Here is a 55,328-nt window from a genome sequence, read left to right as displayed (position 1 = left end):
CGTACAAGCCAAGCAACTGGACCACAGCCTGTTTTGGAGAATATACTTCAAATCTATTATTATTAGTCCACCAAAAACCTTAGCTTACTGAAGAGGACAAAAACTCACATGTAGACAACTTTCAATCACAACCATTGCTGCTCAATACAAGAATGTCATATATATTCTTTTTGAGATTTTGTTACTGTGCTTGTCCTTTAATTTCCCTAACAATTTTTTTTTAAGATTGTATAAATTAAGTTTAGTTTTAAAGAACTCATATACCATATGAAGAATTTTATAATATTATTCAATTAAATTTATGTATTAGATATTTTTTAAGTAGTGAATTTTATGGTTATTTTTAATAATGTGTTAATATTATTTTATATTGTTAATACAAGAAAATTAAATTCTATGAATATGATGTTTGAATATACATTTTTAGGATGTGTTATTCATATTTATTCTACTATTTCAATTACTAAATTAACTATATTTTATTATTAAAAAAAGAGCAATGCTAGGGGACCAGCAACATTTGTGATTGGTAGCCATCAACTAGTCATCAATGATGATTTGATGGTGTGAGATTGGTGTGAAATTTCATCCAATGGCTCACCTTTCTCTGCTGGTTACATGCTGGCCAAAATGCAATAAAATTGCTGGCTCCTAGACTTTTCCTTAAAAAAATATGAAATCACATGGATCAAGACGTTACATATCTCATAAAAAAATAATAGAGTGAATACCATCTCGGTCTTTGATAATTTTTTTTCAAAGATTATGAGATTTTAACAAAAAAAAAAAATATTCATTTTAGCTTTTATTCTTTAATGTTTTGAGACTAATTAGTTTCTATATTAATAATTTTTTTTTAAAATATACTTATGTGGTAGATTAATTACTAATATATCCTCTATTTAATTTTTATAAATAAAAGTAATTTAAAAATTACTAATATTTCTCAGTTTTATACTGTAAATTTAATCAATATATTTTAAAAAATAACAAAAAAATATTAGAAAAAACCTAAATGACTCTAACAATTATACAAAATAAAATGAGATTCCCAACAAAAAAAACTACCAATCCTAATTAATTTTTAATAGATAAATTAATAATTTAATATGCAACATAAATTTATTCTATTAATATAAAAAAAATATTGACAAATTGTCTAATCTGTCACATCAAATACTGAAAAGAGTATTTTTTTTAATTAAGAGTATCGTTATCTTTAAAAATCAAAAACCAAAAAGATATTTTTTTTATTAAGAATTTTATTATATTTTGAAATAATTGTCAAAACCGTTTAAGAATTTTTCTCAAAATAATAATATGTAAATGCATTGATATTAGGAGTGGCAAAGCGGGCCGGTCCGTCTCAACCCGTCCCGTCCCGCCTAGGCCCGCCCTATAAACGGGGCGGATCGGCCCGCTACGCCAACTAAAATGAGTTCAAAATGCTAGCAAATCCTGTTTTATGGCGGATTGACAGGTCGGCGGGTTAGCCCGCTTGACTCTCTTTTTTTTTTTTGAAAAATAAAATTCATTAAAATTAACTAAAAAATAATAATTAAAAAATCAACTACAAATAAAAATAATTAAATTATAATATATATTTTTTTTACTATTTTTTTTAATTTCTAATTTCAATAAAATTGTTCAAAATAATATTTGTCAATAGAACTATCTTTATTTTAAAAAATAAGTCACATAATTCGAACAAATATATAAAATTGTAAAATAAAATAAATAAAGTTAATAACTAAAAGAAGAATAAAAACAAAAACAAAAAAAAGTGTTTGAAAATTCTATAATTATTAATTTTATAATAGTAATCACTCTTTTATTTAATAAAAAAAAAGTAAAAATCTTCGGCCCGGCGGACCGGCCCGTCCCGCCAAAACCCGTCAATTTGGCGGTGCGGATTTGGCGGATTATTTTAATTTGGCGGGTTTCAAATCTTAGCCTAATCCGCTTTTTTTTAGCGGGTCGACCCGACAGATTTAACCCATTTTATCACCCCTAGTTGATATATACAACATTATATAAAAGGAATACACATTTTTTTTTCTTTTCTAACTTATTATCCAAGAAAAGATAGCTTTTGGGCAAAATTATATGATATATTTTTGAAGATAAAGCTCACAAATAATTTTCGTGGGTGTGGCAGACAATGAAATTTATAAGTACAATTATCTTTCTTTTTTTTTAGTCTAAAATATCATTATTCATGGGATTATATATGGAGCAAGAACGTGTCTGTAGTAAAGTTAAATGTAGATATTTTTTGCCATGAAAGCAAACGGAGGCTAGCAAGAGTATATTCATGAGAATCATTACACGTCTTTCGCACTTGGCAGTCATGCAAATTTATCAATCTTTTTTAATTATATTTTCAGAATGGAGAATGAAAAGGACAAACCCACTTGGGCCCATTCAGCACAAATTAAACCTCTTTTTCATTCCCTTTGGTCCATTCTTATCCTTCTAAATTAAGATCTATTAAAGATATAACTATTAATATTATTTTTTTATATTTTTAGAATTAGTAATTTGATCACAAGTCCAAAATTCCCTTAGTTTTGGCTATATATGTTCTTCAATCATGTATTAATTGTTTCATTATGGTTTGGGGAAATGTTGAAATCTTTAATCAAGCAGTATATGATTAAACGGTATCAGGAAACAAAATTCCATTTTTTGTTATATTTTGTACTTAAACAAATCTAATATAAATAGAGATTAAGGATCCAAATTCCAAGAGATCTTGTCCATTATGGGGAACAAAAAGAATTTATTGGGATATTTTTACATGGTAAATTAAGACAAGCAGGGTCCAATAGTCTTAAATTGTGCTTAATTTGGGAAGCACATTGGAAAATAAAGGGCAACCCTCAATTAACATGAGGCTAATTCAAACAATTCCTTGCACCATCGTCGCCCACATTAATCAATTCTATACAATATAGAAATATACAAATACAGCTCCTTTGACCATCTTTATATTTGTGTTGGCAAAGTGTGTAGCACAAACTGACCAAGAAATGAAAAGAAGAAAACAAGTATGTAGCACATTATAATCGTTTTTTTAATTCCGTCGTAATAAACATGAAAACATATGCTATCTTAGGTGTCGGGAAGGTTCTCATTTATTATTGTTATCTTAGTTTTTGTCTTTCCTCAAAAATCATAATCTAGTTTTCGCCTGAAATAATGGTTTAAATAAGATAAACAGAAAAGCGACATTTGGGCAATCCACATATGCATGAATGCAGCTAAGTTGGACTTCAATGAATCAATCAATTGCCTATAAAATCCAAATTTGATTCTAATGGCATGACATTCCTTTGTCTGACATGTAAATAGTCAAAGATATAATTTTGATTACATTGTCATATCACAAAGAATTTGATTATGACAATTAGCAAATTAATTTCTCAAAACAAGGTTCAGTTGATGATCTTTTTTTTTTTTTTTTGGCAGCCTATATTTCCAAAAACCCCAAATATTCAGATTGAAAGACTAGTACATGTGAATAAGCAGATTAAATTTACATTATATGCATATCTCGTAAATGTTACATGGAATTTGACATAACATTTGAAGGGAGGGAAATTGTAATGCTGAAGGAAAGACAGTTTCTCCTTCTCCCGTTTGGAAAATGTCAGATGAAAAAAAAAAATTATTAGCCTGACTGCTGGAGAAGACAATAATGGAGAACAACAACATTCAGTCTCCATAAAACTCGCGATCCTTCGGTGAAGTTATCTTCCCTCCTAATCCTGCCTTACGCCAAATCTCTGCAATATAAACTTTCCAGAAAATATTATATGCTGAAGTAAAGAGGATGTTCATACTAGAATGCTGTTTAGAAAACAAAGAATGAAGGATGCATATACTTCCTAAGTAACTGGTTCACTCTACGCCAATGAGTTATAGCTCAAATGACATAGTCTCTCCATACTCAATTAAGAGGTTGCGGGTTTGAGTCTCCTATTTTTGGTAAAAAAAAAAAAAAACTGGTTCACTCTACACAAGTCCAGAAGATTCATTTTCTATCTACTAGAAATGTAAAGTTAAAGTGAAAATTTTGTAGTTTGACCTAAAGAGAATAAATTGCTCAAGAGAGGTTGCATGAGTAACTCCCAATCATGCAACATCTAGGACTAGGAATCATCAAATTCTCAATGAGATTTTCCTTAGGGACACGTCCAATTTTCATCTATGGAAATCATTTCTAGACTATCGCACAAGTTCATTAAACATTTCAGAAGTCAATGCCTGCCCTAATATTTGCTTAGTGATCAGGATAGTTTTTCAAATTCCATCTTCTACCCTATATCTTGCTTGCATTAATATTTGCATCCCCCAAGGCTACAATGAATATACGAAACAATAAAAACATACAAAATAAACAAGTTATCATAACTGCATCAAATAAGCATGTTGCATTTTTTAATGTTGAAAAAAATAAAGAAATAAAGAAACAAAGAAAGAAAACTTACCTCGCTTAAAGTCCATCTCTTTAAAAAGATCTTCTTTCCATTTTCTTTTAACAAGTTCTTCTTTCCATTTTCTTTGTCTCTCAGAGAAGCTCGCCCTACAGGCAAAAACATTTTGAGTATACATGTTTGGGGGGAGGTAGATTAAATAAGGTGCCACTATCAATCCTGATACATACTTGACACTGAATGAACCTGGCTGAGCTTCATGAAGAGTCTCCTTTGATTCGTTAAGATCAGAAGGCTGGATTTCCTGCAAAGGTTGATTCGGTGCACCACCAAGTTGTGGTTGATATTTGTTATGACTCTTACTGCTTGAAACACTGGCACTACCAGCCATTGACAATCGTCTCCTAGCATGACTAGGAGATCTACCCTGTGATGTTGCATTTGGGATTTTCGAAACATCATTACTTGGTGCAATTGCAATAGGTGCAATGGCTGCATTTGAAACACTAAGGAATTCTTCAAAAAGAGGTGTTTGGAGTTTCTTCAGTTCAAAGGCCTGATGCAATTTATTCAAGAGGAAAACAATATTTTAAATTCTAACCAGGTTAGTTTTATAGAGAAAAGGCAGATAAAAATTAAAAGAAATAACTACTTAGTACAACTACAATGAAAGTAAACAAATACATTATAATTGTAGCAAAATAGAACCTTCTCATCCAGGAAGGCTTTAATTTTGGACTCGGTAACTTCATCATCATCTTCATCTCCTAAATGCTCACATGAAAATGAGAATTTATCCTTCACGTCAGGATATGGTTCAGCACCTGTCCTAGTTTCATTAGCAGCTTGAGCTGAAGACAAGTTCATTCTGCTTTCCTTTAAATTTAGATCTTCATCAAACTTGCAAGGCCAGTCATCCACAGGTTCACACATTGGATTGAAACTCTATTCCAGCCAACATATCAGCAAACTATTTAAGAACTAATCATGAAACATCAAATAAAGCAGACAAATGAAGAACTAACTCAGCACCTTTATATCTTCAGAAGTAGATAGAGATTTTGGTTTTACTGATGTGTCAACTAAAAAATCATCTTCATCATGTATCTGACATATGTCATCATCATTGCTGTCAGCTCTCTGGTAGTAATCTGCATTTAGAAAATTTTCAGAACACATAGTTGAGAGTCTTATGCTATCCAGTTGACAGACATCCTTCACGCCTGTGCAGGTTGATCCCCGAACAGAATCCAAACTGCAGAACCAGTATGGTATCCTAGTTAACGCTTTATATCTGAGAGAATTTTGCCAAACAACAGATGATATACTTACAAGTCTCTAGGTTTCTTCTCATGTGTTGCATTGCAAGAGTCCTGAAGTTGGAGATGTTAACAGTGAATTAAAAAAAAAAATTATGGTGTAAACATTGTATACATTATATAAGTTCACAGCAGGTAAACTAACCCTGATTGAACTGCATAACATCGAATGAGACTCGCGGTAATTGCAGGAGATGAAAGGATGCTGCAGATAATGGACTTCGACAGAATTACTATATTGGTTATGAAGGACAAGTTATGTTAAATGCAAACAAATTTGAGTGAATGCAATCATAATTGAAGATAAGTTAGCTGAAGGAGAGAAAAATGTGCAAATTACCAGTAGCAAGTCTGATGCAGAAGGCCTCAGATCTGGTTCCCTGCAACCAAAATTTGATCAGTAGTGATTAAAACATCATCTGATACTATATATTAACACTGTCCAGCTAAATAGCTAAATGTCAAATTGTATCACTGGACTTTTGTAAAACAAATGCAGTCAGCATAAAACACAGGGTATGATAAAACTTGATATGTAAAAGCATTATATGTATGTACTTGTGGAAGCATTTCAGCAAAAAGTCCTGTGCCTCGGCAGACAGATATTCAGGTATGGGTGGATGAGATTTAGTTGAACCAATGTAGTAAAGAGCAGAAGCCTGAAAGCAAGAGAAATCTGAGCTATGTAATAACAATGAATAAAGTCAAGAGGACCAACTTGTGGAATGGAAATAGGACGGATGGTCCATTAAGGGTCTAAGGTCCGGTTCGCTTTTATCTATTTAATTTACAAAGACTATATTAGTATGCTTGGTGGTGAGAGTTCAATTACATACCTCCTGAGGATACTGTTGACTCCATGGAGGTTTCCCTGTGGCCATCTCTATCACAGTGCATGCAACACTCCATATGTCAGTAGAGCTAAAAATCCACAAGTTAGAAGTATCCCAAACAATATATTGTTTCTTGTTAAAATGTTACGTCATAAGTGTATCCTATTTATCATATTCCTATAATTTTAGGTAAGTATATGATCATTCTGATAGCATTATTACTGATAAATGAACCTTACATTGTATGTCCTGTCTGTAAAATGACTTCAGGAGACATCCAATGCGGCGTACCCTTTATTGACTTCGTACCATTTATAGTTGCCTATATTAATTCACAAACTTCAGAAGTCATTGTCACGAAGTACACGAGAAGCTTGTAAGAACAATATTAATAATGTGAAGAATGTTATATTACCAGTTCAACAACTTTTTTGGATGCACCGAAGTCCGCTAGTTTGATGCACCCTTTGTTATCAACTAGAATGTTTGCACCCTATATTGAACAAACAACACTTTGAGTAGAAGCAGATAAAGAGAAAGCCTTTTAATAGTAAAAGCAAAGTACCTTAATATCTCTGTGAATAATCCCGTTATCATGAAGGTATTCAAGGCCCAGTAGAAGCTGTTTTGTATACATTTTGATAACCTGCATTTATATAAATAAATAAACAAATATATACAATAACCACTTACTGATTCAGGGAAGGATCCAAATTAAAAGTTTCAATCCATTTAAGATTTTATGAATTTCATAAGAAACAATCACTTACTGGCTCAGGGAATGATCCAAATTTCCCAAGGAGCGAAGAGATAGACCCACCGGGAACAAACTCCAGTAGAATATTTAAGGAATCCTCCTCTCTAGCGGTTCCCAAGTATCTCTACAATAAACAACAAAGACAACTTTTCCTTTCATTAATACCAAATTAGGCACCACAATTGGCATTCAGCATCACTATAATAATAAGATTACACTCACAACAATGTTTGGATGCTTAAGATTCTTGAGAAGCTTCACTTCTTCTTCAAGCTCCCGAATATTATTAGCCTGATATAAAAGGGGAAATAGCGTTGCCAGCTTAGCTTAGCTTAACAGAATGTCAGCGTTGTTCATAACAGCAAGTAATTATATTATCACAAATTCAAAAGCAAAAATTGGTACACTCTCACACAGTAATACGAAATCCTCTAAATCCTTACCTGAGTATTCTTCTTTGAAGCGCAACCAGGCGCAATCAAAACCTGAATTACCAAACAAGTTCCAAAAATGGTGTCAACAATTATGCAACAAAACGCAATCTTACATCTAACAGAAACAGATTGAAAACCAGGAGGGAAAGAAATTGTGACCTGTTTGACAGCAATAAGCTCGCCAGAGTCGAGATTCATGCCCATGTACACTCGACCGAAGGCGCCGCTGCCGATCAATTCGCCCTTCCGCCACCGGAAAGGAGGGGCGTCGTCGGAGCACTTGGGAGGTGTCGGCGGCGAAGGAAGACGGGGATGCTTGAGGCGGGGCTGAGAGAAGAGTCCGACGCGGGACTTGCGGATGGTGGAGCTGATCCGGTCGACGATTCCGGCGAATAGTCCATCTTCGTCGGTGGTGGCGGTGGCTGGCGGTGGAGTTCTGAAGACAAAGGATTGGCGAACGGAACCCAAGAAATCCTTCATCTGAGAGAGAGAATATTAGTACAAGTATTTGAATAGAATTATGTTCATTTGATTGAAGTGAGAGTGAGTGAGAAATGTGCCTGCAACACAAAATATGAACTATGAAATGAAAGAGGGAAAAACAAAAAACGGAAAATTCAAGGTCAGTTTTTTCAAAATCGATATTTGATGCTGCTGGATACTAACGGTAATCTCCCTGTTTTTTTTTTCGGTCAATGAGAGTGATTTAAAAGCGTGACAATTCCCGGAAATAGTGCATCTTGTCTTTGTCCGTATGGCCCAATAAAATAAAAAAAATCTAGCCCAATAAAAAGAAAGAAAAAATCTTTGAAATATTGCTACTTTTCCAATAGAATTTGAATTCTTTAAATTTTAGATTTTTACAGTAAAATAAAATCTTTTACCATTAGATATTTTATCTCTTATATTTTTTTTTATTCTACCTACAAAATAAATGATGATAGATTATATTTTATTCTCTAAAATAAAATTTAAAATTTAAAAGATCCAAATTCTTGACTGTAATAAAAGTATTTGCTTCATACTAACTCGCACCAAGTTTGAATCTTAGCCATAGTAGTTAGGTAGTGTGTGTGAGTATGTTGTACTTGTATGATAAATAGATGTTTATTTTAAGTGAAATGAAATATAGATGTAATAAGATATAGATTTACATGAATAAATATAAATACACAAAGCTAAGAATTTAAATCCCATTTTTATTAATAGTGTACTCACTAAATAAAAGTTGGATATACAATAATTAAAAGATTAAAATAAAAATTGTGATTCAAAATGGCTCCAAAATATATTATACTGTCACTCTGCCACACATTATTGTTTATTACTACTAATCCTTTGTGAAAAAAATAAACTAAAATAAATAAAATCTTCCAAGCTCCAAAACTTTTGGAACCAAAATATCTTGTTAGATTTCAGTAAAAAAAATGTCGTGTAAACGACCAATTTCCTTTTTTTTTTTTTAATTTTCTTTCCAATATATTGTCCGACTTAGCGTCATTAGTGACGGAAGAAAAAAACCCATACGTTTTCAATTCCCCAAAAGATAGATAGTCAACTCAAGTCAAATCCGAAGCTTGAATGATTGGATCTCAATTCTATGTAACCGTTTGCCCCTTTCCTTAAACACTTCTCTTTGGTTTTAACCTCATGGGTGTCTTTGAATCCCTCAAAGACAACTGCTTTTCCTTCACTTCGTTGAAATCTATATACCCTTTTGTCGAATTTGTTTAAAGTTTGTGTCTTGTTCTTGTTGGGTCTACTAATCTACTTGAGTGAGTTAGTTTGGGGTGGTTCTTTTTGAAGAAGATGCAACTTGATTTGGAATCCTTGTCAGAAGCTACTTCTGGTGCCATTGGATCCCTCGTTAGCACCACTGTGTTGTATCCACTTGATACATGCAAGACCAAGTATCAAGCTGAAGTTCAAGCTAAGCAGAACCGAAAATATAGGTTCCATTTGTTTAATCATCTTAACTATTTAGGTTTGTGTTGTGCATATTTGATGATTTTGCTGTGTCCAATGTAGGAGAATTTCTGATGTTTTGTGGGAAGCAATTTCTACACGCCAGGTTCTTTCATTGTACCAAGGCCTTGGTACGAAAAATGTGCAGTCCTTCGTTTCCTCGTTTATTTATTTCTATGGATACAGCTACTTTAAGAAGCTATATTTGAAGAAAACTGGAAATAAGAACATTGGAACAGTAGCAAACTTGCTTGTTGCTACTGCTGCTGGCGTCTCTACAATAGTCATAACACAGGCAAGTCATAATTGTAATTTATTTTCAGATATCAAATTTTGTGAGTTACACATGTTATGTGCTTGTTTATAATTCGTTTACTACTCTGGATTCTGGCGGAAACAAGATTGATAAGTTACAGCAATGACTAATACTTTGATAATTGGAGAACTGATATTTTGATTGGTGAAATCATTGCTTACTCTATTATGCACTCAATAAGCACAGCCTCTGCCATATGATATGTAACATTTGTTTGTACTTTACAGCCTCTAGATACAGCATCCTCGAGGATGCAAACAAGTGAGTTTGGAAAATCTAAGGGATTTTGGAAGACTCTTTCTGAGGGTACATGGGGTGAGGCATATGATGGTCTTGCCATATCTATTCTTTTAACAACAAATCCATCTATTCAGGTATCACTCTTTTTATACAAACGAAACCTAGAGAGGATTTGTTGTTCCAGATTAATCTTTACTAGAATACAATCCCCAAACTCAACAAGGATTTTTCTCCTCCAAAACAGTATACTGCATTTGATCAGCTGAAACAGAGAATACTAAAGGGCAAGATGAGCAAGAAAACAGGTACAACAAAGTCATCCCCGGAAGCACTGTCTGCATTTTCCGCTTTCGTGCTGGGAGCAGTTTCAAAATGTGCTGCTACATGCTTGACATACCCAGCTATTAGGTGAATGCTCGATTTTTGAATAATTTGACACTAGGCTAGAATTATTGCATGCTTTTATATAGTGCAAAAGGAGGAAAGAAAAAGCTAATTCAATTTAATGGATATATATGGCTTTTTCTAGGTGTAAGGTCATGATTCAAGCTGCAGATTCGGATGATGATAAGAGGACACCAGCCGAGAGGAAGGCACAGAAAACAATCTCGGGAGCACTATATACGATTTGGAGAAGAGAAGGCCTTTTGGGTTTCTTCAATGGATTGCAGGCACAGATACTAAAAACTGTTCTCAGCTCTGCATTGCTTCTGATGGTAAAGGAGAAGATCACAAAGTCCACATGGATTCTGATGCTCATGTTAAGAAGATTTCTGTCTGTCAATTCCCCCAAATTGAAGGTAGCTTGAATTTGTGATGAGTATATTTTTAACAATTCCTCATCCAAGAATATAATTAATATGCAAGAAATATTAGTGTTGCTTGTGGTTAAGATTGTTTCTGAAGAAGAAATATGAAAAATGAAATTTCATATTGAGTGTTGCTGTTATTATCTGTTAGTACTATGGTATGCACCTCCAATTGTACTTGTGATTTGAATGGCATAAACTAAACATCCAAGCTCAAAAATAATATTTTTTATGGTAACAATGCATTCTCTTCTATTCATCTCACTCAATTTTACAAAAACAAGTACAATACCGTAGCAACAGTTATGCAAGCCAAGGATCTCAAATTTTCACTAGAAAACCTGTCTTGTCTTATTATTTTTCATTTACCTTGACACAAAAAACACATTCTTCATGGAGGTAGATGGCCTTTTGACAGGTAACAAAATTGTAACAAAAATGCAACATTGTCAACAAGATTAGAACATTGGTTTCATCATAGGAAAATGCTAGCAACTAATAAGAGAAATGAGAAGTGATTCAATCCAATCTTAGAAATCAAATTAGTAGCAGCAGAACTATAGGGAGCAAAGTCTCCTGTAGGAGTGTTTGTGGTCAAGACAACAACAATCCAGTTATCCTCTGAACCAATGCCAATTCCTGTGAACTTTGAATCATTGAGATTATCTGAGTAAAGAGATTTTGTGAAATTTGTAAGAACCTTGGTTGGAACAAGGCCAGGAACACAAGCAGGCATAACTATTCCATCCCTTGTGTTGGAAATGGCCAAGTGGCATTTGGACAAAAGGTCAGGATAGTTTGAGAACTGAGGCTCTGTGCCTGGCACTGTGTTGGCACCTGTGGTGTTTGTGCAAGGCTGCTTCTTGAATTGATCAGCTATTTTATCAGCAAGGCAATCAGCATTTTCACTCTTTGTTAGAGCTTTTAAGTTCAGTGATGCTCTATACTTGTTGATTCCATCATAAAGAGTATCTTCTTCATCTGCAGCAGAATGAAACCCACTTAAGTTCCAAAAGAATTAGCCGATTCAAGAAACAACCATGCTACTTGTACACAAAAGATCAGCCACTTGTATAGAATACACATTGAAATACAAAATATACATTAAAAATGAATTTAAACAACACATGTAGTTATAGCTGATATCGTAACTAATTTTTTATATGCACATAGTATTTTGTTCAAGAAAAACTAGTTGAAAATAATATAAGAAAGAGGAGCAAAGTACTAACTAGCTCATTACTCACCATCATCACATTTAACTGGATTAATCGTTAAGAAAATGGAAGAAAGGAGAAGCGATAACAATAAAGGGAACTTTATTGGTGCCATTGTTTGCAGCTAAGGAAAGGTAGAAGAAGAACATACACTCCTCTCTATCATATCAAAAAGAGAGTGTCACATTATCCTTATAGATTCTCTATATTAATATACATGTGGTAATTAAGGTGAGCTTGATTGCAGTGGGTGCTTTACTGTTTCTTGAAGCAGAAGATAGAGTAGACGTACGCTATAGACAGCGTACTGACACTGATCAAGACATCACAACGTTAAGTAGTTAGTTACTAACTTTACGTATTAGTAACACTGGCAAGTGAGAAGTGACAACCTTTGTTTCAGTTTCAGATCATATGTCTATATATATGTATGTATGTGTACGTGTATGTGAGGACAGAGTTGTTGCGGAGTCTCTTTCCTCTGCATGCATGTATCATGTATGTGTATTGCTACATGTCATATTTGTTAATGTTGCAAGTACGAGGAAGGTATGAAATTGGTCCCACGTTAAAGAAAATAAAAAAGAATGAGAAGTTTATAAGATGAGAGACCCATTAAATTGGCATTTTAAGGTTTTGAGTTGGATGTGGTATCTTCACATCTTGGTGATCGAAAAAATCGAATAACCGTCATCTAGAAAATGCTAATTAAATGACTTCAAGATTCCTATCTTCTTTAGAGACATCCCATTCTGCTCTGAATATGACCAATTAACAGGCTCTAAGTGAAAAATAAAAAAGAGGAAAAGAAAATGCACCATCATGTTGAACAAGTAGCCCCCTAAAATATAAACATAGATCCTCTCAAATTGGCATTTTACACAAGAAATCAAATATGATATAGTATTTGGCGGCGGCGAGAACATTGGTAAAAAAGACGATTTTAAAACAAACTAAAATTTTTGAGACCATTTTATAACGAAAAAAAGGCCAGAGACGAAATAAATTTTCAGCCTCTACGTTGGGGACCAATATCATACTTATCTCTTTAGAGAACAAATAATCTTTTAAAATTGAATTGACCATTTATCCTATTGATTTAGTTACCCCTTATAGGTTTATGTTTTCTACATGTGGGACATAATATGAGATGATGATCATAGTCACCTATTGAGTAAAGGAGTCTCTCTTTTTTTCCTCCCTTGTTTTTTGGTCTTAGAATAAAGGAGTCTATTTCACAACAAACTACCAGTTTGCTGCATCCATAAAAAGATGGTAATATGTTATTCCATTGAAAAACATCAGGGTATTATATACCTATTGTTAGAGGTTATATTATTCCCCGGACCACTTTATATATAAAAATATATATTTATGTTCTTGAAATTTACTCTATAAAATTATATATATCGAATAACTGTCATCTAGAAAATACAATCTAAAAAAATTGACACTTAATTATTGAAGTACTACAGTAGAAGCATGCTCATCTTTCATATTTAAGCAATAGAGTGAATTACTATTTATACACACTAATTTCCAATTGTACGTTTGTTTTGAGGTACTGAGACAAAGACTGAAAAATTGAGACTCAGTATCGTGTTTGTTAGTTCAAAGACTGGTACTTAAATTTTTGTCTTTGTCTCTAAAATTTCAGTATTTCAGTACCTCCAAAAAATATGGACACAGGAGACTGAAATTTTTAGAGATGGAAACTGAAACTTTAATAACATTTTATACCTAAAATACTTTCATTTCAATTAATTAATTCCAATTTTATCCTTTGTGCAAATTAAATTAGAGTTTCATTTTTGTTTCAATTCCTGTCTCCCATTTTATACCAAACAGAATACGGAGATTTATTTCAATCCCTGTCTCTTAGTCTCTGTCTCTCAGTCTTTCCGTCTCTGTCTCTCCACCAAACGCTACCTTTAGTTGACACACACCTCGTTGATTTTGCCGAGATAAAATGCCACTTTAAAAAAAAAAAGAAAAACAGAAACTTCTAATTATGTGAATAATGTAACACTTTCAATAAGGTTCCTTCACATTCAGAAAATGCTAATTAGATGACTTTAAGATCCCTATCTTCTTTCGTTACATCCCATCCCCCTCTGAATATGACCCAACTAACCGTCTTCAAGTTAAAAAAAAAAAAAAAGGAAATGCACCATCATGCTGAACAAGTATCCCCTAAAATATAAACATAGATTATCTCAAATTAGTATTTTACATAAGAATTTAAATATGATATAGTTATTTGGAAATCAACTTGAGAAGATTTGTTCCTCCCACAAAATGTCCATACATCAGTAATAAAACTACTTTAACATGAAATTAAGCAATTCTTCCAACCTTATATCTGTCAATAGAATAAGTTAGAGCTAAACAAAATTCGTGGTTGCGTTTCAATGTTCACAAACACAAATTAGAAAGGCAATGAGTAAATTCTAAAACTACAACAGAAAGGCAATCGGCAAATTCTATAGCTGTATCAAAACATAATCCATAAAGTTTGATATCTCAACAATTCAAACAAATCACTATCTTGGCTCCATTCTTTCCATCTTCACTCGATTACAATATGCTCAACATCTATCTCGCAATCCATTGACCTCCTCGGATACCTTAAGATCTGCTGGTGCAACTTATCTAACCTCTCTCCTCTATCAATATGTTCACCTTTATACTGAAAGGAATAACTCCGGATAATAAGTTTACTCAATGCTGATGCTGCTTGCAACAAAACTTTTATTGCAAATAACTCTTCTTCTTCCCCATCAAAGTCACAGATCTCAATTAACTTAAGGTCAGTACTAAAGCACATAGGTATGCAATCCAATATGCAGGTTGCATCATCTTTAGGTAGAAACACCCCTCTCTGCATTGTTAAACACATACTAAAATGAAAATTTCAAAAGTTTTGTAAACAGCAATAAATTTTCAAGTCTGAAAGAAGTTATTACCACAAATCTAATAACCTCGAGATTGGGCGAGTTATGGAACATGGCCGATAATCCTGAGTAGGACAAATCTATGGACCCGTCGATTGAGTCCAAATTTAGTTCAACCAAATTAGGAAAAAAAGGTAGATATTTAAGTAGTAATCTTGTTCTGCTGAGAGCCTGGCAAACACAACCAAAATATTCAGAAAGGCCATAAAATTAATTATATAAAATCACACTAATAGATGTTTTGTAATTTGTAAGGAGATCAAACCAAAACAAAGTCGTCAGAGATGGTAAGCCACTCCAGATTTGGGAGTTCTCTGAGAAGTTTGAACACGAAATGGCCTAAATGGAACAGACGACTGTAAATCATGCAATCGTCATCCCAACAATTGGGAGAAGGAGGTACTTGAACCATAATAGATGCGTTAATCACTGAGGCTGAATCACATAATGAATATTCATTTGGGAAGTCACCAGAATAATTAAATGACATCAAATTTGTTCCGAAGATCACTACTTTGTTTGAAAAATTCAGACCATCATCTTCCTCATCTTCCTTATCTACTATTTTAATTTTTTGAAGCAAGGGAGAAGAAATAAAAAACGCCTTGACATTCTTCAAATTGCAATGAATTAGGGTCAACTCCTCCAAGGCTGGCAAACCAGAGAAAAGATTTTTCGTTGAAGAACTATCAGGGAATATAACACCAACCAACCTCAACATCCGAAGGGATTGAAAATGAATGGAAGAAGGAAGCTTGAAAATATGCTTCATATACAATCCAAATTGTGTCAGTGTTGCACAGGTAAACAGGTGGTCAGGGAAGACCAAAGGTTCCCAAATTTGTTCAAAGCGAAGAGATAATTGTTCAATCTCAGGGTTGATGAAACCACATAGCCACTGATTAACCTGAGAAGCATTCTTACCTACTCTACATATCAGATCAAACTTTTTAAGACTCGAGCAATCAAAATCTCTGAGCAATTTGGTGGCAAAGTCCATGAATTTCTGTCTTTTTTCAGGTTCAGAAGTGTGATAATCCTCTCTCAACTCAATCGTGGATATATTCTTCCATAGATGCTGCCACATTTTGGAAAGTACACTTGTTCGAATTGCATCTTTTGTAGGAAGAGAGGATAAGATATGATAGAGAATTGGGTCAGGAAGATCACATATGTTCATGACCGTGCCACTCTCCTCTCCCTTTCTCTGCTTCTTGCTCTTCCTTTTACGATCCATGCTTCAAATAGCTTTCATATTATACAAACAAAGATTACTGAGTAAGAAAATAATAGCCTGCCCTAAATTGAGATTCACATTGATTAGTATCCCTTACTCATCATCATCTAAAATAATAATGAACCTATTTGCCCTTGTCTAAGCCCTAAACCCCCAAAACCCTAACTTAATCGGAAGAAGAAAATGCGAAGGTAAAGACAAATGGAATCGAAGAGGAAGAGAGTGATAACCTGCACCGGCGACCCCTTTCTCCACTAGCAGTGTACGATGTTCCAATATATCAACTCATAATTACCATTTACCAACACGAATTGAAATATGATTATTAAGGCCAAATTAGAAATTACTGATGCATGCAGATATATATGGATATTATTTAATTTATGGAAAAAAACTCAAAACAGCCCGTCACAATTATCTTGAAAGATAACGAGATCTTTGACAAAAAGAAATTTAACTCGGCCCTGGAAATACTTCGAAAGGACAACAAGGTTTCTGTGCCAAAAAGAAGTCAATGTTATTTTTTTTGGCACAAGGCTAATCAGTCCAAACAAAAAAAAATCAAGAGCCAAATTGGGTATTTTTTTTGGACCTCATTGTCCTTTCGAAGTAATTATCTGGAGACGGATGAGTATTCACTCTTTATTTATTGATATACTTTAACTAACAATTAAACAACTAGTAACCAAAATATAATTTTAAGGATTAAATAGTTAACTTAAAAATTTTATGAACTAAATTCTTCCCATTAAAAAAATAAACCGAGCGTATTTTGAATTTGTGAACATAATCTATATTTGAAAACTAAGAGCTCTAAGAATGCGAAAATTAATTTGCATATAGTTGTGTATAAGGTGGATTGTTTTTTTTTTCCTTTTTTTTGGTGTCAATAAGGTGAATTGTTTGAATATTGAAGAGGATAGAGAGAAATTGAAAGATAGAAAAAATTAATGCAGAGAGTAAAGAATAAAAATGAATGTTCTATCTTATTCCACTTGAGTAATAAGATAAGTATATATAAACGGACCCGGATGTTCTTAGAAGGAAAGCTGAATCCTTCTATAAACGCCTATTTTGCCAGTCGGAGGATGTAGACTTAGGTTGTCTTAGTGATGTGCCGCTGCCTTCCCTGAATGATGAAGCCTGTTGTAGCCTCATAGCGCCAGTTATTCTGGAAGAAGTTAAGTCGGCTGTTTTCAGTATGCATTCTTTTAAGGTGCCGGGCCCTGATGGGTTTCAGGCTTTCTTCTTTAAAGAATACTGGAAGATTGTTGGTTTTGATGTTTGGACTATGGTTCGTCATGCGTTCTCTGGTTTGGATATGGATCCAAGGATGATGGAAACTCTTGTGGTTCTTATTCCGAAGGTAGAAAACCCGGTTTCCATGAAGGATTTCCGACCAATTAGTCTCTGTAATGTGGTTTACAAAGTTATAACGAAGTTCCTAGTCAATAGACTTCGTCCCCATCTCAAAGAGATTATTGGGCCCCTTTAAGGAGGGTTTATCCCGGGGAGAGGAACCCCAGACAACATCATTGTAGCACAAGAGGTTCTCCATTTCATGAAGACAAAGTCAAAGAAAGGCACCCTGGCCTTTAAGATTGATTTGGAGAAAGCGTATGATAGAGTGGATTGGAGATTTCTGAAACAAACCCTGGTGAGTTTTGGCTTTCCTCTTCCGACAGTCAATCTGATTATGCGTTGTGTCACTGCTTCCTCACTGTCTATCCTCTGGAATGGGGATAGATTAAATAGCTTTACTCCGAGCAGGGGTCTTAGGCAAGGAGATCCTATATCACCGTATCTGTTTGTGTTGTGTATGGAGAGATTGTCCTGTTCTATTAATCAGCAAGTTGATAAGGGCTTGTGGAAGCCGGTTGCGGTTTCTAGAGGGGGTCCAAGAATTTCTCATTTGATGTTTGCCGATGATTTGCTTCTTTTCTGTAAAGCTGAAAAATAGCAAGTTCAAACTGTAATGGTAGCTTTGGAAAATTTCTGCAGAGCCTCTGGGATGAAGGTTAATGTGGAAAAATCTAAAGCGCTATGCTCTAGGAATGTTTCAGCAACAAGAAAAGAGATTTTCACTGGAGTCTCCTCCATCAGATTCGTCCAGAACTTGGGCAAGTATTTAGGGGTGAACCTTAATCACTCTCGGGTGACACGCGCAACTTTCAACGATGTTTTGGACAAGATCGGGGAAGGCTAGCCAGCTGGAAAGGGAGATTGCTTAATAAGGCAGGCAGACTCTGTTTGCTCAACTCGGTAGTGACTGCGATTCCTACTTATCGCATGCAAGTATCTCTCTTCCCTAAAGGGGTAACTAATAAGATAGAATTCATGATGCGAAACTTTCTATGGAAGGGTCAAGCTGATGGTAGAGGCCTGAATCTAGTTAACTGGAAAGTGTTGGTCACTCCTAAGAAGTTTGGAGGTCTGGGAATTAGAGATCCTTTTTGTGCCAATATTGCTCTTCTTGGAAAACTAGTTTGGCAACTTTTTCACCATCCCGACAAGCTATGGGTTCAACTGTTGACGGAGAAATACCATTCTTCTAAGGATGATTGTTTTAGTCGGTCTCGAGGAAGGGGATCTTATGTTTGGAAGAGTATATGTCGAGCTTGGGATATCCTGAAGGAAGGTTTTAGTTGGTGCATTAGGGATTTGGAACAGAACTTTTGGTTTTCTAAATGGAGAAGAGAGGGGCGACTGTGTGAGGAGATGGATTATATTCACATTTCTGATTCGGATCTCAGAATCTTGGACCTTTGGTCATCTGGACAGTGGAACCTTGAGAATATCTATTCTCCTCTGAATCAGTCTCTGCAGAGCAACATTAACTCTTACAACCCAGATGTTCAAGCTGGTTCAGAGGTCGGTTGGTGTTGGACTGGTGCGGCCTCAAAGGTTTATGATGCTCATAGTGGTTATTTGTGGATCAGTAAGAAGATGTTTAGTTGGGAGGTTAGGGGTAATTGGCTTTGGCTTTGGCGTCAACACGTTCCGGAAAAGCACAAATTTTGGGCCTGACTATGTCTTCGGGAGGCTCTTCCTACTGCTGCATTTCGTTTTAGGAGGGGCATTTCGCACACGGATAGCTGTCCACGATGTTTCTCAGGTCAAGAATCGATTTTACATTGTATTTGGGATTGTCCAAAAGTCCAACTTGTTTGGCAAGCTTTAGGGATCTCCGATCAATCAGTGGATTTGATGAGTTGGTTCTTACATAATAGCAAACAGCGCCCCTTTAGATTCTTTTCTGGTCTCTGGTGGATTTGGTGTTCGATAAATAACGAGATCTTTCATCCTCACGAGCATTGGACCACAGACAAGGTGATTGGTATGGCTTTGTCCTTAGAAAAGGAGCTTCGAAATATTTTTGAGTTGCAACGACTATCTATCCCCTCAACCATTAGTGGCTCTTGGATTCCCCCCTCAGTGGGTACCTTTAAGATTAATTGTGATGCTAGCTATTCTGGCAGTGGTGCTCGAGTTGGTTTTGCTTGTGTTAGCAAAGATTGGAAGGGAAGGTGGCAACGAGGCTGTCTGGGAACAATTGAGAGTCGTAGCATTTTGCAAGGAGAGTTGTTTGCTATTTGGAGAGGCTTTCTTTTAGCATGGGACTCGGAACAAAGAGACATTATATGTGAGACAGACTGTGTGAAGGCTTTTACTATTGTCAATAATTTACAAGATTGCTCTGGGTTTATTGATCCTTTGGTATTAAAAATCCGAGATATCATGTCTTGGAAATGGCGTGCTGATCTTCGGTTGATCTTGAGAGATGCAAATACAGTAGCAGACATCATGGCAAATGCTGCAATGAGGACTATTTCTCCCCAAGTGGAGCTTCCATTGCCTTGGAAGGAGTTTGAGAGTAGTATTCAGCGGGACTGCCTTTCTTAAACAGTTTTTTTTTCTTTCTTAATTTTTGTTTATTTTCTTTTAAGTCACCAAAAAAAAAAACTCTAATTGAATGATTAACCTTTTAACAAACTTGTAACTAACTTCTACCAAAGGAAACTTTTTTAACTGATTCTTACACTCGTAACATGAATTACACAAGAATTGTACAATTTTGTGATTTACTGAGTTATGGTATATCTGAGAATTTGCAGTAACAAATGATAACTTTTAACAATTAAAGTCACCAAATAGAAAAAGTTTTAGAGAACTTAAATTTTTAAAATAAAGAACCGGCAGCTATGAGCATCCAATTCAACTAGGTATTTTTTAAAAATGGTACAACATTCAGCCTTTTATTACAATAATTAAAAAAAATTAAAACAAACATATCTAAAAATTATGAATAGATTTACTGTCTTTTTAAAATTAAATACACATTTAAAATACAATCTAAAAAAAACTGAAATTTAAAATTTAAATTTTAAATTTCTGTTTCAGATTTAATATATTTAATTATTAATATATTATAATTTAAATACATATCTAAAAATCAAATTATTCAAAATTCAAAAATTTGATTTTAAAATTATAAAATAAACCTTAAACCGTCAAATTATTAATTAAATTTAGATTTTAGACTTATGATTTTGGATGTATTTCAAAAATATTTTCTGTATAACTTCATAATTTTAGATGTGTTATAATTATTTTTTAATGTTTAAATTTAAATTTTAGATTTATGATTTTAGATGTGTTTTAAAAATATTTTTGATATAACTTAATAATTTTAGATGTTTTACAATTGAAAAAGAAACTACAATTAAAAATATTTTAATTTGTGAATATAATTATATTCGACCATTCATCACTAAAAATTCGTAAAACAAATTCTCACCAAGGTAAAATGAGAGTGCTTTAACTGCAAGGTGGTAATAGTCTTCACCAATGAAGACGAGATGGAGAATTCAGCTGGCAGCATCCTTTTTGGTTTGGGATTCACTAATGCGTGTGAATGTCCCGTACAATAAGGAATTTAAAAAACTGTATCTGATACGTGAAGTTACGAAAGTAAAGCAAAGTCACCGTAACAACCAATGAAGTGGGTGGATTTTAAAATTTAAATTAAAATCTAATTATAAATATGTATCTACAAAATAGGAACATGTTACAATAAAAAAATAATTAAATATTATTTAAATCTGATTAAAGGCTGATTAAAGACTGATTAGTATTGTACAACTAGCATTTTTCATGAGCATCAGCCTCATTCTCCTTAATATCCACTTTCTGAAGCATTGAAGCATGGACACAACAATCGTAATAGCAATAGCTTTCACATTCCACCAACTATAGCTTAGTTTGGTAAAGCTTTTTTAAGAGGTGCTTGTGTTTTTAAAAAGTACAAGCACCTCATCTTGCATCGTTTGGTAAATTAAAAAGTCCAAGTGTTTATGCTTGCGGCTTTTAAAAGTTAGGGGTGGTTTTGAAAGCACCTAAGCAGGAGCTTTTTAAAGCTGGCTTGTGCTTATTAAATTTTATTTATTTTTCCGCACATATTTTTCGCTATTGTATTGCCATTGAAATTCTCATATATTTCTAACTTCTCATCCTAACCTTTACAAATTCTAACACAATCTTCATATATTTTTTATTTTTCAACCTAATCTTTCACAAATTTCAACACAAATACATCTCTATCACATATTAGGTATGAACTTCTGTCTATTTATATTATTTTTTTGTGCATTATTTCTGTATTTTTTCAGTAGATCTATGATATTTGTTTATTTTTTATCTGTTCTTTGAAATGTGAAGATGATGAATTGGTTTATGAAATCCAATCATAAAATTTTCTTGGTATAAACATTAGTCAAAATTATAATAACATGTGTATACATATGTAAATATAGATATATAATCATAAGAGTAATTTATTTGAGATATGTGTCCCATTTTTTGTAATCTGTAAAGGTGAGCCAATATATAAAATATTTTTTTATTTTAAAATATTATATAAAATTTTAAAGAATTTGAAAAAAAAATTATTCTTTATTATAAACATGTTTATTATAATTTTTTTATGTTTTAAAAGCTGTTTTACCAAACACAATTGTGATGCTTGTGCTGCAACTTTAAAAAAGTTGTCTTTTAAAAGACAGCTTTCATAAGCTACTTTCAAAAAGTAAAAATTTTACCAAACCATACCTATATCTATCCAAAGTTAACTCCTCCAAGTCTCCAAAACTGACAAGCCAGAAAATAGCTATTGACTATAACAACTACCGGGAAAGCAATGTACTTAAGAGACAAAATCTTCAAATTTGAAAAGTGGATGCAAGATGGAAGCTTGAGCAAGACCTCAACTATAAAAGCCTTCCTGAATGTATCACAACTAAACTGCAATAAATCATTTTAAATGGTTTAAAAATTGAACCAAACTACTTTGTCAAATAAGAAATTGATTTTAAACTACTTTATAATATAGTGCATCATTTTAAACCAGTTCATAAAAATAAAACCAATTTTAATAGAAAAAATTAGTTTAAACTGATTTATAAGCTAAAACTAGTTTTAACTTTTAACATATATAAAATTAGTTTTTACATTTTCTCTCTCCCCTCTCTCTCTCGCTCCTTCTCTTCCTCTCTATCCCCCTCTCTCTTTCTCCCCCTCTCCCTCTCTCTCCCTCCTCTCTCTCCCTTCTCTTTCTCTCTCTCTCTCTCTCCCTTTTCTCTCTCTCCCTTCTCTCCCTCTCTCTCCTTCCATTCTCCCTCTCTCTCACTTCTCTCTCTCTCTCTCCTCTCTCTCCCCACCTCTCTATCTCCCTTCTCTCCCTGTCTCTTTTCCCTCTTCCTCTCTCGCCTCCTTTCTCTCTCTCCCTCCCCCTCTCTCTCTCTCTCTCCCCCTTCCCCTCTTTCTCCCCTCCCCTCTCTTTGTCATTCTCTCTCTCCCCCTTTCTCCCTCTCTATCCCTTTCTCTCATTCTCTCTCTCCCCTATCCCTCTTCCTCTCTCTCTCTCTCTCTCCCTTTTCTCCTTTCCTCTCCCTCTCCTCTCTCTCTTTCTCTCCCCCTCTCTCTCTTAACATATATAAAATTAGATTTTACATTCTCTTTCTTACCCTCTCTCTCTCCTTCTCCCTCATCTCTCTTTCTCTCTCTCTCTCCCTTCTCTCCCTTTTTCTCTTTTCTTCCCCTATTCCTCTCTCTTTCTCCGTTTCTCTCCCTCTCTCTTCTTCCTTTCTCTCTCTCTCTCTTTCTCTCCCTTTCTCTCTCTCCTTTCCCTCTCACTCTTCCTCTTCTCTCTCCCCCTTTTTCTCCACTTTCCCTCTCTTTGTCTTCCTCTCTCTCTCTCTCTCTCTCTCCCTTTTCCTTTCCTCTCTCTCCCCCTCTCTCTTCTTATCTTCTTCTCTCTCTCTCTCTCTCCCTTGCCCCTCTTTCTCCCCCTCCCCTTTCTTTCTCTCTCCCTTTTCTCCCTCTATCCCTTTCTCTCTCTCTCTCTTTCCTTTCCTTTTCCCCTCCTCTCTTTCTCTTCCTCTCTCTCCTTTCCTTTTCCCCTCCTCTCTCTCTCCCTCTCTCTTTCTCTCTCACTTTCTCTCCCTCTCTCTTCCTCTCTCTCTCTCTTGCGCTGTTTCTCCCCCCTCCCTTCTCTCTCTTTCTCTCTCTTCCTCCTCCTCTCTCTCTTTTTTCTATCTCTCCTTCCCTCTTTTTTCGCTTTTCTCTCTTTCTCCTTCTCTCTCTTGTTTTGGAGAAAAGAGGGGGAGAGAGAGAGAAGAGGGATATAGAGTGAGAGAAGATTGAGAGAGAAAGAGAAAAGAGAGAAAGGAAGGGAAGAAAGAGGAAAAAGAGAGAGAGGAGGGAGAAGAAAGAGAGAAAAGAGGAGAGAGAAAGAAGGGAAGGGGAGAGAGAAAGAAAAAACGGAAAAGAGAGAGAGAGAGGAGGGAAAGGAGAGAGAGAGAGAAACAAAAGGGGGAGAGAGGAAAAAGAGGGGGAGAGAGAGAGAGAGAGACAAGGGGAAGGGAGGGGGAGCGAGGGAGAGGGGAGAAAAAGAAAGAGAGGGAGAGAGCGAGAGGAAATGGAGAGAGAGAGGAGGGGAAGAAAGAGGAGAAGGAGAGAGAGAGAGAGGAAGAAAGAGGGGGAGAGAGAGAGAGAGAAAGAAAAGGAGAGAACGAGGAAAAGGAGAGAGAGAGAGAGAGAGAGGAAGGAAGGAGGAGAGAGAGGGAGAGGAGGGAAAGGAGAGAGAAAGGGAAAGAGAGAGACGAAAAGAGATGGGAGGTGGAGGGAGAGGAGAGAGAGAAAAAGAAAGGGGAAGAGAGATAGAAAGGAGGGAGAGAGAGAGGAGAGGGAGAAAGAGGAGATAGAGAGAGGAAGAGAGACGGAAAGGGAGAGAGAGAGAAGAAAGGGGAAACAGAAAGAGAAGGGAGAGAGGAGGGGAAAAAGAGGAGAGAGAGAGAAAGAGTATGTAAAAACTAATTTTAGAATTTAAATAAAATCAGTTTTAATTTGGTTTAAAACTAAACTGAACCATAAAAACTGATTTTCATAAAAACTATGGTTTCAGTTCAGTTTTTTATTTAAAAAAAACTTGTTTATTTAAAACAGTTTCAGTTCAGTAAAACTAATTTTTTTACACACTCCTTATTCACAAGGCAACTCAAATGGCTCTTCATTAATCTCTTCTGGCTCATGTTTGATCCAAATCCTGAGATGTCAATTTTGGTGACCAACATCCATTGGGTCCGCCACCTTCTAGATAACAAACTAGTTCTGACTGCATCTTTAGTTTGAAGCGAACTCAAGATGCATTGAATGAAGTTGTCAGGTAAATTGGTTATCCTATCCACATTCTCACTAGCATCACCTTCATTGTTCAAATTTTGAACTTCGTTCTTGCAGGCAGAGAAGGCTTCTTCCATAGTTTTATGTTTACCTTGATCAATGCATAAATGCATCATCATAAGAAGACAAATAATGCAAATGCCACTTTTAACTTTTATCTGTTTGACCAAAATAGACCATTATCAAGCTACTCCCGAGATATAGAAATGGATTCTCTCACGTGACTTTTTATATATATGATTACATGAAAAAACAACTCGAAAGAATCTATTCCTTCAAAAATATTCCAGAATCAGCAATGAAACTATCTAACATAGACTCAGCAAATTTTCCACCCTTAACTCTGTCAATCCTACCATTGAACAATTAACGGAATGCAATGTGCCAATAAAATATAATAGATTATAAAATTTAATGGGTTTGCGATGGCAATGAGCAAAATTTAAGATTGCGAGAAAGTACATACATAATTTGTAATACTTTAAATTCTATGGCAATATCACAACATATCATAAGCTTAATAGCTCAATAATATTCGAATTCTATCTCACAATTCATTGAGCTCTTAGGATACTTTAAGATCTGCTTGCAGAACTCCTTTGACCTCTTTAATCCTATACGCCTGTCATGCCTGTTAAACAAACGCCAATAACACTGAATACGAAGTTTATCCAACACTGATGCTGCTTGCAACAATATTTTTATTGCAAATAACTCTTCTTCCTCGGAGATGCCACCGATCTCAATCGTCTTCAGGGTTGTGCTAAAACACACAGGCAAGGGATTGAATATACAATTTGCATCGTCTTTAGGCTGAGACACCCCTCCCTGCATTGTTAAAAACACATACAAAAATAAAAACTTTTGCGATTCGTATCTAGCAATTAACTTTCTGGTCCAAATGAAGTTACTACCTGAAATCTAAGAACTTGAAGACAGGGCGAGTTTCGCAATAGCGTCAGTAATGCTTTATAGGACAGCTCTATGGACGAGAATGGGTCGAATTCTAGGACAGCCAAATTACCAAATAAAGGTAGTTGCCCGAGTAAAGATGTTCTACTGAGTGTCTGGCATATTCAGTCAAATTCAAAATATTCAGAAAGGCAAACAAAGTAATTGAACAGAATCAAGACTGATAGAGATTTTGTATGAAGATCAAACCATAATAGAAGTCTCAGACATAGAAAGCTTCTCCACATTTGGGAGACTTTTGAGAAGTCTGAACGTGAATTTGCCTGAAGAGATTTGCCAGGTCTCCTCTCTGACCCAATAATATTCAGGAGGTAGCACCTGAATGGAGGCATCAATCACCAAGGTTGAACGATATAAGAAATATTCATTCATACAATCGCCGTCATAAGTGAATGACTTCAGATTAGTTCCAACAATCAGTACTCTGCAACCATCTATCTCATCATGATCTTCATCCAGCATACCATCTTTGTCCTCCCGTATATGAATCTTTCGAAGCAAAGGAGAATAAATACAAACAGATTGGACATTCCTCAAATCGCAATTGATTAGGTACAAATCCTCCAAGGCTGGGCAGCCAGAGAAAAGCTGTTGTGCTGAAGAACTATCAGGGAATATAATGTTAGACAAAGTCAAAGTCCGAAGGCACCGAAAATGAACGGAAGAAGGAAGGTTGAAGTCATGCTGCATATCCAATTCAAAGTTTGTCAATGTGGCACAGGTAAACAGTTGGTCAGGGAAGACCAATGGTTCCTCAATCCCATAAAGACAAAGACATAGTTCTTGAATCTTAGGGTTGATGAAACCACATAGCCACTCATTAACCCGAGAAGCATCCTTATCAACATTACATGTCAGAGAGAACTTCTCAAGACTGGAGCAATCACAAGCTACAAGCAATCTGGTCACAAAGTGCATGAATTGCTGCCTTTCCTCGGGTTTTCCGTCTTCCAACTCAATCTTGGAGATATCCCTCCATAGATGCTTCCATCTTTTGGAGAGTATACTCGTTTGAATTGCTTCTTTTGTGGGAAGGGAGGATATGATAAGCTGGAGAATCACATCAGGTAGATCACATATACTGAAGCTGCTCTCAACATTTCCCTCTCCCTTTCCCTTTCCCTTGCACTGCTTTTTGCGCTTCTTCTCAAGATCCATGCTTAATAGAGCTTTCCCTAGCAAACTAAACAAATGTTATTAACCTATTTGCCGTTTTTCCTAATCCAGTGAGTTAATGTTAAACCCTAACACAATCCTGCACTCCGCAAGAGGGTTTCAGAGCATGATTTTGTATGCGAAAGCTTTTAGAAAAGAGTAGTGCTAGGGAGCCAATGGCCTAAGCGTACAAAGCTAATTTTGGATTCACCAAGGTTCGAACTCTTGACGTTCTGAATCTAGAACTCTAATACCATGTCCTGAAACCACTCATCCCAAAAGCGTAACCTGACAGGATAATGTAACACTAATAATCATATCTCTAATACTTTCTAAAACCTTCATTATACACATTGTACGCTTAGGTCATTGGCTCCATATACTTTCTCTTTAGAAAAACAGAATGAGAAACAGCACCGCATGCAAAGAATAAAACCTGATGCAATCGAAGAAGACGAGAGTGCTAACCTGAAATGTAGTCGAGGGATTCGGAATGCAACCGCTTTCTCTTCTTTTGGCGCCTCGGAATCCAAAGTCAGTGAAGTGCGCGCCACTATAACAATTAACGACTCAACAAAAACCTTTTAAAAAAGGAATATTGTAAGGCCCATAAGCCCATTCATGAAGAGGTTTTGTGTATATACAGAAGGAAGTATTTAATTTTATTTTAAAAGTTAATAAAAATAAAATGATATATTTTATGTGATAGTTATATAATCGCATTATTTTTATTATTTTTTTCTTCATCATAGCATGTACTATATTATAAAGTTTAAATTGATAATATTATTTTTATTTAAAAGAATTGCTCTTAATATAATATAAACTAGAATAAACCTGTTAAATGGATTTGTATTTTTAAATTACTGATAAAAGTATGTTATAAATATTTTAACAAAAAAATACTTTAAAAGAATTTAAATCATGATAAAAATAACAAAATATACCTAACAAATTATTTTTGTATTTGACAAAACGTTTGGGCATTAGAACTAAATTTTTGTATAATTATTTAAAATCTACATGCAAAAGATTGATCATAAATTTGATATCTAAACTAACTTGAATTGATCGAGTGGTCAGTTCACTCATTTGCTTAAAGAAGTGTCGGGAGTTCGAACCTTGTTTTATGCATGCAGTAACTCATTGGCAAGCGGCAGACCCTTAAATAGAACTCAGATCTGCGACGGACCTTAACCTATCGGGTTGGGGGATACCGTTTGGGTAAACCAAAAGAAAAAATAAATTTGATATCTAAACCTTTTTATTTTCTAAAATTATTTTTTGTCAAAATCTAATTCAGTCAAAATCTAATTCTATCAAGCATGGACACTTCCTTGAATTGTTGTATCTGCATGTCAGATACATTTCGAACACAACACAGATACATTTCGATCAAAATCTAATTCAGTCAAAATCTAATTCTATCAAGCATGGACACTTCCTTGAATTGTTGTGTCTGCATGTCAGATACATTTCGAACACAACACTCATCTACTGTCCAACCATGTCTTAATAAAAATAAAAAAATTTTAAGGAGTTGGGGACGGCAATGAGCAAATTTTAAGATTGCTGGAAAATACATAATTTGTGATGTTAGGATGGCTAGTCTTTAAATTCTACAGCTGCATCAAAACATAAGTCAGAAAGTTTAATAGCTCAACTATACTCAAGTTCTATCTCACAATCCTTTGACCTCTTAGGATACTTTAAGATATGCTTGTACAACTCCTCTGACCTTTTTAATCCTATACCCTTGTCATTCAAATCAAACGAAAACCAATAACACTTAATACAAAGTTTATCCAACACTGATGCCGCTTGCAACAATATTTCTATTGCAAATAGTTCTTCTTCTTTCCCAGTAATGCCACTGATCTCAATCGTCTTCAGGGTTGTACTAAAACACACAGGCAAGGGATCAAATATACAATTTGCATCCCGTTTATCAAGCGAAACTGCTCCCTGAATTGTTAAAAACACATTCAACAAATGAAAATTTTTCCAATTCGTAAATAGCAATGAACTTTCTGGTCCAAATGAAGTTACTACCTGAAATCTAAGAACCCGAAGACAGGGCGAGTTTCGCAATAGTGTCAGTAATTCTTCATACCCATTGAACAACTTTATGGGCTTGCCTAGGTTCAAATCTAGTTCACCCAAATTACAAAATAAAGGTAGTCTGAAAGACATCCTTTCGCTGAGTGCCTGCCATGTGCAGTCAAATTCAAAATATTCAGAAAGGCCAACAAATTAATTGAAACAGAATGAAGACTGATAGATATTTTGTATGAAGATCAAACCTCAATAGAATCCCCAGATATAGAAAGCTTCTCCACATTTGGGAGCATGTTGAGAAATCTGAACGTGAAATCGCCTGAAGCTACATACCAGACGTAATTAACCTGAATTGAGGCATCAATCACGGTTGAATAATATAAGAAAAAATCGTTCATTCCATCGCCGTGATAAGTAAATGACTTCAGATTAGGTCCAACAATCAGTACTTTGCAGCGAATTGTATCACTCAGAAGACCTATCTCATAATCATCCTCATCATACAACATATTATCTTCATTCTCCTGTATATAAATCCGTCGAAGCAAGGGAGAATAAATACAAACAGCTCGAACATTCTTCAAATTGCAATTGATTAGGGACAAATCCTCCAAGGCTGGGCAACCATAGAAAAGCTGTTGTGCTGAAGAACTATCAGGGAGTATAATGTTAGACAAAGTCAAAGTCCGAAGGCACCGAAAATGAACGGAAGAAGGAAGCTTCAAGACATGCAGCATATCCAATTTAAACTTTGTCAATGTGGCACAGGTAAACAGTTGGTCAGGGAAGACCAATGGTTCCTCAATCTCTTCAAGGTGAAGACATAGTTCTTGAATCTTAGGGTTGATGAAACTACATAGCCACTCATTAACCCGAGAAGCATCCTTACCAACCTTGCATGACAGAGAAAACTTCTCAAGAATGGAGCAATTACAAGCTACAAGCAATCCGGTCACAAATTGCATGAATTGCTGCCTTTCCTCGGGTTTTCCCTCTTTCAACTCAATCTTGGAGATATCCCTCCATAGATGCTCCCATCTTTTGGAGAGTATACTCGTTTGAATTGCTTCTTTTGTGGGAAGGGAGGATATGATAAGCTGGAGAATCGCATCTGGTAGATCACATATACTGAAGCTGCTCTCAACTTTTCCCTCTCCCTTTTCCCTTCCATTGCGATGCATTTTTGCGCTTCTTCAAAAGGCCAAGGCACCAAAGAGCTTTCCCTAGCAAACTAAACAAATGTTATGTTATTAACCTATTTGCCATTTTTCTAATTCAGTGAGTTAATGTTAAAACCCTAACACAATCATGCACGCCATTTTTCTAATCCAGTGAGTTAATGTTAAAACCCTAACACAATCATGCACGCCATACCACAATCATGCACTCCGCAAGAGGGGTACAGAGCACCATTTTTTATGCGAAAGCTTTTTGAAAAACAAAATTAGAAACAACACCGCATGCAATCGAAGAAGACGAGAGTGCTAACCGGAAAAGTAGCCGAGGCATTCGGAATGCAACCGCTTACTCTTCTTTCGGCACCTCAATCCAAAATCAGTTAAGTGCGCGCCACTGTAATAACAATTAAAGACTCAACAAAAACCTGGAAATTAAACATTTTAAAAAAGGGAAAATTGTAATGCTTAAATTGATAATATTATTTTTATTTAAAATATTTTTCTCTTAATATTAACTAAACCACTAAAAATGGTATCGGATTATTAACTCGCTGAAAAAATAATGGTTAATCCTCAGTTCGGTTCCTGACTTGTGTTTTTTAATTTATTTTTTAAAATTTTTATTTAGTTCTCCAAATTTTATAAATGTAACTCATATATGGACAACTGAATGTCATGAGTACATTTTGGGTTTGGAACTCAAATAGAAAAGAAGAAGTATAGAGAGTCAATAGAATATCTATATATAATGTGTATAATGGAGGTTTAGAGATGTCTAATTCAGTATTAGAGATATAACCATTTGGAATGAGTGGTTTCATAACATGGTATGAGAGTTCTAGATTCGAAAGGTCAAGAGTTTGATCCTTGGGGAATCTCAAAATCAGCTTAAGCTTAAGCTTTTGGGATGAGTGGTTTCATGACATGAGATGTTTATTATCCCTAGTACTCGGATGGTTATTCTGGAAAGTATGGGTGATTTTCATTTTTTAACTCATAGTCCATTGTACACATTGTACAAATATTTCATTAGCTCCCTAGCAGGATTCAAAAAAAAATAGTGTAAACTTTTATTAAAACTCTTCATCTCAAAGCAAATAATATGGTGTCATTTTTTGATTATTTAAACATGAAGACCAAAATGACATCATTTTACATAATAACATTGTTTTTGGTTAACAATAAAAATAATTTTAAAAATATTTTAAAATGTAATAAAAAATAATTATAATTGATGAATAACTTTTGTATTTAATAAATTATTTATACATTTGATCTAAGACTTTTAAAATTTTTTTGAATAATTGTTTAAAAATCAAAATAAAAAATTGATCAGAATTTAATTTCTAAATTTTCCCTTTTTATATTGTTTTTGTAATTTACAAAAAAATTATCCACTTTACATAAAATCATTAAATTCTAATAACAATTGTTTCATTTTTTCTAATAGTACAAAAAATCACAATAAATTTCTAAAAATATATAGTTGATAAAATAGAAACTTCCATGCATGCAATTTGTCTTCATGAAAAATTAAAATAGTTGAAAAATATTAGATATTATTTATTACTAAATTTTTATTTAACTATTTTTAACTCTCAACTTCACATAAAAATATAGAAATAAATTCTCCCGAAGTTTCATTTTATATATGATATGTTTACATGAAAAACCAACTTGAAAGAATCTATTCCATCTAAAATATTCAGCAATCAGTTAACATAAATTGAGCATTTCTTCCACCCTTAAACTCTATCAAGCCTATCTCTGGATAATCAATATTTAGCGGAAAAATAATATGCAATTAAAATATAATAGATTATAATAGAATGAAAGAAAACTAAGGAGTTTGTGACAGCAATGAGCAAATTTTAAGATTGCTGGAAAATACATCATTTGTGATGTAAGCTAGCTAGTTTTTAAATTCTACAGCTGTATCAAAACATAAGTCAGAAAACTTAATAGCTCAACTATACTCAAATTCTCTCTCACAATACATTAACCTCTTGGGATACTTTAAGATATGCTTGTCCAACTCCTCTAACCTTTTTAATCCTATACCGCTTGTCATCCAAATCAAACGAAAACCAATAACACCTAAAGTTTATCCAACACTGATGCTGCTTGCAACTAGTTGCAACAATATTTTTATTGCAAATAGTCCTTCTTTCCCAGTAATGCCACTGATCTCCATGGCCTTCAGGGTTGTACTAAAACACACAGGAAAGGGATCAAATTTACAATTTGCATCATCTTTAACAAGCGAAACCCCTCCCTGAATTGTTAAAAACACATACAACAAATGAAATTTTTTCCGATTCGTAAATAGCAATGAACTTTCTGGTCCAAATGAAGTTACTACCTGAAATCTAAGAACTCGAAGACAGGGCGAGTTTCGCAATAGTGTCTGCAATTCTTCATACTCATTGAACAACTTTATGGGCATGCCTAGGTTCAAATCTAGTTCAGCAATATTACAAAACAAAGGTAGTTTGAGAAAAGATGTCGTTCCGCTGAGTGCCTGCCATGTGCAGTCAAATTCAAAATATTCAGAAAGGCCAACAAATTAATTGAAACAGAATGAAGACTGATAGATATTTTGTATGAAGATCAAACCTCAATAGAATCCCTAGACACAGAAAGCTTCTCCACATTTGGGAGCATTTTGAGAAATCTGAAAGTGAAATCGCCTGAAGCTACATCACAGACGTAATTAACTTGAATTGAGGCATCAATCACGGTTGAATAAGAAAAGAAAAAATATTCATTCCATCGCCGTGATAAGTAAATGACTTCAGATTAGTTCCAACAATCAGTACTTTGCAGCGAATTGTATCACTCAGAAGACCTATATCATACAACATATCATCTTTGTTCTCCTGTATATAAATCCGTCGAAGCAAGGGAGAACAAATACAAACAGCTTGAACATTCTTCAAATTGCAATTGATTAGGGACAAATCCTCCAAGGCTGGGCAACCACAGAAAAGCTGTTGTGCTGAAGAACTATCAGGGAATATAATGTTAGACAAAGTCAAAGTCCGAAGGCACTGAAAATGAACAGAAGAAGGAAGGTTGAAGACATGCTGCATATCCAATTCAAAGTTTGTCAATGTAGCACAGGTAAACAGTTGGTCAGGGAAGACCAATGGTTCCTCAATCCCATAAAGACGAAGACATAGTTCTTGAATCTTAGGGTTGATGAAACCACATAGCCACTCATTAACCCGAGAAGCATCCTTATCAACATTACATGTCAGAGAGAACTTCTCAAGAGTGGAGCAATTACAAGCTACAAGCAATCTGGCCACAAAGTGCATGAATTGCTGCCTTTCCTCGGGTTTTCCCTCTTTCAACTCAATCTTGGAGATATCCCTCCATAGATGCTTCCATCTTTTGGAAAGTATACTCGTTTGAATTGCTTCTTTTGTGGGAAGGGAGGATATGATAAGCTGGAGAATCACATCAGGTAGATCACATATACTGAAGCTGCTCTCAACTTTTCTCTCTCCCTTGCGATGCTTTTTGCGCTTCTTCAAAAGGCCCCGGCTCCAGAGAGCTTTCCCTAGCAAACTAAACAAATGTTATTAACCTATTTGCCGTTTTTCTAATTCAGTGAGTTCATGTTAAGACCCTAACACAATCATGCACTCCTTGAATGGATCCTCTCCAGTGGAAAAAAACACTTGAATGGATCCTCTCCAAAGAATAAAGTGTGATATTTCATCTTTAATTCTATAAGTGGGACCAAAATTAAATAGGAGAGAGAAAACAATAAAGAGTTAGATTAAACACTAGATACTGTCCAGATTTTTTTTTTCACTGGAGAGTATCCACTCCCCTCTGCAAGAGGGTTACAGAGCATGATTTTGTATGCGAAAGCTTTTGAAAAACAAAATAAGAAACAACAAACGCATGCAATTGAAGAAGACGAGAGTGCTAACCGGAAAAGTAGCCGAGGCATTCCGAATGCAGCCGCTTTCTCTTCTTTTGGCGCCTCAGAATCCAAAAGAAAGTCTAAGAGAACTAACTAAGATACCAGCCAACTTGGATACATAGTAAGTTTGTATAATGGACTTGGACTAACAGTTGAAGTGGTTACAAGTTTAAAATCTTATTTTTAAAAATTCGAAATTTTAATTTTAAAAAACGCTTACAAGCTTAAAATTCTATTTTAAAAAATTTAAAATTTTATACCTAGTTAGTTATCTAACAGGATTGTTACCAGAAAATCTGAAATATCAACTTGAAAGAATCTATTCCATCTAAAATATTCATGACCCAGCGAAAAAAACTAACATAAAATGAGCACTTTTTCCACCCTTAACTCTTGTCAAGCCTACCTCTGGATAACTGATATTTAATGGAATACAATAGGCAAAAAAAAAAAAAATAGATTATAAAAAACTAATGGGTTTGTGACGTCAATGAGCAAATTTTAAGAAACCTAGAAAGTACATACGTAATTTGTAATCCTTGCTAAGTTGCTAGTCTTTAAATTCTACAGCCGTATCAAAACATAAGTCATAAAGCTTAATAGCCCTCAACTATATTCGAATTCTATCTCGCAATCCATTGACCTCTTAGGATACTTCAAGATCTGCTTGCACAATTCCTTTGTTCTCTTTAATCCTATACGTCTGTCATCCAAATCAAACGAAAACCAATAACAAGAAATCCGAAGTTTATCCAACACTGATGCTGCTTGCAACAAAATTTTTATTGCAAATAACTCATCTTTTTTCCCAGTAATGCCATTGATCTCAATCATCTTCAGGGTTGTACTAAAACACACAGGCAAGGGATCAAATACACAATTTGCATCACCTTTGGCCAGAGACAACCCTCCCTACATCGTTGAAAACACATACAAAAATGAAAAATTTTCCAATTCGTAAATAGCAATAAACTTTCTGCTTTAAATGAAGTTACTACCTGAAATTCAATAACTTGAAGACAAGGCGAGTTTCGCAGTAGGGTCAGTAATGCAGCATAGGACAACTCTATGGACGACAGTGGGTCAAGAACTAGTTCAGCCAAATTACAAAATAAAGGTAGTTGCCCGAGTAAAGATGTTGTTCTGCTGAGTGCCTGGCATATGCAGTCAAATCCAAAAGTATTCAGAAAGGCCAAAAAATTAATTGAAACATGAATCAAGATTGATAAATATTTTGATTGAAGATCAAACCATAATAGAAGTCTCAGACATAGAAAGCTTCTCCACATTTGGGAGCATTTTGAGAAGTCTGAACGTGAAATTGCCTGAATCTATTTCCCAGGTGTTGTCTCTGTCCCAATAACATTCAGGAGGTACTTGAACCTGAATAGATGCATCAATCACCAAGGTTGAATGAACTAAGAAATATTCATTCATACAATCGCCGTGATATGCAAATGACTTCAGATTAGTTCCGACGATCAGTACTTTGCAGGAATTTGTAACATTAAGACCACCTGTATCATCATCATCATCTTCATCCAACATATCATCTTCGTTCTCCCGTATATAAATCCGTCGAAGCAAAGGAGAATAAATACAAAAAACTTCGACATTCTTCAAATTGCAATCAATTAGGGACAAATCCTCCAAGGCTGGGCAACCAGAGAAAAGCCGTTGTGTTGAATAAGTATCACTGAATATAATGTTAGACAAAGTCAAAGTCCGAAGGCACCGAAAATGAACGGAAGAAGGAAGCTTCAAGACATGCTGCATATCCAATTTAAACTCTGTCAATGTGGCACAGGTAAACAGTTGGTCAGGGAAGACTAATGGTTCTGGAATTTCTTCGAATTGAAGAGATAATTCTTCAATCTTAGGGTTGATGAAACCAGATAGCCACTCGTTAACCAGATTAGCATCCTCACCAACAATACATGACAGAGAAAACTTCTTAACACTGGAGCAATTACAAGTTACAAGCAATCTGGTCACAAAGTGCATGAATTGCCGCCTTTCCTCAAGTTCTCCCTCTTCCAACTCAATCTTGGAGATATCCCTCCATAGATGCTCCCATCTTTTGGAAAGTATACTCGTTCGAATTGCTTCTTTTGTGGGAAGGGAGGATATGATAAGCTGGAGAATCGCATCTGGTAGATCACATATACTGAAGCTGCTCTCAACTTCAACTTTTCCCTCTCCCTTTCCCCTTCCCTTGCAAAGCATTTTTTTGCGCTTCTTCTCAAGATCCATGCTTCAAGGTGCTTTTCCTAGCAAACTAAATAAATGTCATTCACCTATTTGCCATTTTTCTAATCCAGAGTGTTAATGTTAAACCCTAAGTCCCTAACACAATCCTCACTCCACAAAAGGGTTTCAGAGCATGAGTTCGTATGTGAAAGCTTTTAGAAAAACACAATAAGAAACAGAACCGCTTGCAAAGAATAATACCTGATGCAAACGAAGAAGAAGAAGAAGAAAGCTGTAACCTGAAATCAGCTTCTCTTCTTCTTTTGGCGCTTCAGACTCCCACAATCAATGATGTGCGCGCCACGATAACAGTATAAGTTTCAAGTTTCAGCCAAAAAAAAAACCGCTATTAAAACATTTACGAAAGTGGATATTCCAATTCCTAAATTGATAATATTATTTTTGTTTATAATATTTCATTCTTAATATAAAATACAATATAAAGTATATCTACAACAAAATTTTATCGAATTGAGAGCAGGTTTATCAAAAATAAAAATATTGGAGGGGCACTACTTCAAATGTTTAAATTCACAAATGTATTATACTTCTGGATTAGTTACCTTTTGGATTAGTTATCTTGTTTCTCTAAGTTTGGATAACTTTGTAATGATGATTTTTGGTTAGTTATACTTGGAATGGTTCCTTTTGGATAATTTATTTTGTTTTGTTTGTGTGTTACATCACACTAAATTTTTTGGCTTTGTTTAATACTAAATTTAGTTGTATTTAAATTTAGTATCAATGTGAATGTTTTATTAATGAATTATAAAGAGTTTGGATGATATTATCTAAAATTATTATATTTTATTGTGTTGTTTGATTCATATTAATACAAGTACAATTTTTATTTATTGATAGTTAAAATAAAAATAAATACAACAATATATATAACAACATACATTAATTTTTCTTCAAAATATTCTTGCAATTTGAATCAAAATTTGGCTATTTATTAAAAAACATAAGGCCAATCTTCACCATTTCCATAATAATATAGCAACTACAAGCAAATTTATTACAACCAATAAAACTCCTTCCCAATTTCAAAGTCCTAATATCAGATTCTAAACTTCCAATCTTCCAAACAAAGTTCATCCTCCATTCTTTATCATTTTTATTTTTTGGTATTACTCTGCCTCTTGATTCTCTTTCTTTATGGAATTTATTAGCCCAAACAAACAACCCATACCACCGCTTGCCAACACTCTGCAAACACATTCAGCGGAGATGGAGAAAGAATCAGACACTAAGAAGCTTTAGAAAAAGTTAAGAATAATCTTGCACTTACATTGTAGTTTGGACACCCAAAAAAAGGTCTCCCTGAATTTGCATCTGTTCCTGACCATCTCAAAACGGGTCTACACCCACACCCACACCATTCTGGAAATAGTTCTTCTCTGCTTCGAGTGGTTCTCCAACCTCCATTAGAGTGTTGATTGCTGGAACTCCCAACGGATTTACTGCTACTACCTATCATGGACTTCATAAAAACGTCTCCCAAAAGAGGAGTAAGAATCGACGAAAAAGTTAAGGGGCTTCAAATGGATTTGGGGATTAGGGATTTAAATAGTTTCTAGGGACTAAATTGATGCAAAAGTTTCAAATGCCACGTAATATATTCATTAGATGTCCAGCGTGGCAGTCTGTTATACACATCATCTCTCCGGTAATGACTCTGTAGCAGAAACCACCGCAGGGACTAAGTTGATTAAAATTTATAAAGTTTAGGGACTAAATAGAGACAATTGAAATGTCAAAGACTAAATTGAGGCTTGTGTGTAACTTCAGAGACCAAACTGAATATTTTCTCTAATATAAATACAAGACATAAATAAACAATTAAAAAGGGGAAAACAGACACCAAAATATAAAAAAGGGAAAACAAATCTACAAAGACAAGGAAAATAATTCAGACTGGTCTTTTAAATTGTTAACACCTTTCAATTTTTGTCTATGAAATTGGAATGATCTTCTGAAAATGTATATTTGTTACATTATTCTAGTATTTAATTACTAATTTTATCCATAATTTTATTAATGAGCCACACTAATTTCATATCGATGTTATTTGTAAACTTTGGGAAAAAGATTTGTTAATAAAATGTTACAACTTACATCAAGTTAAAAGTTAAAACACGTTCACAGTTTTGAAAAGCAAATTGAACCTTTACGATCTAAAATCATCAGATGAGAAAATCTGTTCTTGGCAATTCCTTTAGAATTTTTAACTATATTATGGACATCATCATTCACCACCACCACCAAAACAACAATAATAATAATAAGCTTCTAACGTGACCAGTCTAATATGAGATGAGCAATAAGCTAGTTTTGGGATTGCTAAACATAAACACATCCTTTAGGATGCACCATAACCATTAATCCATAAGGAATAAAGTCTCCTCTATTGCCTGCTTTTCACTTGAACAATTTTCAATCAAACTCAAGCTCACAATCCACTGATGCTCGAGGAAACTTTGCAATCTTTTCATACACCTCCGTGGTGTTTACTTCCTTTTTAGTTCCAGAATACTTGTCCAAAGTATAAAGCCTGCAACGAACATGAAGTGTTTTCAATACCATTGCCGACTGCAACAAGATTTTTATTCCATGTAAGTCTTCCTCAAGCCCGCGACAATCACGGATCCTAATAGTCTTCAGGTGTGTCTTAAAACACATCGGTAATGGATCCATGTTTGCACGATCTATAGGCATGTATACCCCATTCTGCATTGTCAAGTACAAGCAAAAAATGAAAAAAGAGAATACCCAGAATTAGTAAATAGCAGTGAACATTCCAGTTATTCGTTATTACTACTTGCTACCTCAAAACTAATAACTTGGAGACAAGGGGTCTTCTTCAACATTTCCAGCAATGGTTCATATGACAACTCACTGGGGGAATCAGAGAACAAACGGAATTCAACCAAATTAGAAAACACAGGTACGTCCCATAGTAAAGATTCCCTAATTCTCAAGACCTGACAAACACAATGAAAAGATTTAGAAGGATCAATATTAATAGTTGCTTCAATCACTGAGTTTGAGCTAAGTAAGGAATAATCATTCCCAGGGAAGCCACCATAAGAAAATGATTTCAGATTAGTTCCACCAACCACAATTTCACAACATTTTGAACCATTCTGACTACCTATACCATCATCATCTTCTTCGTCTTCTTCATCTGACTGATAATCAGAACCATCATCATCATCATCATCATAATCATCATCATCATCATATTTGTAATCTCTGATGACAACTTTCTGAAGCAATGGAGAAGAGATAGTAATAGCTTCGACATTCATCCAATTGCAATAAATTAGGGTCAACTCCTCCAAGGATGGACAACCAGAGAAAAGCCGGTCCGCTGAAGAACCGTCAGGAAATATAATGTTTTTCAAACTCAAACTCCTTAGACTCGGCAAAAAAATGGATGAAGGAAGATCTAGAATATGATCCATATTTAAATGAAATTTTGTCAATCTTGCAAAGGTAAACAGATGATGTGGGAAGACCAATGGTTTCTCAATTAATTCAAGGTCAAGACTTAATTCCTCAATCCCAGGGTTGATGAAACCACATAGCCATTCATTGACCTTAGTAGCATTCTCACGAACATAACATGAGAAAGAGAACTTCGTAATATTCAAGCAATCAGAAACTACAAGCAACTTGCTCACAAATTCTCTAAACAGTTGTATTCCCCGATATTCTTCTTTCAAATCAATTTTGGAGATATCCTTCCATAGATGTTGCCATCTTTTGGAAACTAAACTTGTTCGAATAGCTTCTTTTGTGGGAAGGAAAGATATGATAAGCGCAAGAACATGGTCAGGCAGATCATATATGTTGATGTCACTCTCATCATTTTTCTCTTCCATGTGATGCCTTTTGAGCTTCTTCTCGTTAACCAAAGAATTCATACTCATGCTTTAGATGGCTTCCCTGTTATACACCATGAGATGCAGAATGAAACTAAAAGCAATAGTTAATAAGAATGTAAATCGTGGCAAACTAAATCAGCATCGGACCAATGCTACAACATATAAGAACTTCCCTAAGTAAAATTCAACTATTCAACCAACTTCCTGTTCTTTCAGCCAGAGAAGTTACTCCAGATTTCTAAACAACAGTTAGTAGCAACATAGCAATAATCACAAAAGTTGGGGACTGTGTAACTCTGTTCAACAATCAAATCGCAGACACTTGCTTTTGTTTCCTTTGCATCAGTTTTTTACTAATTCTAATTTCTCTGACAAAATGAAGCATTTGTAAACGTAATGAGAAGCAACACCATACTTGAACTAATTAACGCATTCTAACATTTTGCATGTCGTTCAACCATAGAAAGGAATTGCTAAATCGTAAAACCCTAACACAGCACAGCACAACTCTTCACTCCAACATCAACAAAGCCGTAAATGGATTCAAAATGTGAAAAGAAAAATAGAAATTGAAAAAGTAGAATAGAAGGAATAAGAAAAGAAAAGAAAAGAAAAGTGAAGCAAGACGAAGTGAGCAGTAACCTGAAACGGAAAAACGAGCTCCACTCCGAAGAATAACGCTCTACGAGTAATCAAGGATTGATCTCCTTCTAATTAACCTAGTAATACTTGAAAGAGTGAAAATTTTAAATATAGAGTGAATACCCATCCGGCCTGACAATTATCTCGAAATGACAACGAGGCCCCCAAGAAAAAAAAAACACCCAATTCGATCCCTGATAATTTTTTTTGGGACTGATTAGCCCCTGTGCCAAAAAAAATAACATTAATTTTTTTTAGCACAGGGGTCTCGTTGTCCTTTCGAGGTAATTGTCAGGGGCCGGGTTGGGTTTTTTTTTTTTTGTCAGGGACTGGGTTGAGGTTTTTTTTTTGTCAGGGGTCTCGTTGTCTTTCGAGGTAATTGTCAGGGGCTGATTTGGGTTTTTCTCTTAAATATATATGTTATATTTTTAGAACATCAAAAAATATAAAAATTTAAGAGTAAATACCATTTTCGATCCTTATCCGTTTTTAAATTTGACTATAAGCACCCTAATGTTTATAAAATATCACATCGGCTCCTATTCATATACTTCGTGATACCAATAAGTCATTCCGTTGGTTTCTCCGTTCAAAGTCATCGAAAAATGTTGAGGTGTAACGTGCAGCCCGTGACATAGCCTTGGCACATCATACGTAGAATGGTATGTGTTTATTGAGACTATTAAGCCCCTGTACAGTCAGCAAAGCGATGTCGTTTTGCTTAGATTCCTTTTTGTGTGTTATTGTACAATCTCATTCTCCCTCTTTTTTGAACCCTAACATTAGGGGCTCAAGCATGAGCGATCCAGAGAAATCTTCAACCTCTCACACACGCCGTGTCTGGAGGAAGACTATAGTGGGTTCGAGTAGCAATGCAAGTAAGGGGAAGAAGGCCAAGTTCTAGCACCCTAAATGCAAGTGTGGAACATATGCATTCATGCAAGAATCTGGGACATCAAAGAACCCAGACAGAATCTTCTTCGGTTGTTCCTACTATCACGTAAGTGTGCCTCCATCTTCCATTTATGTAATGAACTTCTTCTGTGATTTAACAAGTTGTATTCACTATAATGGCAATTGCAGACGAAGCAATGTTACTGCAACTATTTTGTTTGGCTGGACAAACTGATTTCTAAACGTTTTGGGCATGAAGATGACAATGATGTTGAAGGAAGAATGATGATGCTGGAGAATAGATTGGAGCAACTGGAATATAAGAGTGAACATGAATATGAAGGAAAATAAAAAAAAAATGTAGTAATCACTATGGTGTATTTGTTATGCTGGCAATGTTAATTCTGTTAACAGCAATTGTGTTTGTAGTGTTTTAGGGTATACTGTGTTGTTGTAAGTGATGCATGGACAAGGTTAAGCGATGGGTTAATTTGCTCTGTAATTGCAGGTTCTATATAAATTGAATGTGAATTTTTTGTGTAAGAATGTTAAGTCTGAAACCATGATAAGTCTGCACAATGTTGTATAAGCTAAAAGCATAATATTTATATTTATACTGCTAAGCACAAAGGTCTGATTTAGTTTGTTGATGTATCAGCCAAAAACATCAATACATGTCTGAATTCACAAAACAAAAAACATGTTCCAGTAGTCTTAAATCTATTACATATTATAACTTGACAACCAAAATACTTGACACCAAAATATTCATAACTATGACTATGAGTATGTCATTTTTAAAGTCTTGATGGCCTAAACCCATATGTTTGCTTGAATCTGTGGGGTGCATTTAGGCCTAGTGTGGGGATAAACGTGTAGGGAGTTGTGGCAGTCCCTGAGCTAGTTGCTCCTTCAGTTGGAAGTTGTTGCTGAGTTGGTGGTTGTGTGGTTGGGGATGTTGCCTGTTGTAGAGGGGGCTGAAGTATTGGGGCTGTGGCCTGCTGCATAGGTTGCTGAGCTGTTGGGGCTGTGGCCTGCTGTTGAGGGTGGTGAAGTGTAGGTGCTGGTGGCCTAGTTATTGCTTGTTTGGATCTGAAATTTGGCCCCTGGTTGAGTGTAGTTGGGGTAGTAGGGGTTGAGTGCTCAGTGTTGAAGTTCACACCCTAAACCACATAAAAACAACAGAATTCAGGGTCTATGCTCTTGGGCTAAAATATGTTATAGTTGCTGGACATGAATCTGTAAAATAAAATTACCTCTATTGGTGGTGGGGCAGACTGTGAATTTTGGATCTCAACTCTTGCCTCTTCTTAGACTGAAATAGGGGTGGATCTCTTTGGAACCTTTTTCTTTTGCTTTTTTGCTTTAGCCCATGAAAGAAACAAGAGAAGCAAAGTTGTTCAGCCAAATCGGAAAAAAAAAATCTAAGTAACTATAGGATGTAAGACAGTAGGTTACCACTGGATCAAGTGGTGTGGCAATAACATTCTGGGGGATATTTGGTTGAACTCCTTCCCCGGCCTGTGCAAATGAAAAATAACATCTCAGCTACTTTCATGCATACGGTGGTATAACTATTCTGCTCAATTAATGAAAATAACAATAACTACAATGTAACAAAAACATGTAGAACTCCTTTAACCTGTGTTTGCTACTGATCTGCAGGTGTCTGTGATGATTGGTTTCCATTTTGTTGTTGCTTTGCTTTCTTTCGCTTTGGCTGCCAATTCGGATTTGCAGGTGTGCCTTTGCAAGTTCTATGGTAGTGTCCCTTTTGCCCACATTTACTGCATGTTACTTGGAATGACTTCCTCACCTTGTGACCTTGTGGCGGCATTTGAGACTCAGCCACCACATCAACAGCCCTTTTTTTGGTTAGTCTCCCAGGGGTCTCTTAATTATTGGTGTCTCTAGACGCAGCCTGTTGGTTTCCTCCCAAAACTCCTCAGAGTTCACTGGCTTTATGGAGTCCCTAAAAGTAGCCATTACGACTTCCATTGTAAGCCATTTGTGTGCAAAATTCTCTAGCCTCAGTTGTTGTTTCCTTAACCTTGATATAGCAGCTACTGCATGTTTGCATGGCAACCCTGGTAGGACAGATACATGAATCAACATTTACTGAATTCACATAACTACATTGCCAGACACTAAGTAGATGATTAAACTTGTTAGTTACCAAACATTGCAAGCACATGTTTGTCTTTGCAAATTTACAGCCACTCTTGTTTGGTATCTCTGGACTTCAAATAATACACTGGCTTCATCCCAGCCCACTCTGCCGTCCACTTGTTGCTCTCAGGGATGATGTACCCATCCAGCCTTAACTGTTGAACTGAAGCCAATTTACCCTTGCACTTGCTTAACCTATGAATGTGCCTTGCCATCTTTCGCATAATGTAGCTTCGAAGCTCCTCGCACATAGTTAAAATTGGTTTGTCTCTGTACTCCACGATCTTGGCATTCCAAACTTCGCACATATTGTTGGTTATATTGTCACACTTGGGGCCATGGCTAAAGTAAGCCTTGGTCCATGCACCAGGATCAAATTTCCGTAGATACTCTTAAGCATCCTTATTCACCTTTTTCACAAGATCCATTGAGTCCTTGAATTCTCTTATTGTTGTGCTCTTAGCTGCCTTCCAAACTAGTCCTTTTATGTGCTTGTCCTTGAAGTGTTTGATGAAGTCTTTTCATATGTGTAGGACACAATTTTTATGATGAGCTTGTGGCATTACCTCATGCAAAGCCTTAGCCAACCCCTACAATAACAAGTCAACCGCAAATTGAATTAACAAGTCAAAACAAGACACAAACCATAACACAAAAACAAACACAACAAATGAATGCATGTTACCTTCTGCTGATCGGACATGAAGTTCCACCCATTGGCAGCCACTGGACCAAGATCATCGTGCAGGATTGAAAAAAACCATTTTCAGGAATTAGTGTTCTCAGCTTCAACTACAGCAAATGCTATTACAAAGAAATTGTTATTGGCATCCTGCCCCACAGCCGACAAAAGATGACCACTAAAGTACCCTTTTAGGAAGCATCCATCCAATCCGATCAGAGGGTGACAGACAGCCTTGAAACCCTTCTTGCAAGCATCCAGGAAAATGTACAACCTATTAAACAGTGGACGACCCTCCGGTTGAGGAGTTACGTCAATCATCCCAGTGGAACCTGGATTGCTTCTGTGAATTTCATTTAGGTAGTCATGGAGCTTTCCATATTGTTCTCATTCCTTTCCAATTGTTTGCTCTCTAGCAGCTTTCAAAGCTTTGTAAATCATCCTGTAATGTATATGGACATTATAGTCCTATTTCATGTGGTCGAGTGCCTCTTTGGGAGTCATTAGAGGTTGAGTTAGCAACCTTTTCACCAATTTACTTGTTACCCAAGCTCTATCAGCCATGTTACTGCTCAAATTCCTGCCACAGTTGTGCTCTCCAATGAATGTCTTGATTTAGAAACACAGACTTTGACTATTATGAGAGCAAAACACCAGCCATGGACAACCCTCCTCAGCACACCTTGCTCTAATCCTCTTCGGCTCATTCTTCAAATACATCAGCTCTTTCCCCTCATAGACAAAATAGTCCTTAAGTGCTTGCTTGAACATTGCCATGGTCTCAAATTGTTGTCCTACCTGAAACTGAACCTCACCATACTCGGCATCCTCATTGAAGTCGGGATATCTTGTCTTATGCTCCTTATCTGAACTGGATATTAGAGAGTTAAATGCATCAGACTCATATTGATATGGTTTATCCAGGTTTGAGTCCAATTCCTCATCCATTGGATCTAAATTGGGCTTATCCCTTGCCTCATCAGTTGGGTCAACCTCACCTGACCCATTACCTTGTTCTCCACTAGGCCCATTGTTTGGCACATTGTCTCCTTTTTTGTTGGGATAGAACATGTTTTCTTTTTCTTCCAACATACCTTTTTGCCTTTTTCTTCTTAGTCCTAGGAGACATGTCCTTATCATCACCTCTACCAGGTGGCACATTCTTCTTCTTAGTACACTTTTGTCCAGCATCCATTGCCTTTTTCATCCTCACACTAGGCTGCTTCTTCCTCACACTCTTCCTCTTTACATTAACTTCCTCATCACTACTACTTCTATCAGATTCGAATCCAGGTGGGGGGTTGTAAGGTTCGTCTTCAGTGGTCTCATATCCATCATCGGAAGAAGAAGAGTCAACCTCAACAACATCTGGCCCATATACTGGTTGACTAACATCATGCTCAAAATAAATAACCAGCAAATCTGACTCCACATTCTCCATCTTTTTATCACACATTTCATTGATCTCCTTATCTCCCTTGAGAACATGTAATCCAGACTCTAAATCAGGGGCACTGCCATCATACCAATACATCTGTTTGTAGCTTGTATACCCTAAACCCTTGAACATTTCCTCCAAATCCTTGAAATTAACATAATCTATGTCCAATAGAGGAAATGTCTCAACACTTCCGTCATGGTAGTATAATACACCATCTTCATCCCGTTTAAACCAACCCCCATGGTGAAAAATAGGAACTATTTTATACGACATCTATTAGAACAATAATGTGCAACAATTAGAACTTAATTAACTACTTCCATCAGATTTCAATCGTTAATACAGTAATTTTTAGAACATGCATGGAATGATCACTAAGCGAAATCATCATTAACAAAAACCACATTCAACAAAAAAAATGGAGCAACACCAACTAACAAAGCTGCAAGATCAGATAGTGACACTAACCTTAGTAGCGCCGTCAGTTCCTCCGTCTGCAACCCCGTCACCACCTCCCCGTTAGAAGTCTCTATCAGCTTGCCTTGGAGGGAAACGTTTCGTTTTCTTAGGTTTTCTTCGTAATTTTGAGCAGAGAACGAGGGTGATGTATGGTTGCAGAAGTGTGCACAAGGGGGAGAATGAGATTTCACCCTAAACACGCAAAAAGGAATCCAAGCAAAACAACGTCGTTTTGCTGACTGTATAGGGGCTTAATAGTCTCAATGAACACATACCATTCCACGTATGATGTGCCAAGGCCATGTCACGGGCTGCACGTTATATCTCAGCGTTTTTCAACGACTATGAATGGAGAAACCAACGGAAGGGCTTATTGGTATCACGGAGTATACGGATGTTAGGGGCGTGTAGTCAAATTTAAAAAAAGACAGGAGCCGAAAAGATTAAAAAAACAAAAATTTCAAATATCTTTTCTTTTAAATATATGACGTTGAAGCCTTGAAGGTATTATTAAAGATCACAAATTACAATAATACAACACACAGATTATAGGTTTGTGATTGTAAATAAAAAACAAGTTGGGCTACACATCTATATAATTTTTTATCTAAGTCCATTCAAGCTAGCTCAACATAAAAAAAATCCAATCTCATTAAATGAGCGTGTATTTATGTGCCCAAACCCCCAAAACGTTTAACATTCATTCTCGCCTTCATTATGAAACAACGTTCCTTCTTCAACCTCGAAATCGCCACTAGATAAGTTCAAATTTTCTCTCAAAATCACTCAAACCTCCATCGTGTTCTTTGTGAAAACTACTCCTACTCCAGAATCGCGTCAAGCTTTCGAAAGGAAGAAGAAAAAACAAACAAAAACAAGAACAGAGACTCCACAAGGTATGAGAAAAACTATCGTTATTATGTTCATTTAATTTCTCTAAAAAATCGTATTTCTCTTAGTTCGATTTAAGGTTTAGTAGATTAAGTTTCTTCGTTTAGTAGATCGGCTTATTCTGAATCCATTTTTATTGCGTAACTAGGGCATACGAATAGAAAATGTGTTGTTATTTTCTTTCTGTGATATATTGATCGGTTCATTGGTGTTAGTCATTTTGATTCACTTGATTATTAGTGTGTTCAGTTAAGTTCTTTTGGATGCAGAAATATTTTTCTTGATGATTGAATGTTTATCACGTTTTATTCAGTACATGAATGTTGTTCGGTTCAGTGGAGTTGCTCATTTTGATTTACTAAATTGTTAGTGTGTTCAGTTGAGTTTTTGTGCATGCAAAAATATTTTTATTGATGATTAAATGTTTATCACATTTTATTCAGCACATGAATATTGTTCGGTTCAGTGGAGTTGCTCGTTTTGATTCACTTGATTGCATGCTTGTGCTTATTAGTGTATCGAGTGAATTATTGACCAAATTTTTTTGTCCTTATAGCAAAAATGAAGAAGACAATGGTGACAAAGAAGGAGAAACTGTGCTATAACATAAGCATATGTACACATTAAATATATTTATCGCCTTTCATTAGAATAAAGTCTATTTTGTAATGAAATTATAAAAAAATAAAAAATAAAAAATGATTAATTTCTTATGCAACTGTTATGATTGATGTATCATCTTTGCTTTCTGCTGCTACTGGATCTTCGAGATGTGTTGTTGAGCTAATGAAATTTTGAAGGGATTGTACAATATTTGTATATTATTAATATTAGCAACGACCGCATAAGTTTGATGATTTTATTTTTAGTGGCTTTAACATGCATACATTTGTTTTATGTCTCTACTTTATAATTTTATCTCTGTTGTAATTAGTTTATATTCAGCTTTCACCTTATTGTTGTGTTACCAATAAAACTACATTTCTGGTAATGCTAAGGAGACAAAAAAAAACAAACAGAACTTGTTTTATTTAGTATTCATTAATTGTCATAACAATTAATAAATGTTAAATAAGGCAAATTATAACTGTTTTTGGCTATTTTTTTTTTCTTACAAAACATTTCCGTTATGCTAATATAGAAATTATAATGTGAATACATTTTATAATTGAATCCTCGAAGATAGAGAAAAATAATGAACTTAATTGAATCCTTTTTTTGGTGCTGAAATTTAATGGAATATTAATGTCATAGGTACTAATATGAGTTAAACCCCAAAGTGGTTTCTAAGATTCACGGTTTGCACCAATTTAATCTCTGACTTACCAATTGGATCATTTATGTCCTCGACTTTGTAAAAATTGCACCAAGGTCGTCCCTAGCCACATCTCCGGGCAAATTAATGAACGCCGGCAGTGACCTGGCACTGAGAAGCCACGCCCGCCCAACCTTCTTTCTTTCTTCTCTTCCCCAGCCCGCAGACCTCCACACCAACCTTCCGTCCGTCCGTCCGTCCCTACCGCCGGCGACCACTGTCGCTAACCCTCCCTCCTCCCTTCTTCCTTTTCTTTCTTCCCTATTTCTCCATTTCTTTCCTCCTGTACGCAACATCCCTGTTCGTGGCGCCACCTCTGTCTGCACCTTCCAGTTCCGGTGAAAACCACCAGCAGCGGCGAAACTCTGTGCCGCTACGACACTACCTCCGCTCCTTACGCTATCTTCGTTTTTCACTCCTCAACACAGGTTCCATTCCATCATCTGTGTCTGTTTCTTTTTTTTCTAATTATTTTTTTTATTTCAGTGCCTTTTGATTCTGCTTTTACTGATCTTGTTAGACTTAGGATAGTTGATTATTTGTGTTTCTGGACTGAATGTGTATTGGCTGGTTGAAATTTTTGGGTTGATTGATGCTTACATTAAACTGAAATTGCTGTTTATGAATCCTGCATACAACCTGTTCGATAAATTGCCTGAAAGTTAAATCTTATGTCTGATCATCATAGGCTTCAAATTTTGTTTTCATTAGGCATTGTAACTCATATTGTGCAGTTTTCTATAAGTTTTTATGATGATTGAGATTGAATTTTGGTTATGCACTTGGTGAATGTTCTTGCTTAACACCAAATTGAACTGAAATTTTAGAATTCATTCCTTGTTTGGTGTTATATGTTACGTGCATACAGAGTTAGCAAGTGAATTGATGATATTGCGTATCCATGTAGTTGTTGAACATAAATGATCATATACACAATCACACGAATGCCATGCTAGAAATTGGGATTAAAACTAGGTATAGGGACCACATTGGATCAAACAGTTTCAATTGCCACCTCAGCTTGCCGTTATCTACTCCAGCATGGCTTCTCAGTGCCAGGTCACTGCCGGCGTTCATTAATTTGCCCGGAAATGTGGCTAGGGACGACCTTGGTGCAATTTTTACAAAGTCGGGGACATAAATGGTGCAATTGATAAGTCAAGGACTAAATTGGTGCAAACCGTGAATCTCAGGGACCACTTTGGGGTTTAACTCTACCAATATGGATAATAGGGCTATTCTTTTAAAAAAATATAAAGTAAATATATGAAGTTTTTCAAATGTTATTTACTTATTTATCAAAATAACATGACATATTTATTAATCGACTTACCGTTTTATTTTAGGATTTAATTCATTAATTATTCTCATTTTTAAACAAAACTTTTTAACTGAACTTTTAATAGTGTAACGTAACATTATTCAAATTGAAAGATAAATTAATTCTTGGATCCTTTAGTTTAAAAATTTGAAATGAAATAATCCACCATAGATCAACCAAAGCAGTAGAAAATAGAAATTTCAAAAGATGACGGTAATGTAAATTATCCAGCACCAATGATCTCATCAACAGTTTAAACAACATTAATTTGCAAAGTATTGCAAAATTATTTTCATTGGTGCTACAATGTCTTCTTGATAAATCCTATAGATGTTAAAATCATCATTCTACCAACAAAAACAAGCATATAATATCATACTTTGAAAATAGTTCTAAGGCAATCAAACTAGCCCCTCTTGCTTAATGGGAATGGATCTTCTCGGACAGAAAGTTAATTTAGCTGAGAGGGTCATGCATTGAATCTTATCATCAAGTTAACGATCTCAGTTGATGGAACGAGACAACATTTCAATATCTATGTCATAATCGATTTACCTTTTCCATAAAACTATCAAACTATCTCCAATGGATGTCTCCTCCAACCTTATTTATTATACCTTGACAAAAATTTAAGTTGCCTTCTCAATATATACTTTTTTTTTTGGTAGATGGCTTGTTAATTTTTTATTAATTTCTTAACTAAGAAAGTTAAAATATTTTTTTTATCATGTGTCACATGCGGACAACACAAATTACTCGTTAAGAGCTTGTAAGAAACACTAGAAGCAGCCCTATTATTTTCATTTTATCATATCAATAATGCAATATTTACTTATAAATAAATACTTAATGATAAACAACAATATTATATTATATAGGAAAAAAACCCAAAACAGCATCTGACAATTACCTCAAAAGACAACGAGACCCTTGACAAAAAAAAACACAACCCGACCCCTGACAATTATTTCGAAAGGACAACGAGCCCCCTGTGCCAAAAAAAAGTTAATGTTGTTTTTTTGGCATAGAGGCTAATCAGTCCAAAAAAAAAAAGATCAGAGGCCGGATTTGGTGTTTTTTTTTCTTGGGGGCTCGTTGTCATTTCGAGGTAATTGTCAGGGCCGGGTAGGGTATTCACTCTCTTATATAAAACATGCATCATAAACGTTGGCTACATGAAGGCACCATCCATTAACTATGTGCTCAAAATTCAAAAAATACGAAAGTAATCAAACCATATGGTATGAAATGATGAAAGTACCTTCCCCCCTGTGCTTTTATAACTGAAAAATAGTCAAGACGTGTTTTCAATTGCTTTAATAGCTTAAAGGCCAAACTAGCGCAATTTGATAACCATTCAAACAAAATAAAGCATTGCAAATTACTACTAGAAAATAGAAAGCTAGTACATTGTTCATTTAACTGAAAATAGATGCAATCCTCATATAAAACCTAGCCTAGTAGAAGAATCCCAACACTTTACCCCCAGCGTTCTTTCTCCTAGCCTCTTCATGATCCATGATACCAGCAGAGGTAGTCAAAACAATATACCCAAACTGCATGATTTGTGCATTCAAAGGTCAAGGTCCAGAGGAGAAACCATATGAAAGGAACAACCAAGACAATATAAAGTAGTTCAATGTTGTATTCAATGATACAACATCAGGAACAGCCATGCTCACATCTAAATTGAAAATTTGATACACACTCTTATAAATCACTAGTACCCACAGCACAAGAAATGGATCGCTTCACTGATACTTGCATAACAATGAGTGAAATAATAATGTAAGTTTTAAACTATCAATTGATCAACTAGTTTATGATATGATCTTCTATAATTGAAGAACAGTTTATGGGATTTAGCTAACCTGTCTTGAGGGAAGCAACCTCGCAGTCCAACTTTCTATCTCTTTCACGCCGACATCAAAGCGAGGACTAATAACCCCACACTTGTTCAATCTACCATTCAACTCGACCACAATTTTGCCAGCTCTGTGATCATCTACATACTCAAACTCCCCAATGTAGCCTACAAAGCAACACACCGAAAGTATTACGATATACCGAATAAAAATTATGCCGAGGCTCATTTATGCAGTAAAAGATTAAGGAATACCATGCTTCTGCATCACCAAAAGGAATTTGATGATCACTTTTGATGATGGCCTAATCATGACTTGGCGCTTCCCACGTTTCTCAGCATTGTACATGCTCTTGAGAGCATCATTCAAAACACTAACCCTCACCATGATCACTGACTGATACATATTTTAACACAAGTCAAGCATAACTAACAAAAATCAACGTGGTGCATCCCAAATTGAAATTGGAAAACATAAAGAGAAACCAAAAAAGACAGATTCCACATTCAAATGTTACAACTTACAAATTGTTTTCCAAGACAATAAAATCATGAAGCCACAAATTTCTTTCCTTTTCTATCCTCATTTACCATCGTGCAGAACACACAATACTTAATTTTTATTTTAGAAAAAATAAATACACAAAGATAATGTTTTGAAAGAGGGACGCTTCTTATGGGGTATTACAAAAACATAACACTCAGAGAGTTTAACAACAATCTGAATCTCAATAGGGTTGTGTTGGATCCATTTTTCGGTTATGAATTGCAATATAACAAGGAAAATGAAGCGAAGCTAGAAAATAGTTTCACAGAAGAAATAGTTTATAGGAAATCAAAGACAAAGGGTTACGAAAGAGACCTTACCAACAAAGCTCAGGGAAACTGAGAGTGAGGGTGCTGCAGCTGCAAGAGCTTTGCGTTGAGATGTAGAACGGAATGCACTACCAAAGTGAAGTGATTTGGGACAAAAACTATTATAGTAAAACGACGATGCGTTTTGTGTTAGGGTTTAGTTTTTCTTTTTCTTTTTGATCTTAGCTTTGGGCTTGGATCGAAGGGTTTAGAGTTTGTAGACATTATTTGTTGAATTCATTTTTGTTACATGTGAGAAGAGATAAAACCTGATTTTTGTTGGATCACCACTATCATATTCCACTTTTTCATTTCAGCCACCTTTTTTTTTCCAAAACAAGAAAAACTTCCATTCATAAAAATAGTCAAAGAATACTTATGCCAACGAGCCCATAAAAATGAGTAAGATTTGAGTGCATTTTGGTCAAAACACCCATAAAAATGAGTTATTTCACCACAAAAGAAAAGAAATAAACCACCAAAAGGAATCGACCAAAAAAAAAAAACCACCAAAAGGTTATTAAGATCTAAATCTCATAAAAACAAACTGTTACGGCCTGGCCCAGAGTCCCTGCAGGTCGACCCGACCCGGACGCCACCCGAACCGGACACATGCCCCACAACGACCCGGACACGTGTCCAGGACAGCTCATGCACAGCTATGGGATAACCTCCCTGGAAACATTGGCCTGTCCTCATCGGGCTCACCTCTGACAGGTATATAAAGGGGAGGCTTGCTCTCCCCCGGAGGTACGTCACATACTTTATCATCTTATCCGCCTGCACACCTTACTGACAAGAGCGTCGGAGTGTCTTTGCAGGTGGCACCCCCCCTCTCACGCGAAGTACTCGGGACCTCGCATACCGCTGACTGGTAGTCCGTGACTTGACGAGCCCCAACCATCCTCCTGGATCATAACCCGAACCGCTCAGCAACCGATCTACCGAACATTGGCGTCGTCTGTGGGAAATCGTCCATGGACTTCGTGCTAGTCGAAACGGAGGCGAGCCGCGAGGCCGTACCTGGAGGCGACGCCGCCGGGACAGGAACCCGACAACATCCGAGATCCCCCCGAGGGACGCAACCCAGGCGCACGAGAGACGCCCCTTCGGGGGGACTGGCGACAACCACGCCAGGATAATGCAAGAGCTACGCCATAGAATGCAAGACTTAGAGCGCCGGTTAGCAGACAGGGAACGCGACCAGCGCACCCCGGAACAGAGTCACTCCTGTTCTCGCTCTAGGAGCCGCTCCCGGCGCACGCCTAGCCCCCAGGGCGAGTCAGAAAGCACTGGGGAGAGAGGACGCGCGAGAAGGCGTCATGACCCCGTCATTTACGCCAGGCGCGAAGGGCGGCGTACCACGAACCAAGGGGACGAAGACGCCCGTCGGGAGAACGACGAAGGGAGAACGAACACCCGGGGACACGTGATAATAGGGGCCACCCCATTCCACCGCTCCATACTCGAGGTCCGGCTGCCAAAGCATTTTGACAAGCCGACGGACATGAGGTACGATGGAACGCAGGACCCCCTGGAGCATCTAACGGCCTTTGAGGCCAGGATGAACTTAGAAGGAGTAGGAGATGAGGTAAGATGTCGCACTTTCCCGGTCACTCTGGCGGGGCCTGCAATACGGTGGTTCAATAACCTTCCGCAGGGCTTGGTGACCCAATTCTCCGACATCAGCCATGCCTTCCTGGCTCAATTCACAACCAGGATCGCAAAAGCCAAGCACCCGATCAATCTGCTAGGGGTGACACAAAGAGCTGGGGAGCCGACCCGGAAATACTTGGACCGTTTCAACGACGAGTGCTTGGAAATTGACGGTTTGACGGACTCAGTGGCGAGTTTATGCTTGACGAATGGGCTCTTGAATGAGGACTTCAGAAAGCACCTCACTACAAAGCCAGTCTGGACAATGCAGGAGATCCAGTGCGTGGCTAAGGAGTATATCAACGACGAGGAAGTAAGCCGGGTCGTGGCTGCCAATAAACGGCAGCCCGCCTACAATGAAGCCCGGCACTACGAAGGTAGAGAGAAACCAAGGGAACACGCCAGGGACGGCGGCCCAAGCAAAGCCTCGAAGCCATTCC

The 55,328-nt window shown here is 35.9% G+C and overlaps 10 protein-coding genes across 14 annotated transcripts; 1 reads left to right on the top strand and 9 right to left on the bottom strand.

Annotated features, from left to right (window-relative positions):
• Positions 1 to 3,520: 3,520 nt before the first annotated feature.
• On the bottom strand, positions 3,521 to 8,469 carry LOC112779199 (mitogen-activated protein kinase kinase kinase 3). Its single transcript, XM_072226549.1, has 18 exons — positions 8,343 to 8,469; positions 7,942 to 8,262; positions 7,792 to 7,833; positions 7,571 to 7,639; positions 7,362 to 7,472; positions 7,157 to 7,237; positions 7,007 to 7,084; positions 6,831 to 6,913; positions 6,595 to 6,679; positions 6,317 to 6,417; positions 6,099 to 6,138; positions 5,904 to 5,963; positions 5,772 to 5,812; positions 5,472 to 5,694; positions 5,148 to 5,384; positions 4,670 to 4,995; positions 4,494 to 4,588; positions 3,521 to 3,788 (listed from the first exon to the last, which is right to left on the bottom strand). The coding sequence occupies exons 2-18, from the start codon at positions 8,260 to 8,262 to the stop codon at positions 3,718 to 3,720; spliced, it is 2,064 nt and encodes a 687-aa protein (XP_072082650.1). The 5' UTR covers positions 8,343 to 8,469; the 3' UTR covers positions 3,521 to 3,717.
• Positions 8,470 to 9,143: 674 nt separating this feature from the next.
• On the top strand, positions 9,144 to 11,353 carry LOC112776422 (peroxisomal adenine nucleotide carrier 1). The gene is made up of 5 exons (XM_025820585.3): positions 9,144 to 9,734; positions 9,811 to 10,042; positions 10,291 to 10,437; positions 10,548 to 10,711; positions 10,833 to 11,353. Exons 1-5 carry the CDS (start codon positions 9,592 to 9,594, stop codon positions 11,110 to 11,112), a joined length of 966 nt encoding a protein of 321 aa, XP_025676370.1. The 5' UTR covers positions 9,144 to 9,591; the 3' UTR covers positions 11,113 to 11,353.
• Positions 11,354 to 11,438: 85 nt separating this feature from the next.
• LOC112776423 (uncharacterized GPI-anchored protein At3g06035) lies at positions 11,439 to 12,533 on the bottom strand. Its single transcript, XM_025820586.3, has 2 exons — positions 12,360 to 12,533; positions 11,439 to 12,093 (listed from the first exon to the last, which is right to left on the bottom strand). The coding sequence occupies exons 1-2, from the start codon at positions 12,442 to 12,444 to the stop codon at positions 11,588 to 11,590; spliced, it is 591 nt and encodes a 196-aa protein (XP_025676371.1). The 5' UTR covers positions 12,445 to 12,533; the 3' UTR covers positions 11,439 to 11,587.
• A 2,121-nt stretch (positions 12,534 to 14,654) lies between these two features.
• LOC112777650 (F-box/LRR-repeat protein At3g59190) lies at positions 14,655 to 16,860 on the bottom strand. Its single transcript, XM_025822032.2, has 4 exons — positions 16,751 to 16,860; positions 15,549 to 16,531; positions 15,296 to 15,454; positions 14,655 to 15,210 (listed from the first exon to the last, which is right to left on the bottom strand). The coding sequence occupies exons 2-4, from the start codon at positions 16,518 to 16,520 to the stop codon at positions 14,899 to 14,901; spliced, it is 1,443 nt and encodes a 480-aa protein (XP_025677817.1). The 5' UTR covers positions 16,521 to 16,531; positions 16,751 to 16,860; the 3' UTR covers positions 14,655 to 14,898.
• An 8,771-nt stretch (positions 16,861 to 25,631) lies between these two features.
• LOC140172886 (F-box/LRR-repeat protein At3g26922-like) lies at positions 25,632 to 27,947 on the bottom strand. The gene is made up of 4 exons (XM_025820755.2): positions 27,855 to 27,947; positions 26,421 to 27,414; positions 26,174 to 26,326; positions 25,632 to 26,087 (listed from the first exon to the last, which is right to left on the bottom strand). Exons 2-4 carry the CDS (start codon positions 27,387 to 27,389, stop codon positions 25,785 to 25,787), a joined length of 1,425 nt encoding a protein of 474 aa, XP_025676540.1. The 5' UTR covers positions 27,390 to 27,414; positions 27,855 to 27,947; the 3' UTR covers positions 25,632 to 25,784.
• Positions 27,948 to 28,931: 984 nt separating this feature from the next.
• On the bottom strand, positions 28,932 to 31,060 carry LOC112776557 (putative F-box/FBD/LRR-repeat protein At5g22670). The gene is made up of 4 exons (XM_025820756.3): positions 30,934 to 31,060; positions 29,690 to 30,675; positions 29,439 to 29,594; positions 28,932 to 29,351 (listed from the first exon to the last, which is right to left on the bottom strand). The coding sequence occupies exons 2-4, from the start codon at positions 30,623 to 30,625 to the stop codon at positions 29,046 to 29,048; spliced, it is 1,398 nt and encodes a 465-aa protein (XP_025676541.1). The 5' UTR covers positions 30,626 to 30,675; positions 30,934 to 31,060; the 3' UTR covers positions 28,932 to 29,045.
• Positions 31,061 to 32,470: 1,410 nt separating this feature from the next.
• LOC112779182 (F-box/LRR-repeat protein At3g26922-like) lies at positions 32,471 to 34,705 on the bottom strand. 2 transcript variants are annotated; one of them, XM_072226559.1, is made up of 4 exons: positions 34,567 to 34,705; positions 33,239 to 34,195; positions 32,985 to 33,143; positions 32,471 to 32,897 (listed from the first exon to the last, which is right to left on the bottom strand). In XM_072226559.1, the coding sequence occupies exons 1-2, from the start codon at positions 34,584 to 34,586 to the stop codon at positions 33,358 to 33,360; spliced, it is 858 nt and encodes a 285-aa protein (XP_072082660.1). In that variant the 5' UTR covers positions 34,587 to 34,705; the 3' UTR covers positions 32,471 to 32,897; positions 32,985 to 33,143; positions 33,239 to 33,357. The 2 variants fall into 2 exon arrangements, with proteins under 2 accessions (XP_072082660.1, XP_029151492.2); XM_029295659.2 differs by having other exon boundaries at positions 32,471 to 32,832.
• Positions 34,706 to 34,917: 212 nt separating this feature from the next.
• LOC112776554 (F-box/LRR-repeat protein At4g14103) lies at positions 34,918 to 37,181 on the bottom strand. 2 transcript variants are annotated; one of them, XM_025820753.3, is made up of 4 exons: positions 37,011 to 37,131; positions 35,811 to 36,829; positions 35,558 to 35,713; positions 34,918 to 35,471 (listed from the first exon to the last, which is right to left on the bottom strand). In XM_025820753.3, exons 2-4 carry the CDS (start codon positions 36,810 to 36,812, stop codon positions 35,166 to 35,168), a joined length of 1,464 nt encoding a protein of 487 aa, XP_025676538.1. In that variant the 5' UTR covers positions 36,813 to 36,829; positions 37,011 to 37,131; the 3' UTR covers positions 34,918 to 35,165. The 2 variants fall into 2 exon arrangements, with proteins under 2 accessions (XP_025676538.1, XP_025676537.1); XM_025820752.3 differs by having other exon boundaries at positions 35,003 to 35,471; positions 35,811 to 36,837; positions 37,011 to 37,181.
• A 1,776-nt stretch (positions 37,182 to 38,957) lies between these two features.
• LOC112777241 (F-box/FBD/LRR-repeat protein At5g56420) lies at positions 38,958 to 41,435 on the bottom strand. Of its 2 annotated transcripts, none has more exons than XM_025821571.3 (3): positions 41,342 to 41,435; positions 39,638 to 40,790; positions 38,958 to 39,539 (listed from the first exon to the last, which is right to left on the bottom strand). In XM_025821571.3, the coding sequence occupies exons 2-3, from the start codon at positions 40,742 to 40,744 to the stop codon at positions 39,246 to 39,248; spliced, it is 1,401 nt and encodes a 466-aa protein (XP_025677356.1). In that variant the 5' UTR covers positions 40,745 to 40,790; positions 41,342 to 41,435; the 3' UTR covers positions 38,958 to 39,245. The 2 variants fall into 2 exon arrangements, with proteins under 2 accessions (XP_025677356.1, XP_025677355.1); XM_025821570.3 differs by having other exon boundaries at positions 39,638 to 40,760; positions 41,342 to 41,424.
• Positions 41,436 to 51,752: 10,317 nt separating this feature from the next.
• Positions 51,753 to 53,599, bottom strand: LOC112777318 (small ribosomal subunit protein uS8z/uS8w). 2 transcript variants are annotated; one of them, XM_025821665.3, is made up of 4 exons: positions 53,240 to 53,599; positions 52,633 to 52,774; positions 52,385 to 52,545; positions 51,753 to 52,069 (listed from the first exon to the last, which is right to left on the bottom strand). In XM_025821665.3, the coding sequence occupies exons 2-4, from the start codon at positions 52,763 to 52,765 to the stop codon at positions 51,971 to 51,973; spliced, it is 393 nt and encodes a 130-aa protein (XP_025677450.1). In that variant the 5' UTR covers positions 52,766 to 52,774; positions 53,240 to 53,599; the 3' UTR covers positions 51,753 to 51,970. The 2 variants fall into 2 exon arrangements, with proteins under 2 accessions (XP_025677450.1, XP_025677449.1); XM_025821664.3 differs by having other exon boundaries at positions 53,245 to 53,583.
• Positions 53,600 to 55,328: the final 1,729 nt, after the last annotated feature.

Source organism: Arachis hypogaea, chromosome 19 (genome assembly GCF_003086295.3).
Source record: "Arachis hypogaea cultivar Tifrunner chromosome 19, arahy.Tifrunner.gnm2.J5K5, whole genome shotgun sequence".
Lineage (NCBI taxonomy): Eukaryota > Viridiplantae > Streptophyta > Magnoliopsida > Fabales > Fabaceae > Arachis > Arachis hypogaea.
The sequence above is the reverse complement of the archived record's forward strand: the minus strand, read 5'-3'. Positions and strand labels throughout refer to the sequence as shown.

What these genes read in the sequence shown, in the direction of transcription:
- LOC112776423 (XM_025820586.3), bottom strand. Translation starts at nt 12,444, where the DNA reads ATGGCACCAATAAAGTTCCCTTTATTGTTATCGCTTCTCCTTTCTTCC. An exon ending in TCCAGTTAAATGTGATGATG is followed by an intron (nt 12,094 to 12,359) that starts GTGAGTAATGAG and finishes ATTCTGCTGCAG; the next exon opens with ATGAAGAAGATACTCTTTAT.
- LOC112777650 (XM_025822032.2), bottom strand. Translation starts at nt 16,520, where the DNA reads ATGGATCGTAAAAGGAAGAGCAAGAAGCAGAGAAAGGGAGAGGAGAGT. An exon ending in TCTCTGACGACTTTGTTTTG is followed by an intron (nt 15,455 to 15,548) that starts GTTTGATCTCCT and finishes TGTGTTTGCCAG; the next exon opens with GCTCTCAGCAGAACAAGATT. An exon ending in TCGAGGTTATTAGATTTGTG is followed by an intron (nt 15,211 to 15,295) that starts GTAATAACTTCT and finishes TTAACAATGCAG; the next exon opens with AGAGGGGTGTTTCTACCTAA.
- LOC112777241 (XM_025821571.3), bottom strand. Translation starts at nt 40,744, where the DNA reads ATGAGTATGAATTCTTTGGTTAACGAGAAGAAGCTCAAAAGGCATCAC. An exon ending in TCCAAGTTATTAGTTTTGAG is followed by an intron (nt 39,540 to 39,637) that starts GTAGCAAGTAGT and finishes TTGACAATGCAG; the next exon opens with AATGGGGTATACATGCCTAT.
- LOC112779199 (XM_072226549.1), bottom strand. Translation starts at nt 8,262, where the DNA reads ATGAAGGATTTCTTGGGTTCCGTTCGCCAATCCTTTGTCTTCAGAACT. An exon ending in AAGCCTTCCTGGATGAGAAG is followed by an intron (nt 4,996 to 5,147) that starts GTTCTATTTTGC and finishes AAATTGCATCAG; the next exon opens with GCCTTTGAACTGAAGAAACT. An exon ending in CCAGGTTCATTCAGTGTCAA is followed by an intron (nt 4,589 to 4,669) that starts GTATGTATCAGG and finishes TTTTGCCTGTAG; the next exon opens with GGCGAGCTTCTCTGAGAGAC.
- LOC140172886 (XM_025820755.2), bottom strand. Translation starts at nt 27,389, where the DNA reads ATGGATCTTGAGAAGAAGCGCAAAAAGCAGTGCAAGGGAAAGGGAAAG. An exon ending in TGTCTGAGACTTCTATTATG is followed by an intron (nt 26,327 to 26,420) that starts GTTTGATCTTCA and finishes TGAATATGCCAG; the next exon opens with ACACTCAGTAGAACATCTTT. An exon ending in TTCAAGTTCTTAGATTTCAG is followed by an intron (nt 26,088 to 26,173) that starts GTAGTAACTTCA and finishes TTAACAATGCAG; the next exon opens with GGAGGGGTGTCTCAGCCTAA.
- LOC112779182 (XM_072226559.1), bottom strand. Translation starts at nt 34,586, where the DNA reads ATGCCTCGGCTACTTTTCCG. An exon ending in ATGCCTCGGCTACTTTTCCG is followed by an intron (nt 34,196 to 34,566) that starts GTTAGCACTCTC and finishes ACATTTGTTTAG; the next exon opens with TTTGCTAGGGAAAGCTCTCT.
- LOC112776557 (XM_025820756.3), bottom strand. Translation starts at nt 30,625, where the DNA reads ATGCATCGCAATGGAAGGGAAAAGGGAGAGGGAAAAGTTGAGAGCAGC. An exon ending in TATCTGGGGATTCTATTGAG is followed by an intron (nt 29,595 to 29,689) that starts GTTTGATCTTCA and finishes TGCACATGGCAG; the next exon opens with GCACTCAGCGAAAGGATGTC. An exon ending in TTCGGGTTCTTAGATTTCAG is followed by an intron (nt 29,352 to 29,438) that starts GTAGTAACTTCA and finishes TTAACAATTCAG; the next exon opens with GGAGCAGTTTCGCTTGATAA.
- LOC112776422 (XM_025820585.3), top strand. Translation starts at nt 9,592, where the DNA reads ATGCAACTTGATTTGGAATCCTTGTCAGAAGCTACTTCTGGTGCCATT. An exon ending in CAACAAATCCATCTATTCAG is followed by an intron (nt 10,438 to 10,547) that starts GTATCACTCTTT and finishes CCTCCAAAACAG; the next exon opens with TATACTGCATTTGATCAGCT. An exon ending in TTGACATACCCAGCTATTAG is followed by an intron (nt 10,712 to 10,832) that starts GTGAATGCTCGA and finishes GGCTTTTTCTAG; the next exon opens with GTGTAAGGTCATGATTCAAG.
- LOC112777318 (XM_025821665.3), bottom strand. Translation starts at nt 52,765, where the DNA reads ATGGTGAGGGTTAGTGTTTTGAATGATGCTCTCAAGAGCATGTACAAT. An exon ending in TTTGGTGATGCAGAAGCATG is followed by an intron (nt 52,546 to 52,632) that starts GTATTCCTTAAT and finishes GTTGCTTTGTAG; the next exon opens with GCTACATTGGGGAGTTTGAG. An exon ending in GGTTGCTTCCCTCAAGACAG is followed by an intron (nt 52,070 to 52,384) that starts GTTAGCTAAATC and finishes CAAATCATGCAG; the next exon opens with TTTGGGTATATTGTTTTGAC.
- LOC112776554 (XM_025820752.3), bottom strand. Translation starts at nt 36,812, where the DNA reads ATGGATCTTGAGAAGAAGCGCAAAAAAATGCTTTGCAAGGGAAGGGGA. An exon ending in TGTCTGAGACTTCTATTATG is followed by an intron (nt 35,714 to 35,810) that starts GTTTGATCTTCA and finishes TGCATATGCCAG; the next exon opens with GCACTCAGCAGAACAACATC. An exon ending in TTCAAGTTATTGAATTTCAG is followed by an intron (nt 35,472 to 35,557) that starts GTAGTAACTTCA and finishes TCAACGATGTAG; the next exon opens with GGAGGGTTGTCTCTGGCCAA.